Consider the following 72089-nt stretch of genomic DNA (forward strand, 5'->3'; position numbering starts at 1 on the left):
AATGTGGAGCTCTCTAAACGGACCCTTGGGCCTTGGTATTGTTGATGAAACTGTTTTCATAGCTGGGCTAGGGGAATACTGTTGACAAATGAGGCACTGATAAACAAAGAGTTGTATATACTCGTATGCATTTGGGATGAACCACTCTGTCTGCAAAGTAGTGGACATGATATCACGAGGGACATGTGTAGGAAGGTGCAGCTGGGTGAGTGCTATTTGCAGAAGGGCATGTGGCATGACAGGCTTCCCTGTCATTGTCTGTCTGTAAATGAAATCTGAAGCATCCTGTTGTACTCCCCTCCTCTTCCATAGCTCTTTTTCTTCAGGTGGGGCACCTTCTTGTATTTCTCTGAGGTGCAACTGTGCGATAATGTCATATTGCTGTGTGTCATCAATGGTGTATGGAAGTGTTGGATCAGGTGTACTTGGGAGTGGTGACTTACTTGAGTCCTCAACTTCATTTTGTATATCTTCCTGTACTATTGAGTGTGTATCTTTGGCAAGCAAAATGGGTGTATAATCAGTCTGTGTCGGGGATGGTGATAGTGTACACCTCGGCCCTTTTGCTGCTGCCTTAGCAGCCCAATCTGCCATTGCATTTCCTCTGGAAACAAAATCCTGGCCATTCGTGTGTGCTGCACATTTCACTACTGCTACTTCTGCTGGCAGTGTCAGAGAATCAATTAATTCTTCAAGTAACTGTTTGTGCATTACTGGCGTGCCATCTGTTTTAAGAAAACCGCGCCTTTTCCACCTCAATATGCTTGAATGAGTTGTTGTGGTCACATATGCTGAATCAGAGTATACAGTAATTTTTTCATCAGCTCCATGCTTCAGGGCTGCTATTAATGCAACCAATTCTGCTGCCTGGGCTGAGTAATGAGGTGGCAATGTAATCTGCTGCACAATGTCCAAAGTGTCTGAGGAGTTATTCTGTTGTGCTCTGACTACAGCTGCTCCGGTGTGTCTTATCCCTGTCTCTTGATCAATAGTGGAAGAACCATCAACACAATATATTATACTGTCTAGTATTGGGTCTTCCTTTGCTGTACCTGACTCATCTGGACAGTATGTGGCACAATCATGGGTGTCATCATCAGCTGTTGCAATTGGATGGGCAAAGAACGTGGCTGGGTTTACAGTGTGACACTTTACAACCCTCAAGGATGGCAGTGACAGTATGACTTCATATCCTGACACTCTTTGAGTGGTAAGAGTAGTTTTAGCTTTCTGTATTATTGCAAAGACAGCATGTTCAGTGTACAGTGTCAGAGGGGAGCCCATGACTATGGGGGTACTTTTCTCAACAGCGAATGCTGCTGTTGAGAGAGCCTGTTCACAAGGATAGTGGCCTTTCATCACTGAATCTAGCATGCCACTGAAGTATGCAATTGGTTTGGGACCCATGGGGTATTTCTGGGTGAGAACTGCTGTCATGACCTGTCCATTACAGTGCGTGAACAGATAAAATTCTTTTGTGTAGTCAGGAGAGCCTAACACTGGTGCATTTGAGATGTCATTTCAGGTGTCCAGTCAATCTTGTTATGCCTGTCTTTAGCCATTTTGACAGCTTTCAGGAGTGGTGCAGTTATAGTAGAATAATCAAAGACCCACTGTCTGACATAGTTCACTAGTCCTAAGAATTTTTGCATGTCTTTGACTTTCTGTGGTTCTGGAGTCTTTCTTATTGCTTCCACTCTTCCTGGCGTAACTCTTCTTCCTGATGCTGAAATCATCTGACCTAAGTACTGTACTTCTTCCTGACAGTATTGCAGTTTTTGCTTGTCTACTTTGTATCCTCTATGTGCCAATGTTGTAAGCAGAGCAATCGTGTCTTTTCTGCACTCTTGCTCTGTTACGCTACAGAGGAGTATGTCATCGACATATTGCAGCAAAGTGCTGTCACATTGAAAATTCGATAAATCGTCCTTGACAACTCTGTTAAACACACTGGGGGACTCGCAATAGCCTTGAGGGAGTCTTTGATACGAAAATTGACTATTTCGGAATGTAAATGCAAATAGAAACTGGCTGTCAACATGCAATGGGACACTTAAAAAGGCATTTTTCAGGTCAATGACAGAAAAGTACTTTGTATTGGGTGGGATGTTAGTAAGGATCACTGAAGGGTCAGGGACGATGGGAAACTCTGGTACCACTATGCTGTTAATTGAGCGAAGATCATGAACTAGCCTCCATTGATTTGTTTGCTGTTTTCTCACAGGAAAAAGACAGGTGTTGCAAGGTGAGATACAAGGATATATCACACCTTGATCTAGCAGTGCTTGTATAGTAGGGGCTATTCCTTCTTCGGCTTCTTTAGACAACGGGTACTGGCGCACTCTGGGGAGAATGGTGCCTTCTTTCAGTGTTACTCTGAATGGTGTAGCTGATCGAATGAGCCCCACATCATTGGGACTTGTAGTCCAAAGGATGCTGGGCACCTGAGCCAAGTCTGAGTCACGTGCAGTATCAATTACTGTGGGTGGTACTGGTGTTCTAATCTCAACTGTCACTGACACGGGGACTGGATTCTGATAACCAATTTCTGTCATTAGATGTTCCTCAGGATCACTAAATAGTTCTTGATCCGTAATGTTTCTTACCAGATGTCCAGGTTCAATAAAAATGACACAGGCCCACGAATGGGCGAAGTCATCTTGGGCTAGAAAAGCTCCATAAGTGGGTGTTATTTTAAAACACTGTATTCCTAGGATCATGTTTCTGTCTAGTACTGGCATATTCTGTGATTGTGGGCGGAAGAGAAATTCTTTGGGCAGCTGCACAGTGCGCCCTGCCATTTCTGGTGAATTGGCAATGACAATTTGTACTGCTGTTAAAAATGCTTGCTCATCCAATGGGCGTGCTCTTATCTGATCCCTCAGGGAAGAATCCACTGTGACAGCCATCATTCTAGTCAGCGATGTACCAGGGATGGAGCAAGTCATTGTGCCATCTTCACTGAAGTGTATTGTCATATTTAACTTGGCCATGAGATCACGCCCCAAGAGATTGACTGGGGACTGTGTTGAGTAAAGCAAGCGCTGCCGAACACATTTACCTCCTATTTCCAATGGTATTGGTTTTGTGAAAGGGACCCTTGTTATTGCCCCAGAGAAACCCTGTGTGTCTGCACTTTGATTGGAGATGGGCAGTGCTCCTTCTGTTATACAGGAGAATGTAGCACCTCTATCAATCAAAAAGCTATAAGTTTTGTTGTTGATCGTGACATACACAACTGGATCCTCTCTAATATTTGTGAGACACGACAACAATGGACACACTAGGTTTGTCCGTGGGCTGTCCTAACTTGAATACCCTCCATTCCGGTACTGCTGAATGGTGCCCTGCAAAACTGAATTTGCAGGCTGCAGTACTGTAGCTCCCTGAGGCACAAGAACTTGTGTCTGTGGCACCATTTGGTACACAGGAGTTTGCTGTTGAACCAGTTGTGGCTGTGTCTGTTGAACTGGTGTCTGTAATTGTACTTGCTGCAACATTGGCTGTTGTTGTGGTGCAGATGGGTAGGTGTACACCATATTGGGCTGCAGCGGTTGTGGCTGCTGCTGAACGTACTGTACTGGTACCTGAACCTGCTGTGGTCGCCCCCTGCCTGCTAACCATTCATCATCTCGCGTTTTATCGTGGCACTCCCTTATCATGTGTCCTGGTTGCTGACAGTAGTAACACCGTGGAGGACCTGGCTGTTGTGCAGGTCTTTGGTAGCCCATTCCTCTACCCCTTCTTCTCATTCCAGTATTTGATGACCTTGCCTGTCTATTATCATGATACTGCTGTTGTCGCTGATAGTTATTAGAGGGTTGCGCCTGTTTCTGTTGTGCTGCTGCCTGCGTGTTTCCCTCTAATGTACCCTGGGTATTTTGTGGGAATTGGGTGACAGTAGTCATTTGGTTTACTGGTGTAGCTACCATAACTGTGTCCACAATCTCTTTTTTCTTTAGTTTCTGTTGCACCAATTTAGCGGCTGCATTTTCAATACGCAATAGCCTCTTTTTCTCCTGCTCTTGCTCCTTCTTACAGTAGTGAATGATATGGTGTTGTGTTTCTGGCCATGGTTTACATTCCATTGCTACTATCCCATCTAACTTATCCTGTACTGCACTGGGTAGTCCCTTCTTAACTGTATGGTAGAAGAACCTACAGTTACCTCCTGTCGCGTCCCATTTTTCTCCTAACTCCTGATGCCATTTTTCCTTCATTCTTGCAATGTACTGCGCAGGGTCTTCATTGCTTTGCATTGTCTGAGACATTAGGGACACTATGTCTGGGACATCGGGGAATTTCCTGCGCAGCTCGCTCCATAGGGCAGACCTTATTATATTAAAAGGATTACCATCCAATTCTGAGTTAGTGGTGGAAAGTCTATAGTCAATACGTGTGAACATCTCATCTGCATCTTCTCCAATCAGAGAAGTGAGCAGGCTTTTTACATCTCCAGCAGCCAATGGCACACCTGCCGTGTGTTTCTCAAAGGCTTGTATCCATTTTCCAGCACCCTCTGTGAGGGGCGGAAGTTGCTTTTTTAAGTTTTCCTTGTCCATCAGGGACCAAGGGGTGTAGATGGGGCGGTCTTTGATGTTTTTATACAGGAGGGGCAGCTGTCGTTGCACCCCTGAGGGCCTTGTGTTGTCATACCTGCGCGTATTTCTGCCATATTCTTAGGCCTCTGCGCATGTAGTTGTAGTCCCAGTCTTCATCCCCTTCCCCCCGCAGGATACAGTTCTCAGCAGTAGCCATGTCCTCGGGTTCAAAAGACCCCTCTCGAGGCCATACATTCATCTGGGGTGCATTAGCTTCTGTACATTCTGCCAAGTCATCTGAAAATTTATCGGTATAGAAGTTACTCCCTTCTCCCAGTACCACTATCTCATATGGTGTTAGATCTTTGGATGACAGCTGTCCTGGCCTACTAATGGCCATGTTGTACAGTGCTCCAGATCTGGTGGTGCGCAGGCGTGCTTTACCTGTTACATCGTATTCTTCTGGGATGTTGTCAGGTCTCCCATGGTTACCTAACACTGTGAGATTTTCTACTTCTGTCCTTCTCTGTCTGTACCTCCTTTCTGCTCGCTCAAGCACATCAGCCAGTTCTAAATTGTCTCTTTCTATCCCTGGTGTTACTATTCTGGGTGGTGTGGCTACTGGTGGTGATGCCTGGCGTACCGGTGTCTGTGGCAGCGATCTCTGGGGGTTGTAGTTAGGGAATGTTGGAGGGGCTTGTGTTAAGTTAGCTGCTGTGTCACTCTGTGGTGGTGCTTCACTCTGGGCCTCATAATCTAGTTGTATCCATGGCCTCTGCTGTGGCCTTATTGTTAGGATCCCCCCGTTATTTGACCCTACCTTATTTGCACCACCTGCCAATTCATTGAGTTTCGGCGGTTGTTGTCTTTCTCTAAACTGGCCTACCCCATCCATCAGTTCAGTCATTCTCTCATCCCCTCTACCTCTTTGTAATGGCTGCCGCCGATCAGTTACTGTATTGTCAGTGGCGTTTCTTGAGCAGTGTGCAAGTGGCATGTCCTCAACTGTTCTGCCTGCTCTGTAATATAAGTCTTGTCGTAAGTCCTGTTCTGTCCTCCACCTACTGATCTCTCTTTCAGTTATTACTTCAGAGGGACGTAGTTCGCCATCCGTGTTTTCTTCATTAAGCTGTGTCTGGTGTTCTTCCTCTCTGTTAGGATCAGTGTTAAGGGGTCGCCACTCCTCATAGGGTGTTTGTGTATCGCATTGCTGCCGGATGGGGGACAAAAACGGCCATAATGTCTAATTCTGGCACCGGAGGTGTTGTGTTCCCTAGTAATGGACATTGGGGCTGGGCCGTGAGATCTGGGGAGAGGCATGTGAGAGCTGTGCTGTGAACCACCTGAGACCCCGTCACTCTCTTGGTCTTCTTCTTGCTTGGGGCCTGGGGCATTGGATGCAGGAGTCATCTTTATTGTGAATAGCGCATCAATCTGACCTGGTATTCCAGATGTTGCACCTTGTTTCACTGGTGTTTGGGATCTCATGAGTTGGTGGGTTTGTGCACTATCTTGTCTATTATTTTGTGAACTGTTTGCGATGTCTGGGGAGAAGGTATCACGGTCTGGGACAGAGATGTCTTAATGGCCTACGGCTGCCCTGTCATTTGATGTTGGTTCTAGGTCAGTTGTAATAACCAGTTCGGGATATAGGCGATTGTCAGAGTAGGCTGGTGGGGGTGCTGTGGGTGTTTGGGCAGTTGCGTCTTTTCCCCTAAAGACACTCCACATAGCGAGGGTGTCCTTACGCTTTTTGAGTCTTTTACCAGAGTATTTACCTTCCAGGAATGTTCTAGCATGTTCTAGTACTATTCTATCAAATGTTCCTTCTCTGGGCCATGAATGTGGCGCATTTTGTGTGAGTGAATGTAACTCGTTACAATGTTTCCTGATCCGTTTTTCCTGCGCCGTAAAGTTTTTTATCACGTGCTCCAGGGGCGTTGTCATTGTTACTCAGCCTTGTGTGCGTGAGGGGAAAAAAGGTGCCCCTCTACAGGGGCTAAGGTCAGTGTCACCCGCTGTAAGTCTGCTGTGTCTAATCCCAGGGTTGATATTAGTGCCAAGATGACTGTACTCACCAGTGGCGGAACCTGAACTGAGGACACTGATGAGTCCTCAGTAATGACAGTAACGCGTCCGTCCTCTATATGTATTGTGACTTCCACTCTATGGTCTGGCGTGGGATGTCTGTTCATATCCTAAGATTGTCATGGGGGGTGGGCAATTGGTGGCAATGACAAGTGGGCTCACTGCTTACCATACGGTTTTGTAAATATGCCCACAGTAGGGGGCAATGCGATGTGAAGGGGTGTCTCTGCAGTTGTTCTGAGATACTGGATGAAGGCTGTTGTCCCAGCTGCGCGTGCAGCTCTTGGGTGTGTTGCTCACAGGTCAGGGGCAAGTCGGGGACAGATAGTGCCTGCAGAAACGATGCGTAGAATTCGCAGTCTGGTGGGGTGCGAGTAACGTGTGAGTCTCCCTGCCTTTCCCGGTAGCTTGTACTCGGGGAAGATGAGGTTACTGAGGGCGGGTCGGTGAGGTCTATGGTTTCACAATTCACTAAATTTTGAGCTGGTCCTATGGGGGCTTCTTCAGTACAACGTGGTGCTGGTGGGGACAGCCGTGGCACTTGCAGGGGTATTTCTTGCCTCTCGCCCAAGGAGGGGGAACCCTGAAATCCCTCACGTATGAGTTGACTATTGTCAATGAGGGGCGTGTAGGGCTGTACTGGGAGGCACAGTCGTGTCAGATGTAATGTAGATATCTTTACCTCAGTGTTTTGCGTGAGTGGGAGTCCCAACAGTCTCCACACTTTAGTTACCAAAGGTATCTGGCGTCTGTCAAATTTATTTATAGTTCGTGCGCCAGTGTTCTGTACTGCCACTATCTTGTTGTCCAATATATGCAGGACTACCTCAACCGGATGCTGCCCACTATGGTTCATCTGTACTTTCTTTGGTTATATGTGCATATTTATTGGAAATCTGCCTGACCTCCTGTCAGTCGTTTTCGGGGGTGGGGCAGTTTACCACAAGCTCATCACCTAGTGCTTCTATAATGACTGAATAAACCGCCTCTCTAATCTCTTCTTTATCTGGGCCGTTGTAAATACCTTCTGGGGAATTGTCAGGGAATTGCAGGGCAGTAGGGTGGCTACCGAAACAAGCCTCAAGAACCTTGCTCTGCAAAGGGTGGTGAGGCCACAATGATGACACAATAACAGGTATCTCTAGTCCCGGTGTTATCATAAAAACCTGCACTCGTATGGAGTGTGTCGTTGTGTATGTCCTATAATCCTGTATCCTATTCATTTGTGTGGAATTCAGTTGAAAAGAGAAACATTTCCTATTATTCTAAATGACCCCAAGTACTCAAAAAACGCAGAGTACTTCTCTGTGTCCTCCCTCTTGAAGCCTGCAGTGCTCGTGGAGGGAGGGGGCAATCCTGAATACCAAGGGTGTACTCAGGAGAGCAACAGTATTAAAAAAACAATATATATCTGTGATAATTGTGGTGCTCAATATGCTGTATCTTTGCAGAAACTCTTAGTTTATCAGTGGCAGATCAATACACATGGGGATACAAAAAAATGCATTTACAATCTCCCTAGTTATTGAATCTCACTAACAACCCAGTCCTCAAATGAGGTTCAGAAACAGAAATCAATGTACACAGCTTATAATCAATCATAGAAACCAAGAATAAAATGAACAATCACAATGAACGTAGATAATCTTAATATGGTCTTCCTACAGTCAGCCCCTGTACCAGCCAGTGACTCCTAACACAATGACCATGGAAAGGAAAGGAAATAATCACGCAAGGGTTTGTTCCCTGAACCAGAAAAAAGAAAAGGAAAAGAGACCTCTGCATGTATCATTAGACACTAAGCGCTAACGTGCAGATGCTTGTACTATTTGAAATTTTATTTACAAAAAAATTACGCACTATGGCCATTAGAGTGCGTTTGAATGCTCCCTATACACGTGGTGTACACCAAAAAGTAAATAATGAGACACATTTTAACTGGCAAAAATAAAATGGCTAAAATGATAAATGTTCCTGATCACACAGCAGGAATTTCCCTGGTCACACAGCAGGGACAAGCAGTGTCTGAAAGTACCGTTAGCTAGGCGGATCTTCAGATTAGCTCCTTCTCCATAACCTTATAAGTACAGAGGACCTCTCACTTGATAAATACTGAAAAGATGACTTACTCCACTCTTTTCCTTCTCCGTAACCTTATAAGTACAGAGGAACTCTCACTTGATAAATACTGAAAAGATGACTTACTCCACTCTTTTCCTTCTCCGTAACCTTATAAGTACAGAGGAACTCTTAAAAAGACAGACATATGCTTTTGCAAGACGCCAGACGCACCTTCCCTTCCCCGATAATCTAATAGACTTAGTCAGAGGTTCTCCCTTCAGAGATACAAACAAATGTCGAAAGAACTGCCACATGCATTCTCTCCTTCCCTGTGTCGTATATGCAACAGGGGCTTCCTTTAACCGCTAAATAAATGCTAAATAAAAAAGCTAAATGTCATTTATCGGACAAGCCTTAGCTGTGGTGAGAACTTCCTCTTTCTCTATTTTCTGTTCACAGCTTTCAGGTGGGGACCTGGGGTGTGTTGCAAGATTAATAAGGAACTTGACCTTTATCATTCATGAACCTAGCATACAGTTGGGTGGGGGCCCAATGAGGGGTGCGAAGCCATGCAGACAAGTGGGGCTGGGAGAAGCTTGGTCAGACCTGCTTTCTACTCTAAGCTGAGAGAAAATGGCCGTGCTCAGGCCAACGTAACTGAGGCCTATAACACTCAAGCTGCAGGGCATACACAGGGGTTAATGCTGGATAAGTGATAAGGGTATGCTTGAATAACTATGCAGTGAAATTTTCTCCCTCTGTCAAAACCCTGAGGAAAAAACCTACAAATTAAAGTCTGAGATCCAACGTTTGAAATCACCTTCATCAGTAATCAACTAGGATCAAGTTATAGTGTCATGGATAATAAAAATAAAAATTATTATAAAGAGCGCAACATGTTACACTGTATCCAAAGCTTTAGTAAATACTGTTTCAGGATATTGTCTCATCTCAGTGGCCTACATTTCGTCTGGGAATATGTTGGTTAAGGAGTTTATCTGTAGAGTATAGCACGAAATAACATTGCTGTTCCTAGTGTCACTGTTTTGTGTAATCCAACAATTCACCTTCCTCACGGTGTGGAAGTGAACCACCATGTGTACCTTTCCTGTAGGGGTTATAAGTTCTTTGCACTTAAGAATATAGAAGCCCCTGATAGTGAATCCACTATGGACCAAAGTGGTATGTATTTATGACTCGCCTTACACTCCCCAATGCTATTTAGTAAAGTGTCAATAATTTGTACAGTCTTTCTGAGGGCAATGCTTCATCAGCAAATATATACAATTGAAAGAACAAGCGTGTAGCCAAACACAAGTTTCATAATTTTCTTCAACTGGATCTATATTATGTGGTTAAAAAATTACACATATCCCATGATAAGTATACGGTGGTGGGCCGGAGGGGGAGTCAAGCGGGGAGGACATGGTAATCACATAAGAACCACAAACCACACAGCTGAAACATGACACCTAAGTTACCGAATACGGACCATACATTTGTGACTCTAAATGTCAGAGGTATGCACACGGTTACTAAGAGATACTCGATATATGCCTATATTAAGCGGCAACAGGCGTAGGTGGCCCTCCTACAGGAGACGCACCTGACGGACCAAGAGGTAGGCCGCCTTCATAGAAAATGGCAGGGTGTTGTATGTGCCACGAAATACTCCGCCTTCGCCAGGGGCAAGTTAATATGGATTAGACCTTGTGTGCCATTCAAAGAACAGGCCCGATTGATCGACAGTGACAAAAGATATGTAATTTTCAGGGGCCTATTGGAGGGCCAACCGATACTTATACGTTGCGTGTACGCCCCAAATACAGAGCAAGAGCAATACTGGGACAAATTGACCACAGTACTAGCCCATCATACAACGATGCCATGGCTCCTGGGAGGGGATTACAACTGTGTACTAGATCTACACCTAGATAGGTCCCACCCTCCCCAGCCGCACAAACAAACAGAACACTTCCGCAAATGGGTGGAACATTGGACGCAGGCGGATGCCTGGAGAGTACAGAACTCGACGGCCAGGTTATATTCCTTTAACTCCATACCACACGACCTTCGTGTGAGACTCGACAGGTTTCTGTGTTCTGCAGATATCCTACCAAAAATACAACACACTGACTATCTGGGGCGCATAGTGTCGGATCATGACGCACACACGGTGACCCTTCGCTGGAGACCACCCCACCAACCGATCCCCACATGGAGGCTCCCCCAGGAATGCCTCACTGATCAGGCCTTCCATCAAACACACGGGGACTTCATCCGGGAACACTTTCTGCACAATGTGGGCTCTGCCTCCTCCAGGGCTACAAAGTGGGATGCTTACAAGGTTACCGCACTTGAACACTGTATTCAACAGGTGGTGGGGGTGTGGAGAACACTGGAGCAAGCGCTGCATAAGTCAGAGACCGCGCTGGCAGGCATGTCGCGTGACTCGGACCAGGGGAGGGTCACCTTAGAGCAGGTTGTGGCGGTGAAGCTCGCACACGTGGAAACACTACGAGACTTACGGAAGTATAACTTCCGTATGTACGCTACACGGGCACACAGGGAGGGCAACAGAGCAGGGGCACTCCTAGCGTGGATGGCCAAAAAGGACATGACTTCACAGCCCATCACGGAACTAGTGGACGAGACTGGATGACCCCACACCTCCCAACTCAACATCCTAAGCATATTCCGCACCTACTACGCAGACGTGTACTGCAACCCAGTGCCGGGGACGCCATGCATATTAGCACACTTTATGGGCACACACACGCTCCCCACAATCTCCTCGGCGGAAAAGAAAGAATTAGACAGTAAAATCACATCGTCAGATATTATGCGCGCTATTGGGTCCCTTGCACGGAAGAAAATACCAGGGATGGATGGGCTCCCGTTGGAATACTATAGCACATTCGCAGCCCAGATAGTACCCCATCTAATGATCACATACGAGGAGGCCCTATCCAAGGGGATTCTGCCCACGTCTTTCCGCGAATCCACGATGGTGACCTTTCTAAAACCCCACAGGGACCCCACACACCCGCCCTCATATAGACCCATCACACTCCTAAACACAGATTGTAAAATTCTGGGGAAAATCTTAGCCGACCGCTATAGCCAAATTCTTCCAGCCCTAATACATCCCGATCAGTGTGGATTCGTGCCCAGGCGCAACACATCACATAATCTGAGACGGCTCTTCCATATCCAGGACAGTGCGCAAGACAGATTAACCCGCGCAGCTTGCCTGATCTCTGACCTGGAGAAGGCGTTTGACACCTTGCTGGGGCCTCACTTGTTTGCGGTCCTCCAGAAACTGAATATAGGCCGGGTTTTAATGGCATACACGCGACTCTTATATAAGGGACTCACCTCTAGAGTAAGAGTCGGCAAGCTTATCTCCGCTCCATTCCTGGTAGAGAGAGATACCAGGCAGGGGTGTCCACTCTCCCCCCTCCTTTTCGCACTAGCAGTTGAGCCCTTGGCCACGCGGCTGCGACTGGAGGGAGAGGCATGGGGGATTCCGATCGTGGGGATGACACACTGCATATCATTTTACGCAGACGATTTGCTGATTTACGTACGGGACGTGACGGGGATCTTACCTCGATATGGGATACCCCGCAAGCCTTTGGAGCCATTTCAGGTCTCAGGGTCAATTGGGAGAAATCGACCATTTACCCTTTTGGCCCCCACCTGGCACCGCACGATGTGATGCTAGGCACTCAGACCTTAAAATGGAGCGGGCGGCCCCCAGGTACCGGGTGGCCATAGCAAAAATTATAATGGTGCCCAGATTGCTCTACCATTTTGCCAATCTCCCGGTGATTCCGCCCGGTCATTCTTCCGGGAACTAGATAACCTACTCACAACGCTAAAATGGGGTAATGGCCGACGTAGAGTAGCATTGCGCATGCTATACTTGCCCACCGCAGACGGAGGTCTGGGAGCCCCGTAATTCGAATCATATTCCCCACTGCTGCCCCTGATGGGTCTCCCTCGCCGGGAAAAACATTACACTACTAGGTCCCTACAAATCTGAACCGATGACGATGTGACGGAGGTGGAGGCGTTGTTCTGTAGAATCTAAGGTCGGGGACAATCGATATTTGCCCGGCGGTATTGCCTCTGTAACCCACGAATTATTAATCAATGAAGAGGCAGGCGCTGGAGACTGGAAAGCAGGAAACAAGGTTTATTCTCTCCGGAGGAGAACACGACAAATCAGACAGCAGGTATCGTCATGAGGTGCTCTAACCGCATCCCTGAGGCCTGGCCTCTTATATCCAGGTTTATTACTTTATTACATATTACATATTCATGGCGAAGCTTTGATGTACGGAAAGACATTCTCGGAATCCCCGCTCCAAGCCCGTTCCCACACACATTTACAGTTGAAGTCCCACCCCGGTCACAACAGGTGATGATTATCGCGCAGCTGGACATTCCGCCGATCCACGGAATGTGGGGGTTTGATCGGATCGCATAGGGTGGGGGCTTTGATCAGCTCGAGGGTCCTTTGATGAGGGAAGCCTTCCTACTGTACGGGGAGGGGCAATAAACAGTATTGGCAGAGTTAGGTGTCGGCCTGGGAACGAGGAAGACAAACGGACACACAGGGAAAAAGGGGGTTTGCATCAAAGGGCCTGGGATCATGAAAAGGAATGAAGGGAGGTGTCGCGCTGGGAACAGGATGGGGTTCTGAGGCAGAGCTGCGCTGAAGAGGGGTTTATGACCCAAAGCATGTGCGAGCGAGGGGGTTGGTCAGCGTGCAGGCTTGGTGAGGGCGAAGGGCTATGCTGGGGGGGGCCAGTGGCATGCAAAAGGGATGGTCCTGATCGAGGCACCTAAAATGGCGGGCGCGCACGACAAAAGTGTGGCATCAGGGGAAAAGGCAAGATGGCGCAGATAATGTTTACCAAACCGTACTAATTTTCCACAGTCCTCCCTTTAACATATTCAAGACATCTTGCTGGTCTATTTCCTATTCAGGTCTATTATGGTGGGCATAAGAAAAAAAGCAGTAGGAGCCCAGGTGAAGGAGTCGTAAACATTACATTTAAGATCTCTAGTTTTAGGAGGCGGGCCTATTGATAAACTTTGATAAACTGGTTAGCAGGAAAGTCATAGTAATGTAATACAGAAACGATTCTGTAGTGCGAGCAGTGAGTACATTGCATAATGTGAACTGACAGGTTATTATATACAGGCTCCGTATATATTTGGTTGGAGCATAATCAATACAACGGTGGCTGGGAGAGAAATGAGACGTAGCAGAAACGATGATTGAAGGTGTCAATGTTCGAAGTTAATGAGTTCTCAGTATTGTTTGTCGTCTTTTGTTGGCGCTGTGGAGCACCGGCGGTGGAGCTAAGGGTCCAGCTCTATTCTAGGTCCCGTGTTGCAGGGCACGACCTTTTCCTCGCGTTTCTGGTCGAAAAGGTCTTTTTCGCCCTGTGTCCTTTGGAGTCGATAGTCAAAAAGTTCAGATGGAAGAAGAGTGTATAAATAGTCCATAGGGTAGGTCGGAGAAAAAGGGGATGGAGCAGGGCCAGATCGGGAACAGACTAGGGGAACGGAAAATTTCAGGTAGGCGGGCTCATGACCGAGTTTAGGGAGCGGGGACCTTTCGGCACACATTTGAACATTGGACAGGGGCATCATGTTAGCCCTCTCCTCTCGTTTTGTCGGAAATAGTGCCTCGTCCTGCAACTCCGTTCTGTCGCGGTCTTGCCTTGGCCAATGTCGCAGACGTTCCACAGTCTGTAGTCAGGCCACGTGCTCCCACATCCGGTCCTTCTTTCCTCCGACAGTCGTACCCTTGAAGGAGTTTGAAAAGACAGTCTTTAGAGAATTGGCAGAGGAAGGTAATCACATAGTCTATTTCTCTCCCAGCTCCAGGCAGGAGAATGGAAACGTTCGTTATATTAGGGTTCACAACTGACATATAAATGATCGATGGTGGGCCTGCTGGATTTACTATGACTTTCCTTCACAACTATTTATTACAGTAATGACCGTTCGTCTGATGGAGGCCCACCTTCGTAATACAAGCCTGACAAAGCTATACCGTTCTCTAGGGCTGTATATTTATAAAGGGTGCTGTGAGCTATTAACATGGTACTAATAGGTATCTTGCTGAGGGACGAACATAGGCCAAACATTTTTCATTCTATCAATGCCTCTTGCCTTTCAACTAAACATTTTCGCTTCCAACGGTATTTATTGCAATGATTTTCCTCGCTTCGGTCTAGTCCTTTAACTTTGTAAAACATCATTCTAGTTCCTATGTAGCCTCTTATGGCCTGATTACTAAATTAGAAAAGACAGGGGTCTTATGGGAAACGACTAGGGACATAGAAAACTGTGGTAAGGGCGTAAGTAGACCCATCTCTTACGACCGGGGGTGAGGGACAGTTTTATAACTCTCGTCTGGGGCAGCTGATACGAAACAGGGGGCGTTCCTGGAATATGAGGATGTGTCGATCATTTTTACTGTTTGGGTATTGCGACAATTCGGGACGGGGAGAGTCGCGTATTCTGAGGCATTTTGTTTCATCATAGGAGCCGCTGACATGTAGTTCCCTTATTGCGGGCCAGATTAGGGAACCTCAGTCGTCTTACCTGTCCTTTCCCTCATCGCCAACTCTCGGTTTCGTTAATTTAGCAGAAAGGAGAGGCAATGACACGGTCTCGGGGTGATTGTATTTAAAGACAAGTTTTGTGCAAATACTGGCGGTATTTGAAGCCAATTGGGTGGTGTGCTAGGGGTGGCGGTTTGCCAATTTAGGGGCTAGTCGTTCGGAAGAGTGGGAGTGTGGGAGAGAGAGAGAGAGAGAGAGAGAGGGAGAGAGAGAGAGAAAGAGAGAGAGAGAGATGTGCAATAATAGGTGAGATAGTACACGTGCGACATAGGGGCCGGACGTGTATTTAAGATAGATTATTCAGCGCATTACTCGATACAAGACATCGCGGGTCTGTGTTAGTATTTTGAAAGCATGCGGTTCAGGACGGGCAAACATTAGGTTGGATACGGGGGACATGCTTTGAGAAAAAGGAAAAAAGGGGGGCACCATCGTGTCGCATTCCTTGCATTCTCGGTCCTTTGACCAGTTGAGTCAGCGCTTCAGTCACACACAAACATTCTCTCATAGTTTCATACACACGCGACATGTGTCCATTCATACAACATGGATTAAGGGTGATCATTTTTCATCAAGTCATATCATCTATTGACCCGTTTGTTACATTAGCAGTTTGTGGGTGTGCTTGGGTGCCACCTTGCGGCGCTAGTCCGCTTCGCGTATCAGACATGGCAAGGCTTCAGATCTTCGTCATACCCCGGTTGTGATTTCTGATGTAACCTGCAGGGGGGGGAAAGAGGGGAGGGGGACAACATTCGAGCACAAAAAGCACGGGTACGAAAGTCTTTTACTTACCTCCTACTCGTCTTATCTCTTCGGGATAGAATCCCTGAGGTCGTGGTTTCTGGAACCCAGGGGGGGGGGGTGTATCCTTATGGGCTGTGAGTAGGAAAACGTTAGAGAATCAGAAGCACCTAGCGAGAGGTTTCTAGTTGGTAGGTGTATTTAACTATCGAGGTCCTCAAATCTCTTTCAACGCTGTGATGTTTTTAAGGTTTATCAGCTCTTCGGCCAACTCTGTTCCCTAGTACCTTTGAGTGTCGTATCTTTATAATATTCTATCATTTACATCGTTTCACCCTTACCCATCCTTTACATTACGCCATTTCGCTTTTACCCATCCCTAGAAGTCGGGGTCCTTCTCCATGCGCGAATCCCTGAGTCAGCCGCATTTTTGACGGCGGAGTGTCGTGTCTCAGATTCGATCCTCCATCCGGGGCTGGGCAACCATCTTCTTTTAACCTTAAAGAGAGAGCAGAGTAGGGTGCACAGAAAGGAACTCTCCCGCCGATCCCATATTTTAAATAAAGCATGCAATATCCGTTCATAGTTTGAGAAACCTTTATTTTGCAAAATCATTCAGCATGTAGATCTATGAAGGTGCAGTCGTACTTGGCTGGACACGGTAATGGCTAAAGTGCGTACAGTAGGGGGTTAATTTGCAGCATTAGAAAACATTAGAAAGGTTTATTCATTCATTCGTAGGAAACTAAAAACGTCTATAAATTGGTCGGGGGATCGGGGGGCATTTATTTCATAGTTTAGAAGCACCGTCAGACTAGTCGCAATCAGATTTCCTATATGCATACCGTGTATGTGCGTCATGAGTGAGGTTATACATCAGCTATAAAAAAATATAATACATCGTACATTTGTAATCAACATTTTTTAACGGAGTCCCTTTATATGTTCGTCGAGTGAATTCTCTTTCTTTCTCGTTAAGCGTACAAAGGGTCAGGTACATGTCTCAGAAAATCAAGTTTTTCTTTATTAGCGAAAAGAAGGCACCACGTGGCGTTCGTAAGTTCCTATTGTCACCGGCGCCATTTTGGGCGGGGCCGGGTTAGTCCGGAAGTAGCATCAGAAAAAAATGTTTCCTACAACCGGCAGTTGGACCAGAGTCCTTTTCGGCAGTTCGAGAATTCATGCTAACAGAAAGAGTGGAAATGTCATGCTTGTTTTGTTAGCGATCGAGGCAGTTGTCCCTTACCGGAAGCCTGCAGGGGCCGAGGGCTCCTGGGACGTTTGTAGAATCTTCAAGGCTGTGGGGGTGCTGTCGGGGGTGGGGGCTCGTGCTCCGGTGGGCAAGCGCCCGAGTTACGTTGCTGTTCACAGTTACTCCAGCGGCCGAGACCCGCCTTCCAGGGGGCCCAGACGCCATTTTGTGGCCTGCAGCGGCCGCCCTTCGTCGTGTCTGCAAGAGTGGAGGAGACCTTTTGGAATGAACCCATGTCCAGTGTTGCGGAAGTATGGCCATCTGCGGTGCATGTTCGGTGCTGTGCAAGTATCGGCGCCGTTGCATGTTCGGTGCTGCGCAAGTATCGGGGCGCCACCATGGTATGTTCGGTGCTACGCAGGTATTGGCACCACCGCCTTGCTGGGGGAGTTCGGCGCTGGGCCGGGGGCTGGGAGACCTCCTATCCATGGAGGTGGGAGAGGCTCGTCCGCGTCGCCTCTCCCTCCCAGCCCAACTTGGACTAATTTCCATGGAGGTACGAACAGGACATCCCGCCGTCCAGAGTTGCCGCGGCCATGGTTCATAACAGAAGTGGCGCCTGGCGTGTTGCTGCTGCCACAACGGAGGAGAAAAGGAAGAGGTGTCTCGTCCTTCTCTGGGCCGGGCTTCCTTAGGTTATCGGCTGCAGCCGGATCCAGTTGGCCCCGGTCCCTGGCCATGGGTGGTCGGACCGGGGGGGACATGTGGCGGGACTGCCTGCAACTATCCAGGGCCGCTGTGGCTGGGCCGGGGAGGCATGTGGCGGGACTACCTGCAGCTACCCAGGGCCGCTGCGGCCGGACTCCGCTGGCCCCTGCCTCTCCTCCGGCTCCACCCTATGTTAAGATTTCCTGACCGATTGTTGGCAGCAGGGCCCGCCTTATATGGGTTGCTGCCTGGTTGGGCGTAGCCGTAACCCTGCCCTCCTTTGGAAGGTTCTAGAGTGTGGGGGACGAATGTTCTGTTGACTTTCATTTACTAGTTTTTTTTACCGTTCTTGTTTCAAACGTTTTCTGTTGTTAGGGTTTTAATAGGTGTTTATTATTACGTATTGCTATTTATTTCTTGTTCGTTATGTTAAATAAAAGTTCAAGTTCATCAGTGGCCTACGGATTTTGTTTTCCCATTTCTTTCTTTCCAGGTTGTTTCATGCTAAAGTTTCTGTTAACAGAGGTTAAGTAACAAGGAAGCACATGCAGAGGGATGACGTAGATTCATGCCTCACATACACAAACTCAGACGGGAGACAGTACAAGTACGACATACAAAGACCCAAGACAAATATAAAACAGTTATTGGCCATGATTATCTTTTTCCGTCTGTTAATTTAGAGCTAGACTGGGTTCTCGTCTTAACATTGTCCGATCTATGAAAACTCGAACATGTCGCTGAAATCGGTCTGGCGAAATCTGTGCCATCGGGCATTATCAAACGTGGTGGTTCTATCTGGCCTGGCCATGTCAGTCTGATTCTTCTTTGTCTGGCGCTTTTTTCCTTTCTTCCGGACTGCTATTCCTGTCGGTCCTTTATTCCTACCCTCGTTCAGTAAAGTCGGGCATTGTGCTTTCCAGTGCCTGACACATTTACAAAAAGCACATTGGTCTTGCCCTAAGTCTGGCCGTCCTGTGCGTAGTGTCAGGGGATAACTTTCGGGTCGTGGTGTCCAGGGGTTGTCCTGTTGATATATTCCTCTACCTGCTCTGTCCTCGTCTCTTTTCTTTCGTTGCATTGCCTCTTTGCGCCACATACCGAGACTGTCGAGCATAACAGGCGTTGTCTTATTATTACGAAGGGCTATTTCTAACGTTTCTATTTTATCAAGATCGAAGGATCCTACCAGTGGCCACTGTTTGTCTTGACTTTCTTTGGTATACCTGTGCCACAATTTATTATAGGCTATGGTAACTAATCCATAGTTTATGAACATGTCTTTATTAGGGGTGCCTTCCAGTGGAGCTAGATGATCCACCTCTAATAAACGGTCCGGGCTGAACCAGCTATCAACCAGTGGGGAGAAGACAGACATGACGGCTCGCAGCGAGGGACAAAAAGTCAGCACTGCCTATCTTATCACTGTGCGCAAAGACTAGACAGAATATTTCTATTCTACGTTGTTTGCAGGCAGTGAATACCTCATGAACCAATAACAAAGAACAACCAATAAAAATAAAGTAAAAATAGAATAAAATAAAATGAAATCAGTGGGGAGAATAAGTAGGGGCGCAAAAGTCTGCGTCCTCTACCCTTTCACTATCCGTAAAGAGGAATCTGTTATTTCCTGTTTGCAGACAGCGAATCTCCAGAAAACGATCCGTGAACAGTAGTTCGGGGTCAAAGAACCCAGTTAATCAGTGTGGGAGAGGGAATCTCCCAAAAACCGTTAATAAATAATAGAATCAGTGGGGGAGAAAAATAGGCACGACGGCTGCGTTACCTATCCTTCACTGTTTGCAAAAGGGAAAGAGCCTACTGTTTCTCCGTGTGCAGACAGTGAATCTCCAAATAAGTCAAATAAAGAGTAATACTAGTATTTTCTGAACAACCAATACAATTATTTTGCAGTTCGTCGTGTTTACACGACCTTACCCGGACCGTATGGACAGTTTCTTGTCTTCCGAATCCAGCGCCCGTTCGTCCTCTTTTTCTCGTATTTCTCACGGCACTCCTAATGGTTCCCAGTCAGGACCGTGGATCACTCGAGAGAGGTCTGTTCGGAACTAGTGAAGTTCGGATGATCGGCTGCCAGACTAGGGTCTATTGGGCACGAGCTCTCCCGATCGTTGCAGTCGTTCACTCTGTCGTCAGGACCTCTCCCACTGGATCCACGAGTCGCTGATGGGCCCCACGCTTGGGACGCCAATTGTAGAATCTAAGGTCGGGGACAATCGATATTTGCCCGGCGGTATTGCCTCTGTAACCCACGAATTATTAATCAATGAAGAGGCAGGCGCTGGAGACTGGAAAGCAGGAAACAAGGTTTATTCTCTCCGGAGGAGAACACAACAAATCAGACAGCAGGTATCGTCATGAGGTGCTCTAACCGCATCCCTGAGGCCTGGCCTCTTATATCCAGGTTTATTACTTTATTACATATTACATATTCATGGCGAAGCTTTGATGTACGGAAAGACATTCTCGGAATCCCCGCTCCAAGCCCGTTCCCACACACATTTACAGTTGAAGTCCCACCCCGGTCACAACAGGTGATGATTATCGCGCAGCTGGACATTCCGCCGATCCACGGAATGTGGGGGTTTGATCGGATCGCATAGGGTGGGGGCTTTGATCAGCTCGAGGGTCCTTTGATGAGGGAAGCCTTCCTACTGTACGGGGAGGGGCAATAAACAGTATCGGCAGAGTTAGGTGTCGGCCTGGGAACGAGGAAGACAAACGGACACACAGGGAAAAAGGGGGTTTGCATCAAAGGGCCTGGGATCATGAAAAGGAATGAAGGGAGGTGTCGCGCTGGGAACAGGATGGGGTTCTGAGGCAGAGCTGCGCTGAAGAGGGGTTTATGACCCAAAGCATGTGCGAGCGAGGGGGTTGGTCAGCGTGCAGGCTTGGTGAGGGCGAAGGGCTATGCTGGGGGGGGCCAGTGGCATGCAAAAGGGATGGTCCTGATCGAGGCACCTAAAATGGCGGGCGCGCACGACAAAAGTGTGGCATCAGGGGAAAAGGCAAGATGGCGCAGATAATGTTTACCAAACCGTACTAATTTTCCACAGTTCCACGAAGGGCAATTGTGAACCTATGAGCAGTTGGTTGAGTGGTATGACCTCCCGTGAGGACAATTTCTCATGCACAGGTAACTTTTAGATAGTACGCAACTGTTCTGGAGTCTGCTAGATGGAGAACCACCCACACACCCGGTGCTCCACATGATACTCCACATGGGGGCTGGCAGGCACCTAGTTACATGGCACTATAAGGCCATCAGGGAATTAACAAATCTTTCCCTAGATAATTTACGGCAATCCTGGGAAGACAATATCGGCAGGGTATTCCATGACACGATGACACGGAATGGACACGCGCTTTGGAATATACAAAGAAAGTGTCCAGGAACGTGCGGTTCAAGAACATACAGTTTAACATACTCCATCGGGCCTACCTCACGCTGGACAAACTGCACCGGTACTATCCGGACACACAATTTAACTGCCCACATTGTAAAATGTCGGAAGCGAACTTCAGACATATGTTTTGGGACTGCCCCTCCCTGCAACAATACTGGACCAAGGTGCACCAAACACTCCTTACACTGGTCAGCCTGCCGCACATTGATACCTGGGAAGTCTGTGCACTAGGGACATACAAAAGGAAGAAATCCGAAAAACTAAACTGGCGATTTGCATCCCTCGCCCTGCTACTGGCAAAGAGGGCTATCGCTATGCACTGGAGGGCCCCCTCGGGCCCCCCGGAAGCAGCCTGGATAGGAGCGGTGAGCAAGTGGGGGGCGGTGGAGGAGGATATTCTACGGGAAGAGGAAGTGAAGGGAACACGTAAGCACCCTATCTCCCTAGAATGGACACAGTTGCTCATACATTTTAAACAAGAGACAACTCCGGATGAGACACCAAGACAATCCCCACCTCAAGCCCAAGCTTCCCCACAGCACCCCCACCCACCTAGTCAAATGCCCGGAGCCTGAGTTCCCTGCCAACTAGACGGGGCAGAATGAGCGTCGATCCCTCTTAGAGACATGGTCCACCACTCCTGGCAGAATACTCCCCTCTATCCCGAGAGCCCTTGCGATCCCAGCCCCCTTGGACCACAGACCCCTGCACCCTCTGCCCACCATGTCCATTAGCCCCAGCCGGCCTGTCGCGTGCTCTCCCACTGCACACGGATCGAGGAAAAGTTTCCCTGCAGTTCCACGTTTAGTTTCAGTCTGTAGTTCGGACACCGACGCACACTTCACTTGACCTCAACTGCCAGTTTGGTAAAGATTCACATAAACACACACGGGGATGACATTCACACCTGCCCCCACCAGCACGCAGCTCTAGGGACAGGACGTAACAAGTCAAACCATGATACATTCAGATCCCAAGTCTGCAAATCCGTGGGCATCTATGTACAATCTTGCTGGACGGGGTGGCATCTACACACTGCAGATGAATTCTAATTGTGAATTTTATGTAACCCTTCAATGTGTGACATAACTGATACATGATTGCTGTATTACCCCCATCGGGGGCTTTGAACTGAAAAACCTTAATAAAAAGATTTTAACAAAAAAAAATCCCATGATAAGTATACATACTTTCTTGCATATATCTGGCAAAACGTTCCACAAGGTGCTGTATTTTTGTAGGCACACCCTATGGAGGGCTTGGGGGCAGCATTCGAAGAATGTCCGCCCCTGGGCTTCTTCGGGCAGTGGAATCACCCGCAGGGAGCTCGTGCTGTTGAGGCTCTTGGTTTAGAACGCGGCGACTTTAAACACCGCGTTCTAATCTAGTGATAGTTGGGGTCCAGGCTGAGGTAGGGAGCAGCGCAGCTGTTTTCGTGCCATCTTGATTGATGGGCTTCTAGTGATGGTTTCTTGTGGGTTAATTATGGCGGAGAGTTCCGCTGCTGTTAGGGAAGCTCTTAGAGTGCTTTGCTAGTCTGGGAGGGAGGATTTATTAGCCCCTTGGGTGTTAGGTCAGGCTTGGGCTGGCCTTTCAAGTAAGAGGAGTGTTTCCTCTGATTTTGAGTCCGCGGCTGTTTTAGCATTTTCTTCTTCAGACAGTTCCCCAAAGGTTGTCAGTGTTGAAAAGGACGAAGCGTTCTTTAAATGTTAAAAAGGTAATTCTTCCCTTAACTCTAGCTTTCATTTGATGTTATCCATAATACCACTTCCTTGAGTTCTGTTGCGAAAGTGATATATATTTTTATTACTAACTTACCTGTATAAAGCTTCAGTTTCTGGTTCGGGTGAGAGGCCCCTTTCGCTTGTCATTTCCCGTGCATGTGTTTTATCCTCTGTAGGCAGTACTGTTCTATCTTCTGAGAATACTTCAAAAGTTGTTTTAGAAGGTCACTCTTCGTCATTGTCTGCGTTTGGATGTAATAGTATGCCCACTAAACAATTGGCTAATGCTATATCTTCCGCACGAAGCTAAAATTGTCAGTCATTTTTCTGTTATATCTAGTAGTGAGCCTCATGGGCAGGTTAAGTGGGTATGGGTTGGCAAAGAAGTGGCTGGAATTCTGCTTCCTCTGTCCACGGGATTGACTCCCTTATGTCTGCAAGACTTAGCGGCTTGCAGGCCAACGATCACACAATGTTGCAGAATGTTATCAGGTGCAGTGAACCACCATTGGAAAGGTTTCAAATATCCTTTTCACTTCATCAAAACCAAAAGGAGAATCCTTGGTGTGATTTTCCCAACGCCTCTACCTAACCACAGAATGTCCCGGTACCAAAAATGCGGTAAACTGGAAAACATTTGATGGTGGTGTGAACGATGAAGCCTAACCGTCCTGCAGTGGGCTTCAAGGGGTTCATGATAACGGGGACGATTATTTTTCTGATTTGAAGAGGGCGAGCTAGTGGGTGAAGAAATTGTACCTAATTCCAGTATTCTTTCTACACGGGGGGAGTACTAATCACATTTCTTGAGCTAATATTTTGCAGAAGAAAGAATCTGAAAGGAGCTGGAAAGATTTTGAGCGTTACCCAAAAGTCACAGATGGCGCCGGCAAGAAGAAAGCAGCGCAGAACAAACCTTGTCAAATAGGTGGGTCACAATATAATCTACCTTGCTCCACAGTTAATGTTAGGAAACGTAAAGCAGAGGTAGTTTCCAGAAAATGGTAAGGCTTCTAAGGATAAGATTTCCTGTCATTGTAAGGTGTCTTCAACCTTGTAGGACAAAGACTAATTACTGGTGTCTGATACACTTTCACAGGTGGAGAAGGATAGTAAAGAAAAAACAGAAGGTTTAAAAAGGCTTCCATATATGGAGCTTTCCATGCCCTTGGGTTCTCACCTAAGCAAACAGACTAAAGAAAAAGTTTGGAAAGGGGAATTTGTGGATGTTTTTAAGTTGCTTCACAGGGAGGTTCAATCTAAAGATGGTTCCAGGGAAGAGGCTTGGGAATTTGCCAAAAACCCCAGGTTTCCTACAAACATTAATTCTTGGACCTCTGCATTTTTGATTTTTGCAAGTGTTTTCCTGCGAATAATTTCCTGATCTATCTGTTTCAATTTTTAAATATTTGGATACAATTAGAAAGGCTCAGTCAGAATTTGGTTGCTTTGCTTGGCTTCACGATGATGGGGAGTTCAGAGCTTGCCTAGTCCTTGTTCCAGAAAAACATTGGGGTGAGGTTGATAACGAATTGTGGGTGCAGTGGATATATCCAAGTAGGTCTCCCCCACTATGCGTACTTTTAGTGATCTTGCTATATTTCCACTGCCTTTTCTTAACAGACCCACCTAGGGAGGGGTGGGCAATTGGACAAGATCTCAAACCTTTATCCCTGGAGCATGCTGGAATTTTAACAGAGGTTTCTGCCAGAAACACCCATGTAAGTATAGACGCGAATGCTCAAATATGCGGAGGTAAACACGCCATTTTGCAATGTTTTAGCGAACAAGCCTCAGGTTTTCTGAGCAGTCAGGAGAGAAGAAGGGGCACCCCATTTCAGCCTCATTTCAAGGGCAGTCAGCCCAATTAATTGTCCTACTCTTTGTCAATCGCTTAAATTTTATCCAAAGTGAGACAAAGCTTTGATGTTAGAGTGGGGTTTTAAAGAAGGTTTTCGCCTTGGTTATCAAGGTCCCAGATATGGTAGGTTCGCTCAGAACTTGAAGTCTGCCAACCAATTCCCACAGGTCATTGCTAGTGAATTACACTCTGAAATTGCTGAGGGCAGGAAGACTGGCCCCTTCTCTTCTTGGCCTCTTCCCAATTTTATTCATCTCTCCGCTAGGAGTAGTTCCCAAAAAGACTCAGGGAGAATTTTGCTTGATACAACACTTATCTTGGCTAAAAGGTTTGTCAGTGAATGATTTTATTACCAAAGAAGACACTGTGGTTCATTTGAGTCATTGGACTAGTAAGGAAGGCTGGCTCTGGTGCGGAGTTGGCGAAATGTGATATCAAATCCGTTTTTAGATTGCTTCCAGTTCATCCCCAAGATTTTGAATTACTTGGCCTCAACCCTCAGGGAGAATTCTTTGTTGATAAAGCTCTGCCTATGGGTTGTGCTGTCTCTGGTCAACCTTTTGGAAGATTTTAGCTCGTTTCTGCAATGGATTTTTTCCTTCAACTCAGGTCATACTCAGGACCCATTATCTGGATGATTTCTTTTTTGTTGGAATGAAATGGTCTCAACAGTGTCAGGCAGCACTCATTTTCTTCAGTATTTAGCTCAAGAGTTGGGTGTGCTCCTGGCTGAAGAGAAGTCAGAGGGTCCTACAGCATGTCTCATATTTATAGGTATTGAGATTGACTCAGAAAAGATGAAGCCAGATTACCATTCGATAAAGTGAAGGAGATTTTGGTCATTTTGAAACATGCTAGCGTATCAAAAAAACTCACTATCTTTAATGCACAGCGACTGCTAGGTCATTTGAGCTTTGCTGCAAGGAAGTAAAAGCTGGGAGATCCTATTGTAGGCACCTAGGTTGTTGCTTTGTCTGGTGTATCATTACCTCATCACATAGGGACGTTTTTTTTCCTTGTCTAGGAGATCAGGCTTAGAATTTTGATTATGTTTCTCAAAGGTTTCAACTGTGTTCCCATTTGGTCTTTTGATGAAAATTTTGTATGGTCTGTGCAAATATTCTCGGATGCTTCAGGTGTTAAGGGCTGTGAAATCTTTGGGACGGAAAATGGTGTGCTGAAACTTTGGCACCGGCATGGGTTACTGAAAATCGCAGTATAGCAATTCTTGAATTCTTTCTCCTAATTGTTGCTTTGGAAGTTTGGGGCAAGTTTTTAGGAAACAAGACAGTTCTTTTTCACGTCGACAAAACCGTGGTTGACCTGGTGAATGGTCAATTTTGCAAAAGATAGACGCTTGCTTAAATTGTTACAGAGATTTATGCTTGGTCCCTTGATGCTTAATATATTGCTGAGTTGAGTTGAGCATGTACCTGGTTTAGACAATAATATAACAGATGCGTTACCTCGTTCCAGGTGGCAGAGATTCTGTGGTTTGGCACCCAGAGCAGATCCAGAAAAAACTCACGTTCCACAAGAGGTATGGGATCTAGCGAGCTGAAGATAAGGCTTTTAGTGGAACACGCTCTGGCTCTCAGCACACTCTTAGATTATAGAAGTGCCTCGGCTGAATTTGTACATTCCGGTGTCGCACCAATGATCAAGCAGGATATTCACTCTGTCATAGTGATATGCTTTGTTTTCTGTTGAGCGACATTGAGAGGAATATTTCTCCTACGACCGTTGCGGGTAAGCTATTAGGCATTTCTTTCTATGGTAAGTGCCTTTGGGGTTACGATCCTGCCTTAGGTGAGTTGGGGAAGCAAATTTTACTAGGGTGGTCCAAAAATTAAGAAACGTAGCAGTTTTTTGCGACAACCGATTTCCCTCACCTTATTGGGCAACATTATCTTAACATTACCTGCACTTTGTTATTCACAGTTTGAAGCTTCTTTGTTTCGACTTTGTATGTTATGGTTATTTTTTGGACCCTTCAGGGTGCCTTAATTATTAGGTAGAGCTCCTTCTCATGGGCTCAAGTTATCCAATGTTTCAACCACACCGTCCCCTGTACATATTCTATTGGAATCATCTAAAACAGATCAAAAAGGAAAAGGGGCTAACGTGGCTAACGTGGTATTACCGAAGCTCAGCGGCCCGCTCTGCCCATGGTCAGCTTGGTCCCAGTTCCAGGAATTCAGAACTACGTCCACAGATTTTTTCCTTCAACATAAAGATGGATCTGCTTTAACCGCTTCTCAATTTTTCTTGGTCTTGAAAAAATCTTTGCATGTTTTAGGTTTCAACCATTTGGAATTCGGTACCCACTCCCTCCGTATAGGTGCAGCTTTAGAAGCTGTCAGTTTTTTTTCTTTACAGCAGCTCAGACGCTTGTGTCGTTGGACATCTAATTGCTGTTTAAAATACATTAGGGATTTGAATGTGGTTTAAATCTCCTTTTTGGCCTTTCTAACATATGTTTCTTTTTAGGTCAGCAAACTTAATCTCCGGCATACATGGCACATGTCTGGATCGTCGGACATTCCTTTGTGAGATGGGCGGCCCAACAGGCTGAAAGGAATCATTACGGATCCAATTTAGGCTTAATTTTTGAGGACACTAAAATTATTTGGTGTGGTAAGAGTGGAACGAGTTGAGGTAAACTGTTGCCATTTTTACAAGACTTACTTTCTTCTAAACCATGCCCTAAGGTATTGCTAATGGGATCAGGTGGTTATCCCATGATGACATTGGTAAAGATGATTTCCAATTTTTCAGGCCTGATGGGGTACATCTGTCTTTCATAGCCAATGAACTATACATTTTGAATATCAAAGACAAGTTATCTCACATTTTAGAGTTAAAGCTGTGGGGTTAATGAGAAGTATTAGTGACATCCCTCCTGTTGAATTGTTATAAGTTTACTGGTTTTGTCTTTGGTTTCTTCATTAAAGGTTTTCTTATTTACCAACGTGGGTTTTTTGATCATATCTTTATAACAATTAAGTATAAGTTGGGGGGACAGGAAAAAACGCCTTTATAGGAACTGGAACTACTAGAAAAGACCGGGAATGAAGAAAGGAGAAGGCGGTGCAGGGAGGGGGCGGGGGCTCAGGGGTGTTGATACAAAGTGAAGGTGACACTGCTTGAGCAACTTTAGGAAGTAATCAAATAATGATACATACTAAGCCAGTGATTTTTAACCTGGGGTCCGCTGACCCCTGGGCGTTTGTAACGCCCATTTGGGGAGGAGGGTGGGTTCGAATGACTGGTTAGAAAAGTAAATATTTTAAGCAGAGAAAAAAAAAATATATATATATATATATATATATATATATATATATATATATATATATATATATATATATATATAAAGTAAAATTTAAAATAAAATAAAGCAAAATGTCAAGGAATTTAAAACTGGAGACTGAAAATTACTTTTGTATCCTTAGCTTAATTTATGGGGTAAGCACAAGTACAGCAAGCTGAATCAAGCATGGATCATTGGAAGCCTCAATTGAATCATTGCTATGTACTGATGTTCGAAGAGAAGCATATCTATAACGAAGTTGCTCCCTTCTTCGAAAATGTCACCCAGTATAACAGGTATATAGATGATATCTTCTTTATCTGGCAAGGCTCCCTAGAACAACTGAATGAATTCACTCTGTGGATTAATCTTTGTGATCCCCATCTTAAATTCAGCACTAACATCAGCTCTAAGAAAATAGAAGTCCTTGATGTGTGGATCTTTGAAAACAACAACCAGCTAGAAGTATCTCTTTATACAAAACCATCTGCACGCAACACTCTGCTTATGTACGATAGTTTTCATCCCCGCAGCCAAAGAAATAACATTCCATTTAGCCAATTTCTTAGGCTTCGCCGAAATTGCTCTGACTTAAGCAATTTTGAATATCATGCAGGAATAATGAAAAAGAATTTCACGAACAGAGGCTACCCCAAGCGACTCATTAGGGACTCGTACAAGAGGGCCAAATATTACAACAGGGAGAACCTTTTGATACCCAAAGACAAAAAAGTGGATGATAAGCTCGTTATGATTTCTACTCACTCGAATTTTAATGATAAACTAAGGTTTGTGATTAATTCGCACTGGCACCTCCTTAACCTAGATAAAACATCAAACAAACTAGACAAACCTATTTTTGCGTTCCGACGCAACAAGAACCTTAGAAATTTTCTAGTTAGGGCGTCTACTTCTGATCCCATAGGTCTTGTCCAAAAAAGTAACACAGGAGCTAATCCAATTTTGGGTAGTCACAGGTGTGGCGGCTGCCCGCCTGTAACCAAGTGATCTGTACCCCCGAGTTTAAATGGGGTAAAAGAAACATCAAGTTCAAGGAGATGTTTAACTGTAAGTCCAGTAATTTGATATACTTACTTACCTGCCCCTGCTCGAAAGGGTATGTCGGAGAAACAGGTAGGGAATTTCGTCTACGGTTCTCCGAACATAAGTCATGCATCAGAAACTCTCGGATGGGAGCACCTTTGGTGGCCCATTGGAATGAATTGGGCCATAAAATCGAAGACCTCAGGTGGTTGATCCCTGAACGGATACACAGTCCCAAAGATGGTAACACCGATACCCTTAGAGGTTAAAGGGAAGTTTTTTGGATCTTTACTATGGAGACGGCTGTCTCCGGATTAAATGAGTCTATTCCCTGGGAAAATGCTATTCAGTAGCCTTCTCAGACTTCTCTCTAATCATTTAATGTATATTTCCTGTATATCTCCTTTATAATATGTTTTTCGAATCATTTTTTTTTTAAAAATTTTTTTTATTTATCTCTACACTGTTTTTCCGTTTAGTTGTGGTTCATATATTTTATTTTAAATTATTTTTCTTGTTTTTATCTTTTCTTCCGCATCTAATACAAAATTCAGGATTATCTTTTCTATGTTTAGTAAGAGACTCCGAGTATCATTAGTCCTCTCTTTATCTCCTTGTACGTTTGGGAACCCGTAACTTCGCCATGGCGTGCTCCGTTCATTTCCTGGAGGCGTGTATCTCCGTTCTATCAGGTGAAGAATATTAGCCAATCGTTAATGGGCTTTAAAAACGAGGCGTCACCCCGGGCCATTCCTCTCACCCGGACGAAGAAGGCAGTAGACCGTTAGGAGATATCCCTCGACAGCTCTGAAGTAAGTTCTTATTTGAAAGGAAATGCGGCTCGTTTTACAGAGTGCTGATGCATAATTCCCGGCCGTTACCTCCTAAGTTAACTTTCTGCTCTGTATTTTACAGACAGCCTGTCAGAACATACGACTGTTTATTCTCCTAAGTCAGCCCGATCTGAGTCGTTTATCGCGTTAAAGCATCACACGGGATTCGTGACATCTTTTACGAGTAAGTTCCATTTGCAGCACGCTTATTTTTAGTATCGGTTTGGTTTACCGTGTGCTGTTTTACTTTAATGTAACTATAGGAACATTTATTCTTGTTTCAGAAATTTTGTATGCACGGATTTTAAGACTCCATGTTACCTTATTGGGGTCCTTATATTATCAGTCTGCTGCCCCTGGGTTTATACATGCTCACCCTGAAATCTTGGAGGTATTTTTGCAAAATTATTCTCTTTTGTCACTTCTTTATTTAAACGTATTTTACCTAGATTTATTTTTGGATGTACAGATTGTCGTCTAAATGAGTCTCTTTATATAGTTCTTTCTATGTCCTTTGCTAGTATGTATATTTATGTCTGAAATGGTTTAAAGCCAACCGCTTGTTCTCTCCCCTTTACATCATCCTGTTTTTTGGTATATGTTTTAGACCTACGTGTATCTAGAGGCTTCTTACTTCAGCTCGCCCATTGAATTAATACTTGGGTCCCTGCAAGAGGTGAGCAACTTAGTTCTCTGTGAGACCATACACTATAGGTATAATACTTTGGTAAGCACTCCGAGGTATCGCCCTTGTTTGCTCCTCTATTTTCCTTTTAACTGATGATACTCGAATTGAAGAGTCAGTCTATTCCGGGTCATCATGAGTAGATTGCTAGTTTAGTGACTATGTGTCCACTATTCTATACTCTGGCTTTCTCTCTTATTGGTATTCAGCTCGACAAGATAATCAGTCCCACTCTAAACCTCACTATGAATTCCTTGTGTTGCAACCTATATATGAGACATTGGTGTGCTAGTGTATGTATATATAATTTTTAATGTGTAAATATGAATATATGTTTGTTGTATGCCTTTGATGACCAGTCTCCCTCCCCCTTATTAAATATGAATGTATATCTTTTGCCTTTTGCCCACAGAAACGCTACGCTTTGCAGTCTGTTGCCCAGCAAAACTGAAATGAAAATGTAATTAATCTCTACCTGCGCCCTGATGTAGGAATCCTCAATGTTGGCACTTTTTCCGAAACGCGCGTCGGCGCTTTCCTTCTTTCCTTTTGTTTGTTGGTCTTAAATGTGTTCACAGTTTTCGTTTCTGATGTATATGATGATGGCTGAATGTGTGTATGCCTGAGAGTATGAATGGGTTCTGTATATAATGTTTTATTGCTTTTTGTGCTGGGCTTATATTGTTAAAGTAAATATTTTTTATGTCTGTGGAAAAATCTTTCTGAACAAATGAATGCTTTCTTATTAAGAAATATATGAAAATACAATAAAATGATTTGATACTTCACAGCGTTTTTGTGGGCAATTGTAAAAATGTTTTGAACGCCTCAGTCTCTAGAGTTATGGGAACCTCCCGCTCATTTTCTTATTACGATTGAACTCCCTGGTGGGTTGTTCCCCTTTATCCTTTGATTAGGTTCAGGGTTCCCTTTTTGTTTTTCAATCTGATAAAATTTGGAGCATGCATTAGGCACAGCAAAACGCAAGTAATATGCTAGAATCCGGTATAACACCTTGGGGCATATGTACAAGCCCCTATCGCCACGGGAACTGCACTTTTTAGGACGTTCCATGGCGATAGGGGCTTCGCCTTATTTACAAGGCAGCGTTAAGCCACTTAACTTGGCGTAATCCTGCCTTGTAAATAAGGTCCCCTTTCACGCTATGCTTAGAGTGAAAGGGGAGGGCAATTGGTGTTGCTTTGGGTGTTCCACTCCAACACCTATTGATTCTGACGCTGCCTCCTATTTACAAGGGAGGCATAAATAGGAGGCATTCGGACCCCGTGTATCGTGAGAGCTGGCATATTAGAGCCTAGGGAACTTTCCCTCTACAATCTTGCGGTCATGTATAAGGACCGCTAACCTCTCTTTTCTGTCGGTCCCATATTGTGATAAGCAGGACATTTGTGGTGTTCACGACTTGATCACCACTTAGCCAAGTACATCTTTGCAGTCATCACGCCCAGGAGGACAAATACCCATGTCCTAACGCTGGACACGAATGGACAAAGGGCTGCATTGGAATGTACTTTTAGTGATGATAGAGCGACCGTATTCGCATGTACATAATCTCGACCTTATTCTCAGTTTGATTTCAATTGGCCCACACGTTTGTCTTAATGACTATTGAGTTGCGTTTATCATTATTTATTTTTCACTTGTTTTAACGCACACCCAAAACTAACTCGGTGGTGGATATAATCCAGTGTCGGATTCGTATTAGTTCAACCGATCATTTGATTTTCATAACAGATTACCCCTGATGAAGGCAACCATGCCGAAATGCCTTGGGAACGTGTAATTGAAGCGATTCATGTATGATGAACATTATATATATGAAGTTTTTTTCCTGAGAGACAAGAAGCATTGTTACTCTTATGGGATTGAAGCAATGAACATTAAAACTCATTAATACCTTTGGGAAGTTCTTGAAATGCTCAACTGGGTGCAAAAAATTGGGCACAAATTGCAACCAGTATGTCGCAAACAGTAAATGGTACTTTTGGCCCATATTATGGTGGGCGCATTTTAGGATAATCTACATCCTCCAGCAATAGTATGCAGACGTTGGTCACCCCCAGTAGTGTGGAGTCTATTGAATTCTGTGGATGGGTAGATGGATTCTTTCTCCCTTCAAAGTAGCATCAGGCATTTCTTTTTATCGCATTTGTAAAGCAGTACCTGAAACAATGGAAGCACATTTTTAAAGGCTCCAGACATTTGAATAACAATGTTATCGTGAAAAAACCAAGATCAAAAGCAATAAATAATCTGAGTTCCAGACACAGTAAAGAAGCAATATGTCAAACATTAGAAAACACATAAAATGGACATGCTCTTGCTCATAAATATTTGAAATTTGCATCTAATTCTATGTCAGTAATTATAACTCTCTTGATGTTAATCAACTATTATATGCAGTTCACCTTTGAGGGCATCTACTCTTGAAAAAAAACAGACACGACCCACTATTCAATTTAATTTGTGCTGGAAGGCAGAAAACATAGATGACCTTGTCTCACTACACTGTCTCGTAATTCCATGAATCTAGACTTCATGCGCAAAATGCACTTGGCAGCCTTTCTTCATCATCAATAGCTGCAAACATTTTCCATTAAACACTATGAATTTAGTAATTATATTATGCATATTGGAGTATATGCAATTAACTATTTAGAGGGGCAAATGAGGGTCACAGAAAACTGACCATGAGGAAATGATAGCCCCCGCAGGAATACTTATTTGGCTCTTAGGATTTGACATTAGCCTAAATAAATGCATCCTTAAACGCACTTTGCTCTCAGTAAATAGGTACTAACATTTTACAAACGATTGAAATTAAAGCACCATCCAAGATATGCTTCTGAGCATGATTATAAATCTACACCTGTACATATACCTCTACACAAAGGTGTAGATTGAGTTTCCAGCTGTATAGCATTAAAGCTATGCCAGTCATTGGTTTCCATGTGTCCTATCGGAAGGTGATGTGACATTTTCAATTTTTCCATTGTGGAGTTGTAAGCACAGTACGTTATTGGAGAAAGGCAGTTGTGTGCCCAAATGCACTTTTCATTTCTATTTTTTCTATATGGTGAAAAGATTTTTAATCATGGAGCACTCATTCTTCTTCACTCCCTCGTGATATTGTTGGGGTTATTATGTTTCCCTTCCTACCTTGGAAGGGAGTTACTGAATCAATTTGCTGGAATAAAACACAGACCATCTTTGAGGGGAGAAAAAGTGGGAGAGGAATTTGCTAATAGTAAAAGAATTCACCAGTTTGTGAACAATCAAATACTCTCATGGCACTCCAGGTCATGATCAGCTCACTCTCCACATCCTGCAAAGTTTACAATGAGCAACTGCACACAGTTGTGATATACAAATATGCAATAGTAAAACAAGGTACGCCTACCATGTTTCATTTTGCATATATCTGACAGGCGTGAGAAATTATACCAGTGGCATAGAAAGTTAAATTTCACCTGTGGAATACTGCACCTATTGTGTCATTCAGTAGGCTAGCAAGGAAACATGGCTTCAGCATTACCTGTGTTGATTGAATCCTGAAGCTTTTACACCTAGAGGCAGACCTTTCAAAATAACCTTTTGATGGGAAGCAAACCTTAATTACCCACTGGCAGGTGCCAGTAGGTTGTTATAGTTAGGACCTATTTTCCACAGACAGTGTTTTTTTTGGCGAATAACTTTAGCACCATTTGATGAATCTTCATGACATTTTCAAAAGTAGTGTACTGGTCACTTCAGCTGCTTTCTGGAATATTCTAGGGTGATCCATCAAGAGAGGGCAGAGAAAAGGGGGGAGTCCCATAACTTATTTTCCCAATGCAATTTACCATAGGGATTTTAGAGACAACTACATCCCGAACCACTGAATGGAATTTCACCAAATTTGGCAGAAAGCTAGCTCTCGGTCCAGAAAGAACCCTTTGGTAATTTGGTGTAAATCTGTTCACTAGACTTGGTGTTTTTAAAGAAAAAAAATATGTTAAAGATCTATAGTTATCTAGGGATGCAAATCCTCAGTGGATCCAACAGATCTCCTGCTGAGATCTGATGAGCTGCCAACACTTCAATCAAGAAGTGTTTGTTGGCAGCCATCTTGGAACACAGACTTGTCCCAGTCACAAGAAATAAAGGCAAAAAAAAAAGAAGAGGGCAGGGTAGAGATGCCCTGTCCACTTAGGCCTGGTGGTGGAGTCCAACAGGGACTGCAGCAGGGATCAAAAAGTATCAAGGAAACCACAGTAAAATAACAAATAAAACTCTGACTCCCACACTTGTTTTGTATATTCTCCCGGGTGGTCCAGGTCCTTGGCATGGATGGACTGCCCCTTGCAGCTGTCCTTGACCATGGTGCACTTGTTCTTATAACTCTTTCTTCCCAGCCAACACACCACCCCTTTAAGGTCATTTTGGAGTAGTCAGGGGCTCAGTTTGTTCTTCTTATTTATCTAGCGCTTCTTACCGATCCTGCAGTCCACGTTAGACAGGTCTCTAGAGAAGAAAGGAGTGTCAGACTGGAGAGTTTCAACAGCTGCTTTAAAACGGGGTGGTGACAGACGCTGTGACAGGTATTCCTTAAATAAAGGTCCATCCTGAGGCCAATGACCCCAATCCAGCAGCACCCCCAGTTCTATTGGCAGAAATAAGGAAATCCAGATAGAAAGTTGGTTCATGTCTGAGTTATCACAGATTCCTGTCACTTATAAACAGGCACAAATATATTTGCAGAGCAATTTCCTTAAAAAGTGACTTTTAAAAATCCCTGTAACATATCCGGCAGTGCTAAGAAAGTGAATGCTATGAAGGGAGCACGCACGTGCAGAGTGCTACCTCTGGATGGGAGGCAAAGTGGCACTCCCCCATTGAAGATCATCCACTTGAAAAAGATGCTGTTGAGCACATTCTCCTTGGTCCACAACGTGCTCAGCTGCCCGTTCCTGCAGCACATGCTGCACACAGACAGAAATGTGCACACCACAGGCACATCACACTAGAGGGCTGGTCATGATGATTAATTTATACACTAGCTGCACACGGACAAAAACATGTACCTCAGAGGTACTTCGCACTAGAAGGCAGCGGGCTGGCCATGACTCATGCACACATGCTGCACACGGACATCTATATACATGTGCTGCAACCAGACAGAAACAGGGACATCTCCCTCAAGGACAGCAGGCTGGTCAGCATGATTCACCATGACTTACTATGCACACAGATTTATGCATAAAGTACGGAGGGGTACATACTTATAATACAAGTTAGCTTTGATGTAATCCCACTTATGCGTAATGGCCATACACCACAGGGTAAGGTGTGCTGGTGTTATTGTGGCTTGATGTTCATTAAAATGAGAAGGCTTATGTTTATATATTGACTGTCACAGCCACACACAACACAGCCACTGGTCACCATGAGGTAAGGAGTGCTGGTGTTGTAGTGGCCAGACGTTCATTGATAAAAATATAATTTGTGTTTAAGATATTGACTGCTAGTTTTTCATTGTGTGTAGCCATATTGTGCAAGGGCTATTTCGTGTTAGCCCTAACCCAAAGATAATTTTGGATAAGCCATTTTACATCAGGGCAATTGTGGAAAGAGAGAAACCATCAAATGGACAGAAGACAAAGAGGAAAGACAGTATTAGCTATAAAGGGTTAGACGGCTGTCATGGGTCTACCGCAGATGAAGTCTGATAGACCACAAGCCACTTCAATATCCGAGCCACTGATGGAAAGGCACATGGTTATGAACATATGTCTGTGTGCACAAAGATCTAGGGGCTCATTTGGATGACGGGCGGACTTTGTCCGCCCGCCATCCTGTCGGAATTCGGGACTGCCCGCCATAAGGGCGGGGGTCCCGTTGGGGGTATTAGGATGTGCCCGCCAAAGTGGCGGGCACATCCTGCATTTTTAGCATTGTGGCGGGCGGTGCTCTCTGCACCACCCGCCACAATGCTAAAAATGCATTGATGCATTTGCATAAACAAAGCGGCAGGCACCGCGCGGTGCCTGCCGCTTTGTTAATGCAAATGAAGGGGGTACCACAGGTACCCCCCCGTGTGCACCCCCACCTCTCCTTCTCTCTGGGGGCCCGCAGGAGGGCTGGCGGGGGCAATCCGCCCGACATCATAATGGGCCCCTTAGTGTTTCTTCTGGTTCTGTAGTAAAGTCTTGAGGACAGCTCTGGTGGAGCACCTCTGGGGACAAATGAGAAGCCGCGGCCAGAGGCCTGGCAGAGCCCACAGCTTCATGGCACTGCAATGCCCCTGAGAGCTGTACACAAAGTCTCCCACTATTTGGTTTGGTTTCTGGGAGAGCATTTTAATTAAAAACAGTTTCCCTTCGTAATCTATATTGTAATTTATGGGTCAGAGCCAGGAGCACTCTGCCAGCGCTGCTCTCCTCGCAGCAGCAGTAAACAGTCATTATTATAATGGAGCGATGCTGGCTGAGCGTAAGGACCCCTACTGATTGTGTATGATCTGAGGGCCTGAACGAGGGGCTGCCTCTACACCACACATGCAAAAAAGTAACACTTACACACACGATCCAAAACCTTCAAGTGCCCACTGTTGCTCACAGAGCAGCTGCTCAGTGCACACCCCTACTAACGCACTGCAACACAACAACACGTAAACAGCAACAGGCACACTGGATCATCACCTTTTAAATCACTCACCAGCCTGTTAGTTTTCCCCACAGTCACTTGTTACCCGTCACCTCTGTCGGACACCTGCCCATCCCCTATGCTCATCCTCTTTCCTTCCCCTGCAGCACACCTATGAATTGACAGCCCAGTCCTGAAGACGACCCCAAGTAACGAGGGTCGAAACGTCGTCGACTCCACAGCGCAATTGATGGGCGCAATTCCTCTGTTCTCAATGAAAATGACAAATTATGATCGCTAATGTAGATATTTGTTACCTGTATATATTGTCATCATTGTTCACCTTTCGCCGTTCACGCTGTTCACCCTGCTCACTTGTGTCGTCACTTTTCACTTGTATATATCACTTTACACCAAGTGCCCTCGGGCTGTCATAAGATTCTTTCTGTACAGTGCTGCCTTAACTGTATGCCCTTGTGCAATCTTTGATGTAATTGTGGCGATTAACAGCCTTCAAACGCCTGCATTGAGTCTCCTTGTTTCTTGCTTATGTAATGCAGTTTGCATGCATGTTTAATTGTCTTTCCAAGTGAAACCTGTGTGAACATTGTTTCTCTTTATGCATACACTACCCAGTTCCGACGTGGTTTATGGGTCCTACTCCTGTTCTTTTTCGCCCAACAAAAAAGTAAAGCACCAATCAGAATCGACTATTTATGGTTAATCTGAACTTAAGCACAATTTCACACTGGCAGTGATGGAGCATTGCGAACACAAGGAAATGATGGAGGGAGCGGTGAAACTTTTCATGGATGGAGCATAGTTCAGATACATCAAGTAAGTTGTTCAGGTCAGTTTGTACCTTCTGACGTAGTCTTTTTTATGGAAGTTGAAAACCTTCTTAAAGATTAGGTAAAAGTCTTCATCTCACAAAGTCCCCTTGAATCTGGATAGCCACTGGAGGAGGTCCCACCTAAGCAATTAGTTTTGCCAGGAAAAGGATCAGAGTGGAAAAATTCATCCCTCGTGGCTGCCAAAGCGCTCTCCTCGAGCAGATACATTTCATGTCTTCACTCAGTCATGATTTCTACCTTCATACCTAAGGCCTCATTAGGGTTTGGCAGGCAGATTGAAAGCAGGCAGAGTGGTGTATGACTTGATGTCCATCATCCTGTATTTACTCCGCCTAACAATTTAGCCAAAGGACATTCTGCATACATTGGAGGAACCACTGTCATGGTGGTTACTGTCAATGTAAGAATTGTTTAAAGGATGGCTCAATCAAACATAACAGCCAGTCATCAAACTTTCCAAAATCTTTTTATTTTTCACCAGCAGTATCCCGAAAGTGGGAGTTTATTTTAAATAACTCAATAAAAAGGTGCAGGGGTCATTTTTCTAGTTTTACTATTCCTCATCTCCAGTATGTAACTGACACTGTCAGACAGTGAAACAAAAGCCATCCAGGCGCCCACTCTAAAGAGGGCAGATGGTCAGATGACTTACCACCAACATCCCCTTCTCACTTTGAACATTGGAGGAAGGTTTTCACAGATGGAGTACATTTTTGTTTGGTTAGCATACAACAGCCTCGCAACCTACCTCCAAATTGGGAGGGTGCACTGAGAGTTTGGTGGAGAGGGTACTCCATCACCATTGTGATGGACTACCCTATCCACCAAACTCTAAATAAGCCCCTTAATCTCTTTTTCAGAGCTCAAACTTTTTCAGCAGGACAAGCCCGAAGCTGTATCTGACTGAGTCCTTCTAAAATTAAGGTCAGCAGAACATAGAACTTTGATCTGTCTCCTTGGGCACAGGATGTGCTGAGAATCCAGCTAAATATTATGATCAAGTTTTTGTTTCAAAATAAACAATATTGCATTACTGTTGGTTCTTCATGCTGATTGTTTTATTCAATGGTTTTTCATCTTAGTTCGATGTTATATTCACATCTCATTATTTATACCATTCCATCTTTTTCAAAATAATTGTATTTAACAATCTTATACATTCATGTTTCCTTTTACTCCCAATGCATTTCGGCGCCCCACGCCTTTGTCAAGGGATTAATCTATCAAAAGAACGATAATAGATTTTAATTGCCATGCTTACTGATGCCACCATATCAAATATTTCTCATCACGTAATTTACAGCGTTTGTCTTCGTGTCTAAACTCGTGTCTATAGATGCCTATTTCAAAAGCCTAAGCAGTGTTCATGATGGTCTTTTAAAACCTTGCAGTTAAGCGCGGGTTCTAAATGTGAGGTCACATAAGCGGAAAGAATTTTTTCGATAACGTGATAACAGAAAACCAACAACAAGGAGAAGATCAACTTAAGGGATTGAAAACTACCAGCACCTACATGGCCCCAGTTAGCCATAAAACCATAGACCTATTTAGGCAACTATGCAAACAAGACATACAAAATCTTAACACCAAGAAAGTTAAGTAACATCGCAACTTAACAACAAAACAACAGGGCATAATCAAAGCCATCAGCAACAATGAAAATATCATTTGTCAGAAGGCTGATAAAGGTGGAGCCCTTGTGATTATGGATAAACTATATTATGAAACACAAGTGATGGAACACCTGGAGGATGAAAATCTATATATGCAACTAGATAACGATCCAACTCAGGAAATACAAAAAACTCTTCACCAAATCATACAGAATGCAGTTGACAAAAGTATCATACAAGAACGAACCAAAAAATATCTTATACAAGACTATCCAAAAAGCCCCACCTTTTACATGGTGCCAAAAATTCTAAAAGATCAGAAAAAACCACCTTGTCGACCCATAGTATCCACTAGAAATAGCTTACAGGAACCCATAGGCAAATTTTTGGACAAATACTTGCAACCCAGTGCCATGGCAGCGCAATCTTACATTAAGGACACCACAGACTTCCTAGACAAACTGTCCCACATCGACATCAATGACTATCAACAAATAACGCTAGCAACTATCGATGTGAAATCTTTGTATACGTCGATACCCCACAATTTGGGTTTAGAAGCAATTGAGAAAGCACTGTTGGAAAGTGATTATGACCAAGAGATGCAAGTATTTCTGTTGGAACTTCTACAATTTGTCCTAATGCACAGTTATTTTGTTTACCAAAACAGATGGTTTCTTCAAAAGAGTGGTACTTCCATGGGAAATCCAGCAGCACCGACATATGCTAATATCTTTATGAGAAATTTGGAGGAAACATATATCCTACAAAAAGCAACATGGAAGACCCACACTCGCCTAAACACTAGGTTTATAGATGACATATTCATTGCATGGGAAGGACCACAGGATATATTGATTAATCAAATAAAAGCACTGAATGAAATTGATGAAAAGATCCAATTTACATGGGAAATCAACAAAGAGGTGATACACTTTCTGAATTTTGAAGTGAGGAACACCCCTACGGGTTTCAGAACTAATCTGTATAGGAAAAGCACTGACAGAAACAACACACTACAATATCACAGTTTTCATCCTCCGCCACTAAAAAGACACTTGCCAGATTCTCAACTTATGAAGGTCAAAAGGATCGTCTCGGAACCAGAGCAATTTGAAATTCAATCCAAATTCATGATAGAAAGATTTAAGAATAGAGGATACACAGATTCAGTTTTGCAACAAGCACAACAAAGAATTTCACAAAAACCCAGAGAAGAGCTATTTGCACCACAAAATATTCAAGAAGAACAAAGAATTACATGCATAAGTAAGTTTTCTACCATGAGCTATCATTTCAAGAAAATTATAAAAAAACACTGGCTCTTATTAGCTACTGAACCAGATTTCAAAGGACAATTCCTTCAAGAGCCACTATTTGCATAGACGAGGTCTAAAAACATTGGTCAATTACTCAAACCCAACATTAATAAAACACCTACAGCCAGGTTCAAGGGGACAATACCTTGCCTAAATTGCCATAACTGCACTAATATCATGAAAGGCAAATACATTTGCCACCCTCACAATGGAAACATGATAAAACTTAAAGTTAATGGAATATGTGATTCGACCAACATCATTTACCTGTTATATTGCCGTTGTGGTAAATATTATGTGGGGCAAACAGAAAGGAAACTCAAGGTGAGACTCAATGAACATAAGAGCAACATCAGAACCAAAATGATGAAGTCTTCAATAGCCACACATTTCATAGAGGCTCATCACCAAATAGACGATCTTAAAGCTTGTATCTTAGAACAAGTGGTCAAACAACCAGGAAGAGACAATAGAAAAACTTTAGTGAAACGAGAGAACCACTGTATTTATTTTTTACAAACAATTAAACCGAACGGTTTAAACGACAGGATTGAATTCGCTTGTTATCTTTGAAAATCATCGTAATGAATCATGTATTATACCTGACTTTGTTGTAATTGTGTAGGCTGTGAACTTTTTGAAAACAAGATTACGATTCATTATTGGATCTTTTAATATAACACATTGTGCCTTTAACAGCAGTCCATTCACGTAGATAGGTCTTTAAAATACGTACAACGCACCCGCGCTTCACGCATTATTCCCAGCATGCACAGAGCGAAGTAACGGCCTCAGAACGCTGACACGATAAGCGCTACCTTCTCCGTATAGATGTAGAGCCCCGAATCAGTTAGTATTCTCACATGAGAGGAATTCTAGAGGGCAGACGAAAATTGAATAATAGAATCCAGAGAAACAGTTTCCGCTTCGCCATAGTGTAACATTTCGAACGAGTTGGCAGCGCGAAGACCCAAAACACTCTTTCCGCTTATGTGACCTCACATTTAGAACCCGCGCGTAAGTGCAAGGTTTTAAAAGACCATCATGAACACTGCTTAGGCTTTTGAAACAGGCATCTATAGACACGAGTTTAGACACGAAGACAAACGCTGTAAATTACGTGATGAGAAATATATGATATGGTGGCATTAGTAAGCATGGCAATTAAAATGTATTATCGTTCTTTTGACAGATTAATCCCTTGACAAAGGCGCAGGGCGCCGAAATGCATTGGGAGTAAAAGGAAACATGAATGTATAAGATTGTTAAATACAATTATTTTGAAAAAGATGGAATGGTAAAAATAATGAGATGTGAATATAACATTGAACTAAGATGAAAAACCATTGAATAAAACAATCAGCATGAAGAACCAACAGTAATGCAATATTGTTTATTTTGAAACAAAAACTTGATCATAATATTTAGCTGGATTCTCAGCACATCCTGTGCCCAAGGAGACAGATCAAAGTTCTATGTTCTGCTGACCTTGATATTCAACACACTCGAGAGTAGTGAGTGATACCTAGGAGCACAGAAAATTAATGTAAACTACAACCCAACCGGCAGTGCACATCCACCCACCACGGTCCTTCTAAAATTAGACACCTTCTGCAAGAGATCTCGCTGATCTTGGAAGTCCAACATTTTTCTAAATCCCAAGTTTTCAGACTTTCTTTGGCAGTTCCTCTTATCCACTGCTAAGGCTCTTTGTATCTCAAGTAAAAGACTAATAGACCAGGACACACTCCAGTAAAGACAAACATCAAGTTCCAGTACAGTTCCAGGTGAAACTGGAACACTGAATACTTCAGAAATATTTCTTTTGCAGCCATTTATATCCCTGTAGACTCACAGGGGATCAGCCAGCTGACTCTTGGAGTCTTGGGCACAAGCAGCAGCAGTTCAAGGCCTTCAGGTCTCCATACATGTTACAGACATCAGGTCCAGTCATCTTCGGCTCTGCCACAAGTCCATAAAGTAATCTGAGGAGCTGGGGATGAAGTGCTACATGTGTTCAGTTCACTATCCAGTGGGTGGTGATGCCTCCCAAACTCTCCCTAACAAAATGTTCCCAATTACTAATCTGTTCACTTTTAGTAGCACATCCTGTTTGCCTCATTGCAAACTATAATAATATTAATAAGTCCATTTGTAAAGCGCAATGGTTACACTTATGCCAGTGTGTCCCCGCGCTGCTTTAAGGTCAGCCCGAAATCAGAAGCCCAGAGCCCTCACCCACCTAGACTGGGGAAAAAGGAGCGTTTTTAATTTTCTCCTGAAACAACTCTCTTCGTGTTGTCGGGAGGGCATTCCATTGTTTGGCCGCCAGTAGTCGGGAAGGACCGACCCCCCATCCTAGCTTTTTTAATAGTAGGAACGCACACCAAGCCTACCCCACATTACCTCAACTGACGTGTGGGGGCATACGGGGACATGAGTTCCGACAGATACAAAGGGGACTTTCCCTGCAAGATCCGGTGGCAAACACAAAGAGCCTTAAATGTGAATCTTTATTTTATCGGGAGCCAGTGTAATGCAGCCCGAGCAGCCCTAGCCGGTGACCTTCTCGCCTTAAGATGAGGTGGGCTGCAGCATTCTGTACTCCCTGTAGACAGAGCAAGCATTTCGTTGGTGCGCCTAGATACAGAATGTTACCATAGTCTAGGCGCAACGTCACCAACGCATGGACCAAAGTCTTTCTAGCCGCCACGGGCAAAAGGTCCAAGGTTTTTCGCAGGACCTTCAGAATCCCGAAGCAGGCGCCTGCCACCCGCCTGGTTTGATAGTCGAAAGAGAGGCTGGGATCCAGCCAGACTCCCAGGTTTTTAGCCTGCACACAGGGCGTAGGTGTCACCCCCAAGTCCTGGGGCCACCATGCCGACGACCATACCGTCGGGGCCCGACACACCACCAGCACCTCCGTTTTGTCACCATTCAGCTTCAGGCAATTGTTTGCCATCCATGCTGCCAATTCTTGTATGCATGCCCTGAAGCTGAAGGCAGGCGACTCCGGTGCCTGGGTCAGAGTGACTACCAGCTGCGTGTCGTTGGCAGTGAGTTCGGGCGGTGGCAGAGCCCTGTTGCCGCTTCACACTACCGGCTGCATTTTTTTAACTATCCCACAGTGCACCATTCTCAGTAAATTCCAAGAAGGCAAAATCATTCTGCCCCTGAGCAGATCCTGTGGCATGCCTAAGGCAATGCATAGCCTCCCTTTCCCTCAACTACTTCAACTAATCTGGTTCTAAGGCCAGATTCCCCCTCCACAGAGACTAAAATAATGAGGCTAAATTGTGTTTTGAGATCAAAAGACTCCTCTTTTCCAGGCTTCTCTTATCATTAAACTATAATAAGCAAGTCTCCCCCAGTACCTTTTCAGTTAGTGAAGTTCCTAAAGCCTTTTAAACAGCTCTAGTAGGGTTAACCTAGGCTGCATCCCTTCCCCAAATCGTCCCACCAGAACCAGGCCATTGTCTCAGCTCTGTGATCAGTATGTTCCACCTCGTCATAGCAGCACCATTAGGTAAGCTGCAGACAAGCCAATGCTAATTATCCGGTAAGGGCTTTAGGCAGAGGAAATAAAACATTTTCAAAGTCTTGTTTCCTATAAATTTGTCAAAAAATCCAACTTCACCATTAATTTGATTTATAATAAATATTGAAACACTGTTTGAACATCTCTCTGGCTTTTTCCAAACCAAAGGTATGTGATTAAAATGTTAATTGCTCATTTAGCTTTTTCCTCATAGAGCAAGTTGCAGCCCTAGCTGTGAAAATAGCATTTAGAGACTGGGCCCTGTAGAAACATGCAAACATTACATTTGTACATGTTCCACTAAATATCAGGCACCATGCCTTGTGGACTACAAGGCCCACTTAGGGGTTTCTTAATATATAAGATTCACTGAAATAAACAAAGGTTACAGGAACATTATAGTTAGGTTCAGACTTTACATGCACAAAAACATAGAAATTCAGCAGTTATAGTTACCTCAGCTAATTATAACTTAAACCCCCGCAGTGCACTACTTATGACCTCACATATTACCTCACTCATGACATGGTAAGTGAATTCACTCATGACATCTCAAATGACATCACTGATGACATCATCCACTGAGGGTGTTTTGTAAACGTTTCTAAGACTTACAAAAGATATACTAAGCAACTGCATGAGTTATAGTACTATTATTTCTGCACTACCAATCAGTGATCCTATTTGTAGCATATGTCATATGATCTATAATCACGTTATTAAAGAGGTGCACTATTTATCAGGGAACTAGCCTTTACACTCCTACATTTCTCGTACTGAATATTTGTATGGTAGTATTTTGCGACAATCTAAGCTGGTCCTTGAGACTTCTCGCCACAGTGATGGCTGAGTATAGTTCTGTTTTATGACATACTGACCAGTTTCCTGCAATCACTCTCCTTTATGATGAATGAGTGTAGTAGTAGATTGCAATAAATTAATCTGTTTACTAAGACCTTTCTCTAGGGTGATGGCTGAAAATAGTGCTCATTTACAACAGACTTACCTCAAGGTCAACACATTTTTCCAGGTTGAAGAATGATTTAAATAGGGGGTTGATACACAGTGGCCTGCCCGCTAAGACATCTCTACTGGTTGGGTGTTGTAATGGTTTGCACAAAATTGCCATTTACGCTAAAGCTTCTTTCCAGGTTCACTAATAGTGTTGTTGTGGTTTACAATATTAGCCTGTACTGTTAACCATTTTATTTTGGTCATTAGTGTTTGGAGTAGTGGTTCAGGAGAGACAGGATTATTCGCTGACAAGTGTCTGTTAGGTGATAAGTGAGTGTAGTAGTTGATAAGGTTAAAGTAATCTGTCTGCTGTACGTATCTCACCTGTGGCTTCTTCTTGCTTTTTAAAAATGTAAATGATATTTTCTAATTTATCTTGAAGTTTAATTTGCTTGATGATGTCATCTGTGATGTCCTTTGAGATGTCATCAGTGATGTCAATATGTCATGAGTGATGTAATATGTGAGGTCATAAGCAGTTTAGAGCGGAGTTATTAGTTATAGTTAGCTGAGGTTTTGTGTTTGTAAAATCTAAGCCTAACTATAATGTTTCTATAACATTTGCTTTTTTCAGTGAATTTCTATAACGTTCCTGTAACCTTTGTCTTTTTAAGAGAATTTCTAATGTTTTTGTAAATTTTATTTTCCAACTATAACATCCATGTAACCTGAGTTTTTTCAGTGAAAAATGAATGCATATATATATATATATATATATATCTATCTATCTATATATATATATATATATATTCACTGAAAAAACCATAGGTTATAGACCATATATAGTTAGGAATTAGCATTTACAAAACCTTGAAAATTCACTGAAAAAACCATAGGTTATAGACCATATATAGTTAGGAATTAGCATTTAAAAAACCTTATTTTACTCACACAAAACCATTGAAATTCCATATATAGTTAGTTGCACTAACTATATATCGCGCACCCGCAATCCACTGCTGATGATGTCACATATTACATCATTCATGACATGGTCAGTGACATCACTGATGACATCACTGATGACATCTCAAATGACATCACTGATGACATCTTACTTGACATCAATGATCACATCACTGATGATATCATTCATGTGATAATACAATGCATCTCCTCACACTCTAATATAACCTCCGTTACACCCAGTGTTAAATAGAGAGTATCATTTTTGAAACCATTGACACACCAATACTAGTTACTACATACGCACTCACTGATTCCTATGTCTACACACACATTAACTCATACAATCATTCATACATACAATCACTCATCTTTACAACACTATCATATGCACTCATACACCTATACAGACACTCACACTCTGCCACTCATCCATGGAGTTACTCACACACCTAGTCAGTCCTGAAAAGAATCAATCACACTTCCATTTTCTCATCTATACAGTTAAACACAGAACACCTTACATATACTAACACATAGTTACTCTCTTATAGAATCACTGATACAAGTACACATTGATCTGCACAGAGTCACACACCTCCCAGCCAGCCATACACTCACTCAGTCTCCCATACAAATACTTGTGCAACCAATCAATAACCCATATAGCTACTTATATAGCTACTGATCAACACATGCAGCAGCTTGCACAACAACAGACATACTGATGCACACTTTTAGACAGTTTAGTCACTAACCCGTGCATTCAGTAAGACGCATTTAATCACTCACTCATACAGTCAATCACGCACCTACTAAAACCTTCATTCAGACACTTATACATCCACTCATTCTTCAATATGTAAAACATATTTAAACTTTACAGAAACACATAATCACTGGATGTTGTCATCAGTGATGTCATCAGTGATGTGACTGACCATGTCATGAATGATGACATGTAGCTGTAAAATGTATTCTTCTTTAAATCCAAAAATATATTTTATATGTTTATTAATAACTTTTTTTTTTAATATTTTTTTTTCTTCGTTCCCGCTTCGCGAATCGGGAAGCTTCCCGTTAGCTGACCTTGATGCCGCGAAATAGACCGCGAGCCGGTAAACGTTTCTTTACCGCAACTGCCGCGTTAGAAAACAACATCGTGACGCGTCCCGTCCGCATGACGTTTCGCGTTGTCGCGTGATACGTCATATGACGTGCTACGTTAGCGAACTCGTACGCTTACCGAGTCGCAAAGCACAGGTTTCTGGAAGCAAACCGGGAGGCCCTGCAAAGCGCGTAACGTAAACACAGCAGGTCATGTGACTTGGTAATAACACTTTTCATTGGTTCATTTCACTTTCGGTTTCCTAATGATGTAAGACTAGGTCATATGATCTAAAATGAACACTTTTCATTGGTTGGGAACTATTTTTTTTCCCAAATGGTGAAAATCCCTCCTTCTTTCCTCACTCTGACTTTCATCATTGTGAGAGAAAGACCCTTTGTTACCAGTGAGCAATGGCTTCTTTACTAGCTTCAGCTGGTGCTTCCCCACCACCTCCACCACATCCAAGGAAGAGTGGACCACCTGCTAAAGTTATAATTCAGCAAGAAGAGGAAGAAGAGGAACAGGACGACCTAGATAATCTCCCTATTATGGCCAGAAGATCTGTTGTACCGGAAGTAACGGGACCAGAGGGCAGGAGATGGTGCCAAATATACAAACGAGATTTCGTGAAGTAAAACAAGTCTGCGTACATTGCAGTGGATTCATTTGCTACGGAGAAAGTAGCATCACTCTGATCAACAGAGCTATTGACAATCATGCTCATGTTTGTCCGAAACTCCCCAAACAATAAATTCTTTTTTTTTGTTTTCTTGCTCCTGTTGAGCCCTTTACAATGAATCGTTTTCGTTGCCCCCTCCGAAAAAAAAACAAAAAAAATATAAAACTGTTCAGAAAAATTCAAAAAAAGTAAAAAAATGTTCAGAAAAATAATAAAAAAAATATAAAACAACAAAAACAATTTAAAAAAAAGTTCTTTTCAGAACTACCTCCCCGTTATTAAAAAATTGGTACAATATTTGCAACTGTGCCAACCTCTATTTCTCTTAGTTCGCTTCCCAGTTCGCTCCCCGGTACGCGAACCGGAAGCGAACCAAAATTTTTTTTTTTTTAAAAAGAACAGTAAGTATAAGGGAAGGAAACAGACAGTTATGTTAAAAGAAAGACAGCTATAGGGGAGTAAACTAGAGATACTATTACCCGTAATCCACTGCTGATGATGTCACATATTACATCATTCATGACATGCTCAGTGACATCATCAGCAGAGGATTGCGGGTAACAGTATCCCTAGTTTATTCCCTATAGCTGTGTTTCTTTTAACATAAATGTCTGTTTCCTTCCCTTATACTTACTGTTCTTTTTAAAAAAAAAATTTTAGATCAGTCAGAAACAGTGAAAGTAATGAAATATAAAAGACTACGTAGAATATGAGCACTGTATGCAACAACTTTGACACTTACAGAAGCCTCACCTTCTCCATGCCTCCTACACAGTTCTACATGTACATCATAAATGCAAACAGAACAGAATTCATTATACATGTTAAATGGTTTATTTTTGCTGTTCTCAGAATGTATCAAATTTCACTAAAACAGTGACTTGAAGGTATTCATCATATAACAGCGGGGAAAAAAAACACAATCAAAATGATTGTGTTTAAAAAACCCATACAACATTACAAATCAGAATTCAGAACTCCTTAAAGTTAACTTACTTTCCATGACGGCCAAGGATGTCCTATGAACAGCTTACACTCTGTTGTGCTGTTATTACTTTCAACCCGCCACTTTCTGAAAGAAAACCTCCATCGTTTTCAAAAACATGTTACATACAATAAATGACTTCTTGCTCTCTACCACAAGATTCCACAAGGCCAAATCTTGTCAGAGCCATGTATAACTCTTGGAATTCTTGTTAGCCAATCCCGTCTTTTCGCATTTCCGCAACTTTCAGAATTAAAATGTTGAAGATCATTTACACAATCCTGGACTAGTAATATCTTCCCCTTATTGCTCAATCATGTTCTACATTTCCTATCACACTGATACTGCTTACTGTGAAGCAGACTTACACTACCTTTATGACTAGTACAATTATTTAATTCTCTACATCACTTTTAATCACAAAGCAATGTAAAACAGTAGACAGCATTGCAGACTTACATTCCCTCTACTCCATGTTTTGATTCGCTGCTTCAATTAGCTTATAAAAAGAAATAGTTTTTCTGAACTCATTCAAAGTGCACGTATTTCTCAATAACGTCCAGTGTTATGGTAAAAAGTTATGTCTCTGTACTACACTTATCTTCAAGGCCAAATAGTGTAGGAGCCATGAGAACTTCTTGAAATTCCTCAGAGCACATCCCGAGATTCTTTCCCTAAAATTTTGGTTTTAAAAACACCAGGTAACAGTTTTTAAGGTCATATGGCAATTTTTTTTTGAAAATTAAAACAGAATCATTGCAGAATGACCAGCCATTTCTACACTTTAAATAAGCTGTATAATGTCCTGATGTTATTGAAGAACCATCATGATATATAATTGCTACAGTTACAAAAGTCCTTCCTGATATTGACAACTGTGAAGCCACAACATTTTTAATTCAAGTTGTCAATTTTGTTCCATCAGGCCTACATCGTTGGAACATTAAAATGACATACTGGCCATATGTTCGTATAAATAATGTGGACATCATTTCAGATTTACATTGCCTACACTCCATATTGTGATCAGCTGCTTTTACTAGCTTATTAAAAGAGACTGATTTACTGTCTGGCAAAGTTAAATATATAAATCTTTCTGAGTCTACACTAGTACTACTTGATACCCTACAGTTCTCGCAGTCATGCTGCCATTGATAAGAAAGCCCAAACAGATGATCTACATCTACACCTTCAGCATACAATACATCAAGCATATACATTAAAAACTCCTGACAATCTTGCTGACTATTTTGAGAGAATTGTGTTTGGCCTGAACATCTGTCTAACAGATTTCGAATTTCAGACACACTTTCTATGTTTGTTCTATCAGTGCTACATTTCTCTAACACAGAATTTAACAAACTGCAAAATCTTTGATCAGAATTGACCACAATCTCTTCTTTTACATTTTGTAGAGAAAACAAAACATTAACCACTACATTAGCATAGCAGTTGACACCAGAACTGTTTTCAAATTGAAAACCAACAACATCTTCAACAGAATCCTTTTTGTTTCTGCTTATAATTTCAGGTTCATCGACTTTTCGTCTTTTTGCTACAACCTCCCCAGTATTGGTCACATTTCTTCGTTTCCGGCCTACCACACGTTTCTCAAACAAAGGATACTGAGGCAAATGTGGCGCATACTCTCTTCTCAACCTATTGTATTCCTTAACACAATCTAGATCCGCACAAATGTTTGTGACATCACACTCAATCAAGTACAATCCCGATAAAGTCCTAACTCGTGACAATGCCACATATGCCATACCCTCCTTGAACACAGAACTGCCAATATTCACCAATGCACAGTCTACACTTAAACCTTGCGATTTATGGATTGTCACCGCATATGCCAAGCAAACAGGAAACTGCTTACGACGAACATATAAGTCTTTTACAAGCAAAAATCTAGCAGAACAACGAGCAATTAGCTGTACTTCCTCAATGCCATCAAATTTAATTTTTAAAAATTCAATTCCATCTCTATTTCTGTATTTCATAAAATCAACAACATTACCCATTGATCCATTTACCAGACCTCTTTCAACATGTAAATTCCTTCTTAAAATTATACGGCAGTTCAAGCACACATTCAGAGTCTTTTCAAAACCCGCAGTTTTAGATATACTCTTCTCTAATGAATCCAATTTTGTTTTCAGATTCTCAGACAAAATAATTGTTGATCCCATATGCTCTACTCTGTCAATAGCTTCCAATTTCACAATCTCTTGCTTTTCTAAATGCAACATTTTGTTGTTGAATTTGGCACATTCTGCAAGAGTTGGCATCAAACATATTCCAGATTTTTTCTCAGTAACTTTCTGAAAAATATTCTCAGGCACAACATCTTCGTCTGGATATAAATTTGTCAGTAATCGTGCATGTAAAGCTTCTTTCCCATGCTCGGTCACTTTTCCAATTCTAACATCTTGTAGAATAGTCTTGTAAACTTCATCCTTTGCCTGACGCATATTTTCATGCAGTTCAGCATAATTGAAGTTTAACCATATATTGACGTTGCCAATACTCCCTAAGCACTTCCTGGTATCTTCATGCGTGAGCATTTTGAACACAGGTTGCCCTTTCACTGGTGTCAGCTGCAGAAGATCTCCGAAAACAATGATGTGTTTGCCACCAAATAACACATCATACTCTGTTTTGAGAACTTCTTGTATTCTCAAATGCACAAAGGCAAGCATGACATTGGAAACCATGCTTACTTCGTCAATGATAAGAAGTTTCATTTTCCTCAAGACTCTTGAAACTTCAAAACAAGCATCTCCAGATAGCTTGTGATATTCTAATTTGTTGTCATGCTCCACTGGCAGCATCAGTAAACGATGTAAAGTAATCCCTTTAATGTTATGTGCTGCCAGTCCAGTTGGAGCGGTGACAACACAAGACAGCGATGACTCTGTCCTTTCCTGCAAATAACATGAAATTGCTTTAATAAGGAAACTTTTTCCAGTTCCCGCTTCTCCACTCACGTACAGTCGGACAGGCTTCAACGACGTACATGAGCACTCTTTCTTGTCATGACTTAATCCATGATCAATTTGCATGGTAAGTTCGTCATATATTTTCCTCTGCTCAACGTTGAGTTGTCTTTCCAACTCTTCTAAGTTAACCACATCCTCCTGAGCATGTGCCATGGCTCTTTCCACTTCATTCATAGCAGTGGCAGCTTCATTTTCGATAAGAGGTCCTCCTAGTGGATCCTGACTCAATGAAGCAGAACTCTGACTGTCCTGAGAACTGTCTCTGGCAATCTCGGCTGCAATCGTTGCTTCCTGCTCAATTTCCACATTCAACATTTCTACATATTTGGGAAAAGCAGGACATTCTATGGTCTCCTTGGCAGCATTGAATGAGTCTTCGTAACAAAGGAAATCTCCAAGCAGTTCCTCTTCTGCACGCCAAGGCTTAAAAAGTTGCAAAAGTGCTAAATAGAAAAACTCCTTTTTTTCAGGAGATTCGCCACTCAATTTTCGATGGTTTATCAAGTGGCATTTTCTTTGCTTGACCAGACATCCCTCACTTCCTATTACAGCATACACTCCTTTCTCAGTATCTTCTTTGATGTTCCTCTTGAATATGTAATTTTGCAGAACCTCATACAGACAAACATTTTCGAGGTGACTGCTTCGATTTGGATAATATGTATCCAACATGTTGCTCTTCAAAATGTCGGTACTGTTTGGCTCCTTTTCCGCCAAATACTCAATTTCCCGCACAGGTTTCAGAACTCGATTACGCGTTGCAGCAAGACCAACACTCGCCCAAACGATACTCCTGGACTTGGCATAGAGACTTGCTGAAGACAACCGGTCAGAACATTCGTAAGCTCCGATTTCTCGATGCGACAACATCTTCAGACTGAAACTGTACAACTTCTTGCTGAGGCTCTTTTCATGGGAAATGTCCTCCCACATATCCTTCAATTCTGTCTTCTCTTTTTTGGTGATGTAAGATGTCACATACCGAGCCACAGCCATACAGTTATCAGCCACAAACTGTATATCCATGTTAGCATTCCACATGGACAAAATCACCGGGTTGTAGTCGTTGATGTACTTAGACTCTTCGTTCCTCTTCAAATTGTATGTGTTTTTAGGTGATTTCTTCATCACATTATGTCGCAGCGAAGACATCAAACTGTTCACTCTTCCTTTAGAAATCACCGATCGTGGAAAGCCGAAACGACATTTGGTGTAGAACTTGTCTTTGTTCCGGAATTTACGACGACAGTACTTTCCACATCGATGGCTTTGGAAACGTAGAACTTTTTCTCTTAGGCTTTTTTTCTCCTTTGCGTTTGGAACAGCACACGTAGAATACTGTTCTATGAAACTCATCACTGAGTCGTCTGCATCCGTTCCAAATTTAGGTGCATCCTTGATCCACAGCAACATATGTATATGAGGAGCACCTCTTGCTTGGTACTCCTTCCTCCAGAAGAAATCCAACACCTCTCCAAGAGGTGGATTCTTCTTATTCATGATGAAAGACATCATACCTTCAAATCTATGATTGAAGTACCTACATACATTGACTGGATCCAAAGAGCACAGTTCTCCGGGTGTCTTGAATTCGATGTTTTCTACGTTAGCATTTGCCTCTCGTAGAAATTCAAGTAAGTCTTCCCAGCCATACTCAGCACAGCTCAAAGTGAGGAACCATGTGGGAGTTCCTAAGTTCCTCAGCATACATTTTAAATCACCATGATGACGGTACCAGTACTCATTAGTACCACGCTGACACGCCATGAGATTAATCAGGTGAGAATCCAAAATACTGTCTTGGACATTGACTTTATCCATAAAGTCACTTGCCGAGATGTTTTGCATGTGTATACCACTTTTCAAGATGTGGTTCACTGCATATGACAGTCCAGACAGATCGCTTTCAAACAGGAGATGAAACAAATAAGGAATGCATTGTCGAAACCTAGGATCTCCTGCATACAATCGCAAAGTCCGGTATTCAGAAGCAGGAATTTGATGAGGTCGTTCATCATATCTTCCTCCCTGACCTGTTGGAAAAAGCTGTGGGAAACACCGAGCTTCCAAACTTTCCTCCCAAACACTAATGGGACTCCCTTTCGCTTGTTTCATTTGAAACAACTCAATAGCATTCCCCATGACTTCCTTGGAATGCAAAGGATGAACACTATAATGTTCATATATTTCTTCACTAGTACAGGGTTCTACTTTCTCAATTTGACCAGCACACAAATCGCTATCCTCTTCCTCACTTAGTTCCTCTTCTGCAACATATACATTTTTATAGTATTTATTATATTTTTTCAAATACAATGTTGCCCTTTTGACTTTCCTAACATCTACTAAATCTTGCCATATTTTCTTATTCTTTGTCGGAACCCCATTAACTAAGATAACAAGAGGTTCCTCTTCCACTTTTTCTACTCCAATTGTGTTAATGTTTTTCTTCAAATCTAGAGGCAAATAAACAACTCTCCCCTTTAATCCTCTCTGTAAATCTGATGGAGGCAATTTCCCTGTCTTTGGCTCCATTCTTACAATAGCCTGAAAGGGATGGATACTTTGAATCAAAATAGATTCATAAGTATTTAAATCCTTCAATTCAGAAGGAATCTCAACCAATTCCAGATTATTATGAACTGCTCTAGCAGGCATCTGGTTTTGATTTAATTTGTTACAACAATAAGTACACACACGTTGATCCAATCCCAAATCAAAACAATTTTCTACCATCAAGTATGTTGTAAAATCCTTCCATTCACTATTATTTTCCCTTTCACTTTTTCCATATAAATCCACTAACTTAGTCTGATTCTTATAATAAGTGCGTCGACAACACACACAAGTGAAATTTGGCCTCTCACTTGATTTCACCTCAAACGTCGCAATTTCCCTCTGGAAATTATCTGTACTGGAAACCTGTACACTATCTTCCACATTACTCTCTTCTTCTTGGTCAATTTCAACATTCTCCTCTTTACTTCCAAAGTAACAAAACTCAATTTCTTCACATATATTCTTCACATCTATTTCAGAACCATGCAAAAGAGCAGCGCATAATTGTTTAAGCATAATTGCTGGACTCTTAGCATAATACAACATTCTAACTAATTTCCTCACTTTATTATGATGCACTGCTAGCATCCTGAAATGATGAAAAACACTCTGGCATACTCTCCTGGAAAGACAAGCCAGTGAATGACCATGCAAACCTATCACTTCTCTCACTCTGCAAGGATCTAATTCTTGCAACAACTTCATTTTCTGCTTCAAACTTTTCTTACTAAATGACCGTATAAAATCACAAAGCAAATTGATGGAATCCTGTCGTACACTGCAAATACTACTACACTTCCAGGTGTACACAGGACCCTTAGGACGTCTCCCTAAAACCTCATTACCTAACACCTCTTCTATCTCTGTTCTCACAAGTTTTTCTTTTTCAACTGGACAACCATCTTTCACTTCATAAGCTCGACCACTGGTGTCAACTGCATGCACCAAATCATTATCCTGGAAATAACTCTCCTCATTAAAAAATGCCTCAGAGCTTGAACTATGCATCCATTCTCCAGAAAAAACTTCACAAAAATTACTACGATTAACTATTCTCTTCCATCTACTATTTCTTTTGAAATCATAAATTACCTTGTTTAGCTTCCTAATTCTATTGATTGTCAAAATAAATAACTTACGTTTAATTTCAAATGCCTGATCAATAACTTTCTCAACTATTTTTTTTCTCTTATAAAAAACCACTTTCTGCTGACCTTTCTTAATATTTTTTAACAAATTCCCAATTATCCTGTTGCGGAACATTCGTTTACGAATATCCCTAAACTGTTGTTTCCTTCTACTTTCATGCATAGAGTTATCTCTTACTCTAGCAGTAACATTTCTCATTGGCCTTTCCTTACCATTTGAATTCTTTCTCCTTTTCTGGACTGAAACATTTTCTGTAGTAATATTTTTTTTACTACACATATTTCTTATGACTGTTTTTCGACTCTTACCCGGTGCTTTCTTGGTGACTTGACAAATCTTTTTGTTAGAGGACTGCTGCATTATTCCATGGTCCTGCTGTCTTTGACGTTTTGCAGCCTTTCTTACTCTTTCTTTGCTAGGCATCCTAAAATCTTGAAATAATCTTCAGTTGAATCTGTGGTAAAATATAATAAAAAATGTTATTAACCACTATTACCCAACAGTAAATTAATAACAGTCATCAAAAACTTAACACACTACTTAAGTATATAATATACTGAAGCCTATCTCCAATTTTTCACTGAACAGGACTCATCTCTTCTTAACCTTGGATAAACCTCACCTACTCTGTGTCCCCTGCACATAATTAAATGTAAAGGGGCAGATTTATATTAACTAGCACATCCCCAGGGATGCACCAGTTAACGTGCACCGCTGCTCTGCCACCCACGGTGTGCCGCATTTACAATCAGATAGGACAAAGCTACATCAAAACCCTGCGCCTGCTTGAAGCAGGCATAGATCTTGACGCAGTTAGGCTGAAAGCTAAAGCAACAACTAAGTGTCGTGTGCAGAAGTTACAAAAAAGGAAAAATGGCGTTTAAACCAGTAATGAGACCATGCTAACGTAATACAGAGTAAAAATATCCAGGATCTACATCAGTTTGGGGTTCACGAACCTGGCAGGTACAAGGCACTGAGCCTTTCCACCGTGCATGTCTCATCCCAAAACATATGTGGTTTGTGAATGAAACAATTTCCCAGACCAAATGCTTTGGATTGGCTACTTCTAAAAAATTAAACACCCCTACTATCCCGGAGTTAGAGGAATATGATGGTTGGAGTAATTTTACTCGTTGTCTATTAAAGATTTACCGGCCCTACTCCGTAATTCTTCCTTTAACATTTCCAGTATAAATCCAAAAGGTTGACTGCTTTGGCAACGTGCCTTATCCACGGTTTAATAACGCTGCCTTTTGCTTTATATAAGTTTTCAAATTGTATGAAATATATACCAATAGGTCGTTATTAACCTTTAGGTAGTGGTTTTCTTCATGAAGTCTGGTCGCTTCCATACACATACAGATTTTCAAAGATGATCAAGAACTTTATCTGAATGGAGAGGAATGCACTGAGACGCCAGATCATTCACTAATGTGTAGGCACATACAGTTACACGGTTCATGCAACAAACACCGACCAAATATGGCTTGCGTGTTGCAAGGCACACCAGTTCCTGCTATCATCCCCACGTTCAAGTTCTTGGAAAATGGTAGTTATTTGATGCTCAATAATGAAGATTGTTCTGGGTTAATTAAAAGTATTCATTTTATCATAACAGTAAATGAACGGGTTATTTGCTGCAGAAATGTTCTATTTCCTCCCACACATGAACATAGGGAGTTTTCAATCTGGCCACAAATACCAACCTTGGCAGCACATTTCAACGGCATGGCAAGAATAAGAGCTATTTTGTCTCAGAGAGAGGTGGCCTTGAGTTCGGCCCGTGAAACTTTCGTGCTTCACACAGCGAACACCCGTACAGAGGTGCAGACCCTTTTAAATACAGATTCGCCTTTCCATTTCAGCAAGATGGTTCGGACTATCTCTAACGCGTCCTCCAGAAAGGGCCTGGCGCACTTTTTAAAAATTGTTACCAGTGGTCTCGTGACTTCATTTGAGAAAATCTTTGGAGTCATCCCTGCTTTCTTACATTCTATTTTTTCCACTCTGCTTCGTGGATTCCCATTTTTACTTGCATTACCAGCGGACGCTCTTGTGCTTTTTTACATTTTTAAATATGGATGTCCCTCCTGTGCAAGCTCCCGCCCTGCAGCTGCTGACACTGTTCCGCAATCGCATGCTAGAATATTATGGCACAATGCCGTTGGCGATATTAAGCACGGCATATGGATTATCTTTTCTATGCTGATGTGATTCCTTCAAATCTAAGACACTAAAGTATCGGCACGCCCTAAACCAACACAAAGAGACCTTCTTAGCAAATAATATATTATGTGTATTAGGGAGGGTGAGATATAAGCAGCCGCGGGCCGTGGAGGGAGTTACGGTGGGGCAGGGATGCGGGGAGGGGGAGGGGCAGGGTGGAGCCCTCTCCACCCTGCTCCTACCACTCCCCGCCTCCCTGCCCACCGTAACTCCCTCCACGGCCCGCGGCTGCTTATAAGTGTTGCTAACTCTTATTCATTTACAGCATGTTAACATACTGTCACCATTCGCTTTTTATGTACTATTGACTATGCTGGTAATTTTGCTACTGATAATATGTGTACTTGTATAATCTAAGATACTACGCCTGAGAAGACGGCATTAGTAAATAAACATTTCAAATACACATGTGTTCTTCTTAACTCCATGTTCTCGTTTCTAAGAAATATATAACGACCGACTGTTCATGAGTTCCACGTATCCTGAGGTACTATAAGTTCATATTCTGGATTGTCTAAACATTGAGAGTTTGTTATATCCAATGTGACACTGTACCTAGCTTGCTAAGGGGTTTTGATTACTAAGGTGAGTTTTGGGACACCCTAATTCGCCGAAGTTCCAATCCTCTGTCCACAGTTCTGTGTCAGAACAGAAACCCTGCGACAGGGGCACCCCTCAACCTTACTGGAGCTTCATCACACTTGCGATACAACTCCAGCAATGCGCCAACTTTACGGCACAAATACGTCACGCATCTGTGCTGTTTTTGCCCCATGATGCGCCGCATTGTAAATGCAGCACACCATAGGTGACGGAACAGCGGCACAGAATGACTAACACATCCCTGGTGATGCGCCAGTCATCATAAATCTATCCCTATGCTTCTTATCTTGTTAGAGATAAACCGCCATATGTATCATCAAAGTTTTTTGCATTTCCTAAATAGCGAACTTTAAGGAATAAATAGCGATTCTTTACCATTCCTAGTTTGCGATGACCTATTTGCTAATTACAAATTACCCATTCATTTCCATGCAGCAGGAGGCCCATAGGAATGAAGGTGCAATTTGCGATTAGCAATTACCTCATCGCAAATTACGAATTTTTCCGACGGTGCAGGGGTGTCTCAAGAACACCCTGCTGCACCCCTGAAAAAGAAATTTGGGGTCATATGGCGCACATAAATTTTGAAAACATTCCTTTACCTCAAAAACGATTTTCAACTCATAATTTGAAAACACTGCACATGGGGAAATGACTTAAAATGTCCTTAAGACACATAAAAGCATTTTTTGATTGCCTTTGCAGCATGTTTCAGTCACCTTTAACATGCCTATGTAACAGAAACATTCAAAATCTAAATTTGCCATGCACAGGTGGGAGCATATTTACAAGCAATTTGCTCCACAGACAAACTTCTTACATTGAAATGGGAAAAATAACATCAGAGACTCTCAATTACCTTATAAAGAAGCAGACACCATTATGTCCTTCTCATCAATATTAAAACCATTGCTTTTTCTCAAAAACGATTTACAAGTCATAATTTGAAAACACTCCACAGCTCCTATGCACATAAAAGCCCTGTCAGTACTAATACTTCACATTTTCTCCAATTACAATTTCTCAAAGAAACAAAATCTATTTGTGAAACACTTGAGACAAAGCAACATTTGAAAAACACAACTTTCTTCATAATTTTCTCCTTAAAGCACACTATTTTCTATCTAAATTAAAGAAATCTTTTCTCACCTTAGCAAATACTTTGAGTTTCAAAACAGTCTCAGAAACACACCAATTTGTCTTCAGCAGAGCAAAAGGTATGCACTCCAGAGTCTGCAGCTATCAAAAGCACAGAAATGCTGTAATTCCTCACACATATCTCTCATGTCACCCAATCAAAACTCTTCCCTCACTTTTTTTCAAAGCAAAACCCTTCCCCCCTCTGCCCCCTCTCTGCTTTTTCTGCATAGCAACCACCTCTTGCAAGACCTCTCACACAACAATGTTGCAATTGAACTCTGAACTCTCAGTGCACCTGCATATCCAGAGCATTCTTTCATTTAGTGATTTTTTCTTCGCCACTCAAAATACATCTTTCAACGAACTCATCCATGCACACTAACTTTCTGTTTTCAGCAATCAAAATCCACCAATCACTCTTACTGCTTCATTAACACAGAAACTCCTCAGTTTTTTTCATTTTACACTCTCATTTTTTCAACTGCCATTTCATTGCCACACTTCATCTGACTGCAGCAGAACCTTCTCTCACCATGTTTTCTGTCTGGATTGTTGGACATAGTTACATCTATTGGGCTCAAACGTACGCTGAAAACAGGAATTTACCTAACCTCAATTTACAAGATGTGGAAATTAAGTGGTTTGGCCACAGAGGATTAAAATGTCACCAATTGATACCATTGGTGAAAACCTTTATGCATTTGCCAAAACCTGACCTGTTAATTGTGCACTGTGGAGGTAATGATTTGGGCACTTTGACTGGGGTAGGTCTGGAAATGCTTTTAAAGGACACCTTTGAGCAATTGATGGCACTTTTTCCTCAGACTGCCTTGGTATATTCAAATATATGCCAAAGACAGAAATGGAGGTGGTCGAACCAATTTTGTCCACAAATTGAGAAGTCGAGGAAGCATGTAAACAAATCTGTTTCAGCTTACATGAGAGACCATGGAATGGGCTCCCTGTACAACAATAACTTGCGTTACTACATACAAGATATCTACAGAGGAGATGGAGTTCACTTCTCAGATGAGGGCAACAGAGTTTTCACTCTGAATTTAAGAATGTGCATTGGTACCTACTTATAAGTACCTAAATGTACCATAAACCCAAAAGCTCTTCTCAGAGCTACCCTACATCTGATCACTCACAATTATTATTTTACTCTAACTTTTTTCACTAATTTTCAAGAAAGTACGCTCCCCAGAACGCTTCCCGGTTCGCGAACCGGGCGCACTCCACGCAAAAAAACTAAAAAAACGGTATATTTTTTTTTGCCCTGCGAGACCCCTTCAAAGCCTCCACATCAAACCTAGGGGGTCAGGGACGATCTACTATGCCCCCTTATGGTCATTTGCCCCTTCGCTTTGGCCTCCTCTTGTCTCTCGATCCTACCGAGAGACAAGATGGCGGCCGCTACGGACTGTTTGGAATGTTTACAGACGCCGAAAAACCAATCAGCTTCGCAAACCTCCGTAACGCGAAAAGTACGCGAAGCGGAGCGCTGTTACAGATATATATCTTTTTTTGAACGTTAATTTCTCAAAATCCACTGGAGCACATATATTGAGACCTAGCAAAGGCACATCGGGCTACCAGTCCCTACAATTTTGCCAAGTTTCGTGCAAATCCATTCAGCCGTTCGATTATTATTATTTTATTTTTTTTTGCCCCGCGGGGCCCTTTTAAAACCTCCACATCAAACCTAGGGGGTCAGCGAGGATCTACTATTCCCCCTGATGGTCATTTGCCCCTTCGCTTTCGCCTCCTCTTGTCTCTCGATCCTACCGAGAGACAAGATGGCGGCCGCTACGGACTGTTTGGAATGTTGACAGACGCCGGAGAACCAATCAGCTTCGCTTCACAAAGCTCCGTTGCGTGAAAAGTAAGCGTCCTGGGACGCTGCCAGGTCCGCTGTTACAGATATATATCTTTTTTTAAACGTTAATTTCTCAAAATCCACTGGAGCACATATATTGAGACCTACAAAAGGCACATCGGGCTACCAGTCCCTACAATTTTGCCAAGTTTCGTGCAAATCCATTCAGCCGTTCGGGCTAAAAGTGAGGCCAACCGCCCTATGGAAATTAACATGGGAAAAACGCGTTTTGGGACCCCCCTTTTTTCTCGGCCCCCCCTTGACGAACCCCCCCAAAATTTTCAGGGGCTGCTCAGAAACAAAATGTGCCATTTTCCTGAAAATTTCAGCCAATTCCGTCCACAAACGCCAAAGTTATTAGACATAGAATTTTCAAAAATCCCATAGAGAAAAAATCCTAACTATATATACCTACTGGCGACCGCCAGTAGGTAATATATATATATATATATATATAGATATATATATATATATATATATATATATATATATCCTACAGTAGGTAGTTATAGTTAGGACCTAGTTTCTATAGGAAATCCGCAACATTCTATTTGGAATAACTTTGGCGCCGGTCGAAGAAAATGGCCTGCTCCGCTCTGCTCATTCCCTTAAAGTTTGGGGGTGATTCGTCAAGCGAGGGCGAGAAAAAAGGGGGGCCCTAAACGTGTTTTCCCCATGCAATTTTCCATTGGACCTTTAAGGAGGGCTACAGCCCGAACTGCTGAACGGAATTACACCAAATTTGGCAAAAAGGTAGAGTTCGGCTCACATATTACGCTTTTTGTTAAATGGTTTAAATCCGTTCAATCAAAAGTAAAATCATTGATATTTCTATAGACGAAGTACCGTACGCATACAGTACGTGTACCTTCCGAGCACGAGCTTTATGCTAATTGGCTGTCAACACTCCAAACCAGGAATTGTTGGCAGCCATCTTGTGCCTTGGTAAATGTAAATGTACAGGAATTTATATAGCGCAAATCACCAAGCGGTTTCTAAGCGCTTGCTTAGGGAACCCGTCCTGGTATTCCCCTGTGAGATAACCCCGGCAGGGTATCCACAAGGTGAAAGCCAGGCATCCCGCCGCGAGGGGCCGTTGTGGAGATTAAGCAAGCTATTGCCCAGAGTCGCAGAGTGTGAACCCGTGAATCGAGTAGGCACCGGAGCGAGAATTGTCGAGTCCATGGACATTTTAGGACTCAAGACCCCACCGAGCCGGGAATTGAACCCTGGTCCCGGGCTGACCTCTGCTTCCAGGTCTGCCTCCTCTAACCAGTGAGCCACACTTCTCCATCGAGGCACAAGAAAGCAGCAAAACAGATGCGAAAAACATGCGAAGGGGGCAGGGTAGAAACACCCTGACCCCCTAGGCCTGCTCAGGGGGTCCCACAAGGACCCCCAAGGCTCCAATTTTTTTTCTTTTTTGAAAAATCGCGGGATACGCGTAGGTACGCGTGCCCCGTGAAACAAAAAAAACCCTGGTCTGATTTATTTTTAATTAGCCCCCGGGGAACCAAATCCCGGGGGTTTTATGAAAAAAAGTGTGGGGGGGCCCCAATCCCCCCCACACTGCCCCAGGGACCACCACCCCCGGGGCAAAGTAAGTATGATAGCGGGGGGCACTTGGCCCCCCTGCAGCCCTGGGGACCACCACCCCCGGGGCAAAAATATGCATGATGGGGGGCCTCTAAGGCGCGCCGGGGACCACCATTCCCCGGGGCTTTATTTTGAAGTATGCAGGGGGGATCACAGCCCCCCCCCGCAGCCCCAGGGACCGCCACCCCCGGGGCTTCCTTTTTAAAAAAAACCTGTGTGGGGTGGCTCAGGCCCCCCACATGCCCCAGGGACCGCCACCTCCCTGGGGCACTAATATTTAAATTAGGGGGTCCGTGATGGACTCCCCAGTCCCGGGGACCACCACCCCGGGGCTTTTACCAAGTGGGGGGAGCCCTTGATGGCCCTGGTAACCGCCACCCCCCAGGGCCAGATCCTGCAGTGTCCCGGGGTGCCTACCCCCGAGACACTGCTGTTTGCTATGGTAGGGCGGGAGCCTCTGCATGTGGAGCAGCATCTTAGCTGCTCCCCATGCAGAAAAGCAATGCCGGCTCCCGCAGGATGCGGGGATCCGGCAGGGACCGTGGGGTGCCTGCGGACCCCCAACGGTCCCCAACGGAGTGAGCCAGCCCCGGGGGATGGGGTCCCCAGGGCTACAAGTGGCCCGGGAGAGGGGCCACGTGGCCCGCTCACAAAAAATAAATAACATTTTTTCTAAATGGCCGGCCCCGGGGATGGGGTCCCTGGGGCAATAGTGGCCACAGGAGGGGGGCAAAGCAGCCCCCCTCCTAATTAATAAAAATAAAATTAAAAAAGGCCCATGCCCCGGGAGATGGGGTCCCTGGGGCAGAGCATGGCTGTGGGAGGGGGGCCACGCGGCCACCATCCTGATTTAAAAAAAAAAAAATTGGGGCAGGCCCTGGGGGATGGGGTCCACGAGGCCTAAAAAAAGAAAATGAGGGGGACTACACAGCCCCCCTTCTTAAAAGTAAAAAAAGAAAAAATGGAATCGGGAGGAGGCCACGCCAACTCCCTGCACCTCTCTGCAAACGTGCCCCCTGGCGCGTTTGCAGAGGGGGAACTAATTCCCCTTGCATCCTGGGGGTTTCTGGGGGTCAACTAGCCCACCAGGAACCTCCAGTATGCACCAAGGGGCTGCGTTGCAGAGAGGTGTAAAAAGGGGCGTGGCCTCAGAACAATTCTCTGCAACACAGGCCCCTGGAATATACTGGAGGTTCCTGGTCGGCTAGTTGGCCCCCAGGGACCTCCAGTATGCAAGGGGAATTAGTTCCCCTTCTGCAAACCCACCAGGGGGCTGCATTGCAGAGAGGTGTAGAAAGGGGCGTGGCCTCATTACACCTCTCTGCAACGTAGTCCCCTGGCACATACTGGAAGTTCCTGGTGGGCTAGTTGGCCCCCAGGACCCCCAGTATGCAAGAATAATTAGTTCCCCTTCTGCAAACGCACCAGGGGGCTGCGTTGCAGAGAGGTGTAAAAGGGTGCGTGGTCTCATTACACCTCTCTGCAATGCAGCCCCCTGGCGCATAATGGAGGTTCCTGGTGGGCTAGTTGACCCCCATGGACCCACAGTGTGCAAGAGGACTTAATCCCCCAACTTAGAACGCGCTACGGGGCGTGTTTACACAGTAGTGAATTTAGGGAGCGGGGCTTGAGGTGATATGTGTGCAAACATGCCCTGTGGCGCGTTTTACGTTGGGGAATTAATTCCTCTTCAATCCATAGGTCCCCTAGAGGCCAACTAGTCCAACAGGTACCTCCAGTAAGCGCCACAGAGCTGCATTGCAGAGTGTTGTAAAACGGGGGAGTGCCCTCTGAACACATCTCTGCAGCGCAGCTCCCTGACGCATACTGGAGGTACCTAATGGGTTAGTTGGCTCACAGGGGACCTCAGGATTGAAGAGGAATTAAATCCCCAACCTAAAATGCGTCACAGGGCGTGTTTGCACACATGTCAGGCCCCGCACCCTTCATTCACTATTGAGCCAAATATTCCTTTGTTTCTCTTTATGCTTACTTTTTTGTTGTTCATTTTTGACCTATAATAAAAAACATGCATAATTCTGCTCCCCTTTTTAGGATTTTAGTCATTTTAATGTTAGTTTTTCTTATTGTGTCTGAATTTATTCTGAAATTGTGCATGGGATTTTAGTTGAACTGTGTTTTAACTCTTTGACTATCTAGTGCTGGTAAATACTTGATGTCTTTACCTAAATTAAGCTTGACATCTGAGCCATAGCTACCAGGGGTTGAGCCTATGTCCAAATGATTAAAACTGGGTGTTTGACCTGACAGGATTTTGACCCCTATAGCTTGGGCAGGACTGAGCTAACAACGCATTTTCTTAAAATGGCATTAAGGACATGTCTAGGCCATTGTGTTGGTTGGGAAGGTGATATGATTTTATTTACAGCATTGGTGTGGTATTTTTGCAAATATACTTTTTCAATATGCATTTTGTCTTTACCTCCTTCTCTATAGCTCACCTTTAACATTAAGATGTTCTTAAATTCTCTCACTTATATATACCCCACCCCCATTACATATGCATTGATAGCCCTGAGCAGTGTGTTATTTCACTCAGTTCTCTAAGGCTACCTTCCAATCAGAAGTGTACAATGACATTTCATCAGGAAAATCCTGTTGGTGAGGGAAAGAAGAAAATAATGAAACACCCTGTGAGAAATCTACCAGAGTAAGGAGGTCCTTATTTTTTTTGTTTTTCCCCACTCCCACTTTGGGAGCATGTTTTTGAAAACAAAAAGTAATAAAGGTTTTGTGGATGGCTGTCAAAACAGTTGATGACCATCCACCAAAGATGTTCCTTTCAACATACTTAGATCACTGCTGAGTAACAGTCATCTCTAAATAGGATGGATACCAACCTTCAGGGTGCAGATGTCTATTATCACCATGATGGACGGTTGTCCATCCTCCAGAGTCTAAATCAGACTCCAAGGGGTCCATTACGATGTCGGGCGGTTTGCCTCCGCCAGGCTGGTGGTGGCCACCGCCGGCCTGGCGGAGGCAAACCACCCGACATCGCAAGCTCAAATCCCCCCCGCTATATTAGGATGGCGGAGGGGAAGGCGGCGGTGAAAAACACCGCCCGCCTGTAACATGTTAGACACCGCCCGCCATATTACTATGGGCTTCTGTCAATGCAAAGGCATGTGGTGTTCACTCTGGGGGTGAAGGCCAAAGGGTGGTGGCACACGGAGGGGTACCTGTGGTACCCCCCTGCATTTGCATAATTAAAGCGGCAGGCACCTCGTGGTGCCTGCCGCTTTGAGTATGCAAATGTAAAAGTGCTGTTTAAGCATTGTGGTGGGCGGTGCTGAGAGCACCGCCCGCCACAATGCTTAACATGCAGGATCTGCCCGCCACTGAGGCGGGCACATCTTAATGCTGGCGTTGAGACCCCCGCCCTTAAGGCGTGCAGTCCCGTTTACCCATAGGGTGGCGGGCGGGCATCCTAATGGACCCCCAAGTCTTTTCAAAACTGCATGACTTATTCGAGGTACCAAGATCCACCCTGGAGTGCTCTGCAGGATTTATGATGTGCTAGTTTAACTGATTACCCAAACATCTGTAGGTCACAAGTTAAAATTCCGGAGGTCTGACTTAACTGTTCATCTTTTTGTGGCCAGTAATTGTATGAGTTGGGCAATAAAAGCCATTGTAGCACATAGGACCAGCTCTACTTTCGCATCAGGGTCTGATGTCTGCAGACATTGGGGCACCTCTGTTGAATACCCGAAGGTCGTGCACAGTTGGCATCAGATGTCCATGGTCAGTGAGACCTAGGGTCTGGCCAAATACTAGGCCCTGTGGCTCACCCCGTAGCATGCAGCCAAAGGTCATGCATAGTGACATTTCGTTGCCAACAGTGGCTTGAGAATAAGGTCTGGTTAGACAATATTTAATGCAGGTAGGTTTAGGATCTTCCCATAAGTTATACTCTTCGGCCAATTGCTTGTTCACATGGCTTTGCAGTGATGGTTAGCTGTAAACAGATATTGCGGTCCAAAAATAGTTCAATTTGGAATGTAATAAAAAACCCAGCTATTCACTGAAGAAAACAAATATCAATGTGCAGTTATGGCTAGGTTTACTTAGAACATCATATTGAATGTTTGAGAACCCCTGAAAATCACTAAAGGTCACTATTTATGGGTGAGTGAAGTGCCAATGCTTTCACTGTTGTCATGCAATGCTTATGACCTCATGTATTAGATCATTGATGACATGTTAAATGACTTTATTGATGACATTTTTATTTATTCATTTAATTATTTATACAGTTTATATAGCGCAAAGAAGATCCCGAAGGATATCAGAGCGCTTTACAGTAGGCAGAGGGAAAGAACAGGGGGGTATCATAAACATCAACATCAATTGGGAAACAGCAGCAAAAACAATAAAAAAATAATACAAAAGGATGAAAGTACAGTAAACAAGTGTCAACATGTGGAGAAAAAGAACAGAGGAGATGATCCATTGTAGCTGGAGGCACCAAGGTGAAAAGAGCAAAGTCAGATGAGTTTGATGTACCTCATCCCCTTACGGAAAGAATCTTTAGGCTTCCAATTTGAATGCCGTCATCGAGGAGAGTCTGCGTATTTCAGGTGGCAGAGAGTTCCATATCTTTGGGGCAGCCCCAGAGAAGGCTCGGTGACAAGTTCTTTTTTGTTAAGGATGAGAGGTTTTAAGAGGAATGTAGAGGCGCTTATTGATGCCCTCTCACCACAAGATAGTTCAAGTTTTTGAGCCAGGTACGTAGGAGTATTGAGGTGAAGGGCTTTGTGCACCAGGACTGCAATCTTAAACTGAATTTGGGCCTCAAAGGGTAGCCAATAGAGAGATTTAAGAACTGGGGATATATGCTAATTTCTTTTGGCGCATGTAACCAATCTAGCAGCGGTGTTCAGTGATGCCCTGAGTGGGGCCAAGGCATATTCGGGTAGGCCACAGAGAGTAGCACTGCCATAGTCTAACCTTGGCAAAACAAGCACTTGGACCACCTGCTTGAAATCACTTAGAGGCAGGAAAGGCTTGATATTTCTGAGGGTTCTCAACAAGTGGTTTGCACCCTTTCATACATTGCTGATATGAGACTTCATATTCAGGTGCTTGTCTAAGGTGACCCCGAGCGATTTAGCTGAGTCATTGATGATCGGAGTGCAATTGAAGGCAATGAGGTGAGACAGCCAGACATCTTGCTTGGAGATGTGGTTCGGGGGGGAAATGAGCATAAACTCTGTTTTAGAGGCGTTGAGTAGGAGATGGTTCTCAGTTAAATAATTTTGCATAAACGAGAGTATCGAGTTAAGTGAGATGATGTTTTACGGGGATGACATTTTCAGATGGAGTTGTGTGTCATCGGCATACATGTGAAAGAGAATGTTCATGGAGTTTAGTGCATTAGCTAGAGGTTCCAAGAAGAGGTTGAAGAGGATCGGTAAAAGGGCGGATCCTTGGGGGACCCACATGAGTACTGGAGAGGGCTGAGAGAGAGAATTATTTGCCTTGACTCTTTGTATTCGATGCCGAAGAAAGGATGAAAACCATAGAAACACCCAATCCGAGAAACCCATTCTGTGTTGTAGGATGGATAGGAGGATGTCAAGATTAACCATATCGAAAGCTGTGGAAAGGTCTAGAAGGATCAGTAGGCAGGATTCATTTTTGTCTAGTATTTCAAAATGTCATCCATAATGAGTGTGCGGGCCGATTCGATGCTGTGTTCCTTCCGAAAACCAAATTGATGCTGGTAAAGAAGTTGGTAAGTCTCTATGTGAGCACAGATTTGGGATTGCACACATTGTTCAAGAAGTTTAGCTAGAGTGGGGATGTTGGAGATAGGACGGAAATTGTTGAGATCACATTTATCAGCATTGTTTTTTTTTAGAATGGGTGAGACCTGGGCTGCTTTTAGACAGTCAGGGATCGAGCCTTGAGATAAAGAGGCATTTACAATCCTATTCCAGGTGGGGATGAGAGCGCTCTTTATTTCCTTGAAGATGGCCGGAGGCAACGAGTCACTCAACTGGTTAAACAAGTTAATAATCTGGAGATTTTTTTTATGTCACTTTCACTAAAAGTGGACCAGGATGCATTGTTCTTGGCTATCATGAGGGACGAGTTGCACTTTTCAGAGAGGTCAAGGGGTGGGGCAGCAATAGAGGAGGGCAATAGCGCCTTCTTGGAGGCTAGGTCGATAGTAATAGGCCATGATATCTCCGTGAAAAAGACTGCAAATTCCTCACAGGAGGGTGGGTTGCCACAATGATCAAAAAGGATAGGACCGTTACATCACTGATGACATATCAAATGATGTCATTGATGACATCACTGATAACATCACTGATGGCATCATCAATGATTCCACTGTTGACACTTATTTTGATTTTTTAAACGATGTGAATGACAAATGTTTTTAAATTCTATTATATAGAATATAAGTAATACACATATGATTGGGTGGGGTGGGTGACATAACAAGTGTCTGGCACTACGTTTGGAGGTAGTATTTTTAGCACTTATTTTCAGTTATTCTTGTTTGGTTGTTTTTTTGGTATGTGTTTGTCACATTATATATTTACCGATCAGCCCTGAAGAAGCCAGATTCCTCAGTCCATAAAACATGTTGGCTGATTTCTGAATTAATAGGGAATGAACTGTAATTATTCATCTGGAGACCAGCAAACAGATATCAATGAATATCTATCGACCTTTTACAATGTTTGATTTCAGAACTTGTACACCCTGACATATTGTAAGTATCAATTGCTAATATAGGGGTTAATTGTATCTTATGAATGGTGATTGTGCACTTTTATTGCCAAATTTTGTAGAGTGTTGATTTAATCACACAATCAGGCCTGAAGCAAAGTTGTGTGTTGGCACCTAAGTCATTCAATCTCTATCTAGCAGACTTGTCGTTTAGGGTTACTACCACTCTCCTAAAATAGATACATCAGGAATCTAATCTTCTTTATGCTGATGACTTCATCATAATTGTGGAAAAACCAAAGTTGGACTCCAGTGATGAATACATTTCTCAGAACTGTATGCGCTTGGAAATAGAATGGAAATAAATGTATCCAAAACAAAGTTGATGGCGGTGGTCAAGTAATGAAATGACCCACAAACTGTTCCTTGGGAGGAACCTAGATAGAATTTGTGAAGAAATATAAGTTTCTCCAAGTTGTATTTGACTCAAGAGGCCTATTAACACTGCATCTGCGCCAACTAAGAACAAAATTCCAAGCACTTTACCGATCAATGAAGAGGCTCTCTCTTCTTCCAATGCTGAAAGTTATGTCCACCACACTGGCCACACTGGCATTGAGGCACTCACAGGGGGAAATGCGAAGATACATCTTAGCACTCCCCAAAAATGTATCCCTGATCCAGATAAGACTGGAAATCAACATTCTTAAACAAACAGTAGCCAGGTAATGCACCTTTGTGAAAACCTCTGGAAAAGAGATGATGCAAATAACACGAAAATAACACTGGTTTTAACAGGATTAATGTGTAGGTTTCGATAATGCATAAAACTGTGACCTGTCCTATTTACTCGTACTAGGTCTCAAAATGACTAAAGCAATGCTGCCTGAAAAACAAGTTTGAATGGAATATGTTGAATGTACATAAAAAGTTTGATTCTCCTCCATTCTATGAACCTGTTTTCATAATAATTAATAAATTGTTTATATAGTGTAAAGTATTCTTCAATACTGTTTCTACACATACAAAGACCACTGTTTACAGATAAAACATGTTTGTCATTTAAAGGGGGAAGGAATAGTTCATTCATTGAAATGAGGTTTAAAACATGAATTTGACTTTCTAAACTACTTCTTTTCCCCCTTAATGATGATCCTGCAGAAATGTTTTCTTTTGCATTTAAACAAATAGTTCGACTTCTAAAACATTTACTATTTAGAAAATGTATACCTTCTAGGGTTAAAGACTCCGTACATGCGTGAGAAAGCAAGCCTGAAAGAATCGAACTCCACATGAGCACATACTTAATATAATTTAGTGGCAAACGTAATATTGTTGTCTGAGGATTATTCGATTCGTGTGAGAAGGTGAGGAGTGAGCCTGTTACCAGGAGAGCATCGGACAATGATTGGCTGATGGAGACGAGAAGAGCAACATGTTGCAAAACCTTTGTCAAATGTGATGTTCATAATATTGTGTGCTCCTAGAGTAGGTGAAGACAGTATTTCCAGAACCTTTTTGCCCCTCCAAAAGTCTTTTTCATTTTTTACCCAGACCCAGACATTATGTCACATTGCTTTGAGACTCTACTGACTGAGATTCCTGACTGTCTGTTTATGGGACGTTCTTTGCTTTGATTTTTTTTTAACTTTTTGACCTGATTTAAATGCTAAAGGTTCATGCTTTTC

This window comes from Lissotriton helveticus, chromosome 6, assembly GCF_964261635.1.
Source record: "Lissotriton helveticus chromosome 6, aLisHel1.1, whole genome shotgun sequence".
NCBI classification, from domain to species: domain Eukaryota; kingdom Metazoa; phylum Chordata; class Amphibia; order Caudata; family Salamandridae; genus Lissotriton; species Lissotriton helveticus.